General features: G+C 48.8%; 1 protein-coding gene across 1 annotated transcript; it reads right to left on the bottom strand.

Annotated features, from left to right (window-relative positions):
* Positions 1–50,651: 50,651 nt before the first annotated feature.
* On the bottom strand, positions 50,652–52,991 carry Hoxb13 (homeobox B13). The gene is made up of 2 exons (XM_036194695.1): positions 52,267–52,991; positions 50,652–51,311 (listed from the first exon to the last, which is right to left on the bottom strand). The coding sequence occupies exons 1-2, from the start codon at positions 52,868–52,870 to the stop codon at positions 51,058–51,060; spliced, it is 858 nt and encodes a 285-aa protein (XP_036050588.1). The 5' UTR covers positions 52,871–52,991; the 3' UTR covers positions 50,652–51,057.
* Between the last annotated feature and the right edge of the window lie 10,664 nt (positions 52,992–63,655).

Here is a 63,655-nt window from a genome sequence, read left to right as displayed (position 1 = left end):
GTGATGGGCATAGGGGTGGAAATACCATTACTTGTGTCTTACACAAGTGTGACGGAAAAGTAGACAAATGGAGCGTGACAGTCCTCAGGTAACTGTGGCGGTCATGCCAACACACTGCTGCACACAACCAAATTGTTGAAGTCCCCAGTGTCTGACCCCCAGCACAGGAGACATTTCTTCTGACTCCCAGGATCAGAGCCCAGACCTACTCTGGGATACAGTGAGGTTTGAAGATACTTGTTCCTTTAGACGTTGGAGGGGAAACCAAGATCCCAGAACACATATCCTTTGTCCAAAATAACCTTCCAACAGGGATCACCAATCTGTACACTGGGGCTCAAACCTGGGTGCTTCCACAGCCCCAAGCAGAGCCCTTAATTGGAAAGTAACAGAACCTCTGACAAACTTCCCTCATAGGATGTCAGAGGTCAGTGGCCCCACTGGACCTGAGGAATCTTCTTCCCAGCTCTCAGCCACCATGGATATCCAGGACAGTGGGAGGTGGCTGAGTCCTTTGGGAGGAGGTATAAAGGAGGCCAAACGGGGTGGGCGGCAGGCAGAGCGGAAAGGGTTCTGAGCAGGTAGGAGGCTATTACACAATTGCTTCCATAAAACCTTTGGCTGTTGTAAAACTCTCTGCTTTCCAAAGACTTTATTTTCTCCTTTCTCTCTAACATCCCCTTTTTTCTTTTTTTTACAGCGCTTTTCCTGGGAGGAGGTGGCTAGGGTGGGAGCCAAGGGGTGGGATATGGTCATGCTCCTAGTTCCTGGGCAGCTTTCTAAGAGGTCCAGGGAGAAGCAAGGTAAGGCAGAAGGAACATTGCAGACCCTCTTGGCGCACAGGGGAAGATGAGAAAAATGTTAAAGCACAGAGTTTAGGACCTTTCCTTATCAAGACAGTGACCTGAAGCCAGATTATCCCCTGCTCTGGGAGTGGGTCTCCCTGAGCCCTCTGCCTTTGCCTCTTGTTCAACTTCCCCCCCCCCCCACCATCTCAATAAGCCTGGCGCCAGAGTCCCATCCGGTTGGGGCCTCTTTCCTGGGCCCCCTCTGCACATTTCCTCTGCCTCAAGCAGGGAAAGTTTAGGAACAAAAGTCAGCCTATGCTTGGCAAGTGCCCTGCCACCAGACCAGCCCTCCTAGGAACTCCTTTCCTGGGCACAGAGCCAGCAGCAGCCTGGAAGGGCTGGGGTCAGAGAGGACAAAACGGGGCCCTGCCTGTCCAGGCCCCAGCGCCACCTCTACACCAGGCTGTGCTGAATAATCCAGTAGCTGAGATGCTCCTGCTGGTTAGGCCCAAGTGGCCCTCGGGACTCCTGGGAACCCACAGGCCAGTTCAGCCAGTGGGTAAGGGACCAAGTGGAGTTTGGGAAAGGAAGGCTCCCCCCCCCCCCACCTCCAGAAGTCCTGTCCCACTAGGGGGCCCTAGGAGGGACTCTGGGGCCCTGGAGGCTTGAGACTGCAAATGAACCCGATATGGTATTTCTTGATCCGATCGGGACCTATTGGCCTCTTAGAAGAGCTTCAGACTTTTGCTGAGGTAGAGGCCCCAACATCTAAAGATTACAAAGACTATTGGAAACCAAATGTGTGCAGCTGAGAAACCTTTCTGGGAAGGTCTGACTATAGACAGGAGCCTCCAACTTGAGACCCTAGCTTCCACTCACTCCTGACTTTTTCAAAAGAGCTCACTCAGCTCCTGTCTTCCCCAAAGTAGCTACCTCTTTCTCCAGTCTCTCTCTCTCTCTCTCTCTCTCTCTCTCTCTCTCTCTCTCTCTCTCTCTCACTCTCAGAAGCAAAGAGACACCTTAGAACTCCCCAGGTTTCTTCTTGGGGAACATTCCTGGCTGCTCCCAGATGGGAGGACCTCAAACCCATTTATTATTTTGCAAAGGTAACAGGCCAGTCCTGAAGGACCCTACCGGACTCCTCCAGCTAAGCGAGAAGCAGTAACTGCCGTGAATCAGGTGGTTGGATGTCGTTGTGTTCAGAAAGCCAGGCCCAACAACATGAAACTACCTAATTCACTCAGCAGTCCCAGTTCAAGCTCCAAGTCAAGGACTCACTGGGGGCGGGCTCCTGAGGCCCTCCTGTGGGCCAAAAACGGCCACAGAACTTACTCCCTCTACTTAACTTGTTTTCCTCTGCTTTTTCTTAACAGAGCCCCAGTTGCTAGTAACCAAGGATTCTCAAGGACTGGACCCAGGATTCCAGGAACTTTGCTTTTCCTTCAAGAACCCTGACCGGGGAAGGCCCTGCCTGGGCCCAGCTCTAAGCCTGGCTAGGGCCTCTGTGGGATACCTGCGTGGCCTCTCTCTCAGCAGAGACTGGCGGCTGGAAGGCTCCCCAGATGAAAAGGATTCTTAACTTCAAACCGCTAGCAAGGTTCGCATACACTCACCATCTGGCCAGTCCCTGGGCTCCAGGGTTACCCAGACTCCCAGGCAGCTCTGAGAGGTCAACTCTTCCAACTGTACACCAACCCCAGCCTTGAGACAGGGGAGTAGACAGGAGAGCGGAGGCGCCAAGTAGAGCTGAGAAGGAAAAGTGACAGAGGAAGTCAGTCAGAAAGTATCAGGAATTCTAGGGCACAAACAGTAGGGCTGAAAGAGGGCAGCAGGCTGGCTCAACAGTCACTCTGCTGAAACATGCTAGGACCCTGGCTCCGCGGAACAGCCTCAGGTAGGACAGCTTTCCAGCTTACAAAGAAGGGAGGTGTTGAGGACCTGGCTTGGGCAGGCGGAGGACAAGTTTGCTTCCTCCTTGTCCTCTGGTCCTCACGTACATCCTTGGGTCCTAGTCTCCTCCATCCCACATACGCACATCCTCACAGGTGCTCAGGCAGCACACCCCGCAGCGGATGCCACACCGGTCAGAGGCCTGAGAGACTTACCTGAGCCGGGGAGGCCGCCGGGTGGGAGGGAGCCGGGTCCGACCCCCTTGCCCCACCTCGAAGGCGAGTGTCCGCGTGGCTAAAAATCGGGCGTGGAAGTCGGAGGTAAGGAGAGAGTCTGCCTAGCTGCCGCCTTCCCCTTCGGGCGTAAATCTTGGGGACCGGAAATACAATAAAACTTCACCGTGCTGATGAACTTCAAACAGTTTATATCCTGTCTTGTCCTAAAAAGAAACACGGCCAGGGGCGGATAAAAGGGAAGGGAAACAATTTACAAAGGAGCCTGCAACAGGAGCTTGCAAGAGACTGTCGGCATGGAGAGAAGTCTCTCCCGGGTCTCGGTCCCCTTCTCTCTAGCCCAGTGGCCAGGACTGGAAGCCAACGCCTAAACTGGGTCCCTGGAGCCCAGAGCCCAACCAAGGGCTCGGGATGCGGCTCCTAGCAACCTCCTAGGCGGAGCTGGGCGCCCTGAACTCCTCGCCACAAACCCAGTCCTGCGACACTCCCTGTGTGCTTGATGCGGGTTTTAGGGTTTTTCCTGCTCTCCGGCTTCCAGACCTTTGCCCTGCCCCGCCTGTTTATTGCCAGGTACTTGCTAGAATAGAACAGGGGATAAGACTTGGAAAACTCTGCAGGCCTGAAGGGGGCTGAGCAGTGAGGGGCTCCCGAGGAGAAACCCGCGGGGGGGACCTCCTTGTCCCGTGTAGAGGGCAGCCGCAGAAGTAACAGCGCACAGGGGTGTCTAGTCTCCGCCGAGCTTCACCATTTGCTTCTATCTGCTCTTCTAGAAGCTTCAGAACCAAATCAAAATAACCACTAAGTGGACCTCAACTTGCCACTGCGCTCTTTCTGCTATTGCAGTCTGCTTTTTTCAAAATTTCGTGGAATCCGGATTTGCTACCAGGAGCACTGCAGCAAAACTTAACTAGATGTGTGTGGGGGGGTGTCCCTTTAGTGTGTGGGGGGGGCAGAGAACCAGAAGTCGCTGTAGTGGCTTCTTACCCTCTTTGTATACTTCAGAGTACATGGTTAGATAATTTGTGTGTGTGTGGGGGGGTGTCAGCAAAAGGATTCCATGAATCCCAATTATTCATCAACAAACACCAACGCTTCAGGTCTAAAATACACCGAAAGTCTGGAATGACCTCAGGCTCTGCTCAGGTACTGGGCTGAGGCTCCCTTGCAGGCCCAGGACCGGTATCCTGCTGCACAGACGACACACAGGTGCAGCCCTGACCTAGCCAACTCATTTCCTCCCTCCAGGAAACGCTGCCAAAGCTCCGCTGGAGATTTTTTTTTTTTTAATGAAAAATTTAAAATGGGCTCAGAAAATACCCAATTGTTTCCCATCATTTACAAAAAAATGTGAACAGCTGAATTGGCTGCTCCCATTCTGTCCGAGGTTGGCCAGGGGTGAGCAGCAATGTGGTGTGCTCTGTGGGGGCTTCCTGGCACTAAGAGGGAGGAACATCTAGGACAGGAAGTACCTTATATCTATCAAATATTTGTTTTCCCAAAGTATCTGTTTTCCCTCCAGCCCCACCCATTATGTGCCCTACCATATACTCCCTTGTTTCTGTCTTCATCATGCTCCATTTCTGTTGAAAATACTGTGAGGTCTCCATGCCCATCACATCTTCTGTTAGCGTTTCCCTCTGGAAGTCCCAGAGGAGGGAGGAAGAGGGCCAATGGTTCCCAGACTACTCTGAACCTTTAGTTTTCCATCTCCAATAAAGCTGCCTGTTCAGGGACAACCGTGGCCCAAGATTAGTTAGTGTGCCCGCTCCCAGTCTACTGCTGGCCTGGTCTCTGTAGCTCCGTGGCTGAGGTTCTTTGGAAAACCGGAAGAGGCTACACGGCCTTCGAACAACAAGTCTGTGTGCCTGCACTCTTAATCCCAGCACTCAGGAGGTAGAGGCATTTTCAGAGACTCTGCAACTTCCCTACACTCAGCTGCCACTGATCTCATCTTCAAAAAGAAACCTGCATGGCTCCAAAAGACACCTCCAACCCGTTTCCCAGGTGCCAAGTTATTTCCTTCCAAGGCTACCCTTACCTCCAAAGTCAGCTTTTAAATGCTCGGCCCAGATTCCCCTGGGCAGGGCTATTGGTGTCTTTCAAGTACCCTCCTGACTGTTGCTGGGACACTCAGAGGCCACTAAGTAAAGGCTATTTGGACAGTTCTTCCTATCACCCCTCAAATGTTTTCCAAATTCTTCTCCAAAACATATCCATCTCCAAATTATTTAGAAATCCTATAGCCAAGCTCTAAAAGGCAAGGGTAACTTTTCCATAGTGCTAGCACGAACAGGAGAAGGAGCCGAGGCTGGGCAATCTGGGCAGTGAGAAGAAGCGGTGCAGAATTAGACCCGGAATCTAAGATCCTTAAAAGGAACTGACGCGTTGAAACTTTCTCACTTAGTGAAAGCCACAAGGATAAATATTTCTTAGAATCCCCTGGTCCCTTTCTCTTTCTGAGGTTCATTATGGAGCAGAGAAGGGGCAGTTTCTGACAAGTCAAAGGTGGCAGAAGCCAAATCCCTGATCCAAGCTGGAATTTTGTTCTGTTTTGTTTTTGCAAGTCTGGCATGTGGCTGGGAGAAGCCACTCTGTGTCGGTGAGCGAGACCGAGGACGCGACCGACCTCTAGGCGGCGCCCTGGCGTTGAATCCGCGCCCAGCCAGATCCTCTCCGAAGCTCTGCGCCCAGTGCAGGATTAGAAGGGACAGGTTCCTGCGGACGCTTAGGGCCTGCTAGGCTCGGAGCTGGCCGCCAGCACGTCGCCTTTGGCGCCCTCTGCCAAGCAAGAGAAACAAGATTAAAGAGTGCTGGCTGGGAAAGGATTGGACAGCTAAGAAAAGCCCCACCAATTCCCCAGCCCCCACCCCTACTCAGATCTGCGACGCTGGGTAGCCTTCCACAGCGGAATCTCCTTTGATCTCCTCTGCCGCCCGCTACTGCAGAGCGCCAGCGTCTTTAACTCCCTCCCCCAACGAGCAATCGAAGCCCCCGGTGTCTGGAGAAATTAAGTGGTAAGCCCAAGATCTGAGCCAAAATTTAGAACAATCGAGCAGGGCTGGAGAACGTGCGCTCTACTCCAAAGTAAATATTCTATTCCAAATAACCACCATTCACGCCACAAACGCAGTGGCTATCCTTTAGCATAATTTCCGTTCGTTTCCGGAGCGACAACCTTTAGAGGTTGTCTTTGTTCCAAATTTGGGGTTTCCTGGGTTTCCGACTTGGCTCAATCTGTATGAACATTGGAAGTGAGGATGAGGAAGCTCAGCCAACCATCAGAGAGCCATGCTTGGCGGCACAAGCCTTTAATCCCAGCACTCAGGAGGCAGAGGCAGGCGGTTCTCTGTGAGTTCGAGGCCAGCCTTGTCTACAGAGTGAGTCCCAGTACAGCCAAGGCTGCACAGAAAAACCCTGTCTCAAGGGAAAAAAAAAAAAAAAAAGAGTCAGAGCCACGTCAAACCCAACCCCTCCCTCCCAGGAAATGGCCAATTTATAACCTTCCTGGCTGAGTAATAGTGGATCAAAAGCCCCAAAGAAAAAGACCCACTGGACAGGGAAGTGGAGTTTGAAAACCTTGTGGAACTAAAAGAAGGTGTCAGACGCATGAATGTTTCACACACGCTGAAGCCAGAGGTTTGTAGTCAGAACCAGCAACTCTATTAAGTTCTAGGAGGGGCAAGGAGAGCGAATGCGAACTCTGGCCCCGTGAGCCTGAGCTCAGGTCCTAAACAGACCTGAGAAGTGTGGAACAGGAAAAAATCAATTCTCCTTCCCGGGTGACAGACGCACCATTTTTCTGGAACCATCTGCCGAAGTTATTTCTAAGGCCGAAGCCAGAGAATCCCAGCAGAGCGGGCAGGGGCAGAGGGGAATGAGGAAGTCCCTGGACCGGGCAGCAAAGAGCAAGAGCCAACTCTGGGACAGACTGTGACCTAGTGCCTGCCGACGTCTCTGGTCCCAGGGGACGCACGTTTCTCAGCCGGGCACCAGCTCTCACGGACGTCTAATTACCCAGCGCACATCTGGAACAGCTGCGCCCCACCCGGCCTGGAGCACATTATTTCTCTCCCAGCCCTATTCTCATTCCCAAGGCTGAGTCATAAAAGACTCTGGAGGCAGAATAAAGTCGGGTCTGTGTGTGTGTGTCAGCATTCCTGTGTGTGAGTGCGTGAGTGCGTGAGTGCGCGCGCGTCCGCGTGCAGCGTCTGGCGTCTGTGCGTCTCACTGAGATTGCCCAATGGATTTGCAAAAGTTAGGGGGGAAATGGAGCGACATCAGGCGAATTCAACTGCGAACATACTGTGGGCCTCATTATCCGCCCATTTCAAGGGAAAGCATTTGGGTCTTGGAATTAGCCAGTTAATTGCCTCACTTCTTTGTTCATTTCAGGGCAGGGGAAACTATCTGCCTTCTAGTAAAACAGTCCGTATTTCAAAACTTGAAGGTCCTTTCATCCTCAGTTTTATTTCCATCCTGTTATTTGTTATAGCCTGGAACATTAGGATTCGCCAGGATCTCTCTGTCTCTCTCTGTGTGTCTCTCTCTATCGATTGATCTATCTCTATCTCTCTGTGAGTATCTATCTCATCTCTGTCTCTGTCTCTCTGTCTGTCTCTCTCTGTCTGTCTCTCTCTGTCACACACACACACACACACACACACACACACACACACACTTCCTGACTGAAAAATATCTTCCTTTATGCATCTGCAAAAAAGCTGGATGCCTTAGATCTTAAGGTTGTTATAATAATTAATGAACTGTGTGCCTAGGAGTTAGCATGGTGCTTGCTGCACGGTGCACAGGTACATTTAGTAAATACTAATAGCAAGGAAGAGAAAGAGAAAGGAAAAAGAAGGAGGAGGAGGAGGTGGAGGAAGTCTCCTTTGTTCTCAGAGAACCAGTCTAGGTTGGAGGGTGTGAGCCTCAGCCTGTATGTGTGTAATGTATTCTTTTGACTTAGAGCAGTGTCCATAAAAGTGAGGCCCTTTGAACCTCACAGCCCGTAAACTACCTCTTCAATAAGGAACAGCGAATTGGGGCAATTATCTGGCTCATTTCAGGTTCAAACTCCCTGTAGCCTGAAGTATCTGGATCTCATGCAATGGGGGGAGTCTAGAGAGCCGGTGGCACACGGGGCTTCTAGATGCGTCCTTTGCCTTTGCTGAGGTGAGCAGGGTCCTGCCACAGAAAGTGAATAGAAAAAAAATGGGTGGGAGGGTCAGAAAGCTGAAGTGAAACGGAGCGTGTGAGAAAAGAACTGGGTCTCACACCTGCCCAGGAAACCCTCCAAACAGGGGAAGACTTTTGCCTGGTGGGGGCTTTTATTCCACATCAGAGGAACATTTTCAGAACTCCTCCCACGTGCCCAGCACTAGGCTGGATTCTGGGCCTCTAGTGGAGCCACACTCCACCAGTTCAGCAGTGCTGACCTGGCAGTCAGTGAGAGGTCTTGGCTCCCAGAAACAAGTCCAGGGAGTGGGAAAGAGAACAAGCCTGCTGGGCAGGAACTTCTGGCCAATCCCTGCGCGTCCTTTTCAGGGCCAAAGTTCTGGCGCAGAGGCGGAGCCATAGGGTCTGGAGCACCCCCCCTCCCATTGTCTGTCAGAAAGAGGCCAACTCCACGGTGGGGGACAGTCCTTTGGAGGAGGGGTGGGGCAAGGAGGGGTGAAAAAGATGACTAGAGGCTCTGACCCTCAGTCGGAAGTTCCTGAAAACACCAATTAGCTTGCTTTAATTAGTAAAGTAAGGCGCAAATGGGCATATATTTCTTCTGCTCTGATTAAAAACATTTAGGTCAGGTTGTCACAGTCATGATTATTCAGTTTAAGCTGTCCCAAGCAGAAAACTGCTTATTTTTTTTTTTCCTTTTCATTTTCAGGCAGGGGTTTGAATACTATTAGCTATACCATTGGTTTCTTGCCACAGCTGGGAAGAGGTCCACTGAGAGTGAGTTAGAGTCTTACCTGCTCCAAGTTGCGTTGTTTGAAACATACAGACAGTGGAGAACAGACAGGAAGGACATGGTTAGTCCCAGAACTGTGTGTGGACGGAGAGGGTTCAATAAAACAGGTGATTTCCACACCCAGTCATTTGTTTGAACATAGTCCTGGGGGGCTGAGGGGGTCACAGAGAGAAGTTTGTTGACTCTCAAGGTTCTAAGGAGGCCCGACTTTTCTTCTGGGGGAATCTAGGTGGGTTGTTTCACCCAGGTGGGGTAGGGGGTGGAGACGATTTTCCTTAGCTAGGAAAGGAGAAGCTTTTCCTAAGGAGAAGAGCAACACTCTTTTTGATGAAAATGAAATAAACCACAACATAGGAAGCCGTGGAAAAGCCGGGAGGTCCCCAAGGAATGTCAGAGCTGGCCTGTTGCCTCTCCTACAAACAGGATAATCAAGTATTTAGGAGCAGGCTGGGCTATAGCTTTGTGGCAGAGTGCTTGCAAAGTGTGTGCACAAGACTCTAAGGTCAGGTCCTAGGACCAGAGTGGGGAAATACTATTGCAAAGCCTTCTCCTTTCAGCAAAGTTTGATATCCCCCAAACTCAGTTCATGGCCTCAGTCCCAGGCAGAGTTAGGACCCTGACTGAACTGGATGGGTAGATCAGTAAAGGGATGGGCACAAAGGACTATTCTCTTGCCAATGATACCTGTTTTCTAGTTCAGGATGTCAGCTAGGGAATGGGTTCTGGAATGTCTTTCCCTTTCATGAGTTCCATGAGGGTTGTTAGTATCAGGCAGGCTGTCTAACCCCAGCTTCCATGGGCAATTGGTCTGGCCTCTGGCCAGTCCATGATCAACCTTCCCAGTAAAGTATTCCCTACTGCCTCAGTCTCCCTGGTCCTAAAGAAGATAGTCTGGCTTCCACTGGGAGTCCAGACATAAGTCAGTGAGTGCAGTCTGAATGCTTTTTCTCCCTTCCTTCTTTCCTTCCTTCCTTCCTTCCTTCCTCCCTTCCTTCTTTCCTTCCTTCCTTCCTTTCTTTCTTTCCTTCTTTTTTCTTTTCAAGACAGGGTCTCACTATGTAGCTCTGTCTGCTTTTGAACTCACTAAGTAGACCAGGCTGGTCTTGAACTCATCAAGATCCACCTGCCTCCCACATGCTGGAATTTTAACAGTACGAGCCACTATGGCCAGCCCCGACTCTTTTCCAAGGTGCTCTGGCAAACCCAGACTTGCCAGCCTAAGGAAGAGAAGTGAAACTTACATAACTGTCCGTATTTGGTATCAGCATTTTCCAGAGACTGGCTCCTTTGCCCAATCCACATAGGTCTTCTTATAGGAGGAGCTGTAAACCCCTCCCAAGTTGTGGAATTTGGTGAGCGCTACATAAACACACGGTGGTGGGTGGGGGAGCCAATGTCTTTTTTTTTTTTTTTTTAATCAAACTTTAAAGTATCAGTTAGTGGCTCCTAAGATGGTGAGAGCCCTTCCCTGGCTGTCCACATACAAGCACCCAAAGCCGAATCAGAGGACAGTGAAACTGACTTGGAAAAGCCTACTGAAAGAGGATAGCCAAAAAGTGGGTACCATCACCTGGCCTTCCCTGCCCCAGCTCATGGGTGCTGAAAATTCCAGGACGAAAGCAGTCTATGACACCCTAGCTTTTGCACACTTGCCTCATGATGGTGTATGCACAGTCTGTGGTCTTCCACCAGGATGCTAACCTTCTGCCGTTTACTGCCTTGTCCTGAGTTGGTCCGTGGAGAGTTTCTGAAGCTATTTCTCCCCTGAAATTACCTCCTCTTGAGGGTGTAGTTCGCTCTGGGGGAATTTTTCAGCCCCCACACTTTAGGGTTAGGTCAAAGGAGCTACATTGGAAACCCTTAAGCCTAGACAGCCAGCATACTGCTTCTCCCGACCTCTGGGTTATTTTGGTCTCTGACAGGTAGATAGAAATAGATCCGAATAAAATGTTCCTCGAGGACCGTCAGAGAAAGAGAATGAAGAGGAAGAACCGCTGGGCAAGAGGAGAGAGTTTGGTGGAGTGACCAAAACCCGGATTCCGATAAGGACCCAGAGGTGCCCGGAGGAGGCTGGTCTGCGTTTCCAGTCTTTACCCCAAGTTAAATACCTCATCAGCGCCCCCTCGTTCCGAACCACGCCATTACAGCTCCTCCTTCATGTTCTTGGATTAACATGAACATCTCAGGCTCCAGGGGATAGAAATGTCCCTCTGCTGGAGACCTACTGGGGTTTTGCAAGAGTGCTTGTTAATGGTGGTCGGGAAGGTGGCATCTGAGAAAATAACCCCGGAGCTAGGAAATGGGGCGGGGCCCGGGGAGTTCGTGCTGGCGTTGGTGGCTCAGAGGGGAAGCAGGTGAATTGTTCCTAAGGGCAGAGAAGTATTCAGCAGCGCTGAGATCCAGAGACTCACCCTGAGGATGCCGTCTTGGTTTAAAAAAAAAAAAGAAAGAAAGAAAGGAGCCCGGGAGGCAGAGGCCCTGGTTCTCAAGATTGCTGGGTCACAACCGAGCGGGGTCCCACTTGACACTGAATCAGTTTCTAGTCTGCGTGGCATCTGGACAGAGCCTCCCCAAGCGCCTGCATCTCCTCTGGTCCCCAGGGCAGGGATGGAGGTCCGTCTGCAGGCCCTTGGCATTGCAGCGTTTGAGGACACCACCTGTGTAATTGTGACCTCCCTTAACCCCTTATATACGACTTCCAGATGCCAAAGCTAGTCCCCAGCTCCAGGCTCTTGGAGCTCTGGGCTAGACCCTCTCGGGCTTCCAGACTTCATCCGCTATAGTGGTGGCCAGCTCAGAGCACTTCTCCCCAGCCCTTCTCCCGATTGTGGCTCGCTGGGCCACCTCTCTGTCTAGTGACCTTTCTGTCCTGCCACCCCAACCATCACCACCACCACAGTCGCAGAAAGGCCAGAGGGTTACACCACAACTTAGCTCAATGTGAAGTTGTTCGAAGATGCTAAGCCCCAAGTGTGCTGTGCGCGGTCGGGAGTGTGTGTTCCCAAGCCCGCCCTGTCCCCACCACACCCCCGCACCAAATCTTATGCATCATCATGGCCATCGAGATCCGAGAACCGGAGTCTGAGGAGAGACACATCCATTCCCTTCATAACCCAACTCCAAGGATACCTGGTCCCACCCAGAGCCAAGGAAGAAAAGCTTAAGAAGAGACTTCTCATTCCGACAGAAAAAAATGCTGTCAGGACCTCTGATCTCTCTGGCTTACCTTGGAGTCCTGAAGCTCAGGTCCCTGGGCCAAGGAGGGACCAGACTGAAGAGGGGGTAAGAGCAGAAGTCAGAAAGCTCTGGGCTTTTATTGTCTTTAAAAAGTGAAGTATATAGCCACTGACTTTCTCTCCATGAAGGAGTTCCCAAGTATCCGGTCAGTTCTCAGCAACCTCCCTGGCTACAAGTCAAGGGGTAACTTTTGAGAGACTTTTTACAAACAGATTCCCCCCTGAAGCCCACACTGGCTTGAACCTAGTTTTCTGTCTTCATCACCTCCTCTAGGCGTTTTCGACTGAGACCCTCTCCTTCCTATCCTCCAGCTGCAACTCGGATTTACACAGGAGTCCGGAAGTCCTTCAAAAGAGGAAGGCCAGGAGATGCGAGAGACTTAGACCAGCTGTGGGGGGCACTTTGCTTAATTGTCCCCGCTAGGAAAAAGCTCTCCCCCCAATAAATGTGACTGAAGAGAGGCAGGGGAGAGGGAAGAATTCGAAGAGGGCTGAGAACAGCCACTTGACATCTTCCTGAGAAAGAAGACACTGGAATTCCAGACCCAAGTTTTTGGCCCTGGGTGCCCTTTGATTCCAGGTGGTGGTGAGGAGGGACACGGTACCAACCAGGAGTTTTGAAAAGTGATGGCTGACCTCGTTAGGCACGGAACTCCCAGTGAAAGGGGGGTGGGGTGGGGTAGTGAAGATCTCAGGTCATTAACCAGCCTCATTCCCAGACACAAGCTGCCCTCAGCGATTCAGAGAGGCGGTCTTAAACTGAAGTTCAAGGAATCAGAAAGCCCCTGACATTACAGGATTTCACGATTTTTACAAAGAAAGCTTTATGTTTCCTGAGAAAGTCTGGGTGGGGAAGCAGGCAATAGGGAGCATGAGGGAAGAGAAGCCAAAGGCTGCAGTCCCGTGGTTTAGTTCCCTAGACTATAGGCCTGAGATCCCCATGCTCTGAAGCTCAAGTCTCCCCTCTACATTGCCAAATTGAATGGAAAGTTGCAAGAAAGCCAAGGAGACCCATTGTTTCTCACTGTTCTCCGGAGGAGTCTGTGCATGTAAACACATCATGAGTGTGGCCATATAATCTCCAATACCTACGATTTATTGTTCAAAGTGGGTTTGGGGCCTGAGGACCATTGGAGCAGTTAGATGAGACAAGCATGTGGGCCCCCAGGCCCTGTCTCACTTCCAGATTCTTTCCACAATCCTCACCACCACCGCCACCATCCCAGCCCTCACTCAGGTGCCTTTCTCTGTCTGCCCAGGTCTCTGGCCAAACTGTAAACTCCCTCTAGGTTGGGTTACCTGAATACCTACATTTTTTTCTTCTCCCATTTTTGAAAACTGTAGAAGCTATGATCCTTATTCCTCATGAGGAAGAGGATGCAGCTGGGCTTTGGGAGAGGCACTGTAGAATCAAATAATTTCTAAGTCTGGGGGGCAGGGTCTACTTGGATGTTTGTGGCCTCTCTCCCTGGTTGCTGCCTACATGGGTCACATGGCCTTTCCTTTCCCTGTCTATCCCTTTTCACCAAGCCAGGAAAGGCCATGGACTTTCAGTGTCTCTATATTTAGGGAGAAACACACAAAATCTGGAAAGGAGGGAAGGATGGAGAGAAGAGAAGATTTGAGAGAGGGAGATTCCCATGGATTACAACAGACTCCCCAATTCAGCAGCATTTGAAAGCCAACGTCTTGCTCCAAGCAGGAAGAACAGAAGTTGGGGTGAGGCAAAGTCCGAAACTAGGTTCTCAGCCCCCAAAGCCACTTCTTATTTGAGGCCAGTGCCTTCTGAGGGGAAAGGAAGGTGGGTATAGCCGTAATTAGTGGAAGAAGGATGGTCTTACAGATTACAAAATAGTAGAGTGAGGCTCCTTCTAAGGGCCTAGGACTGGGAACCTTCCTATTTTTGCTCGCTCTCTCTCTCTCTCTCTCTCTCTCTCTCTCTCTCTCTCTCGTGTGTGTGTGTGTGTGTGTGTGTGTGTGTGTGTGTGTGTGAGAGAGAGAGAGAGAGAGAGAGAGAGAGAGAGAGAGAGAGAGAGAGAGAGAGAGTTCTAACTTAAAGCAAAGTGCCGGGCTCTCTTTACCAGTGGGCAGCGAAGAGCAACATAATGGGCAGTGGAGGAAGCTTCATTTGTTCCCTGCTGGTTTGTCTCTGGACTTGGGACCAAGTACAAGAAGAGGGGCATTGGTCCGAGGGTCCCAGGAAGATTTTTGAAAGAATATCAGAAGTCCCGGTCTTTCTTTCCTCAAAGGAGTAAGAAAAGTGTGTCCCAAAATAGGAAGGTGGCTCTTGGGGAAGACCAGACCCTCCATTATTGGTCTTGGAGTCTGTTTCTTCTGGAAAGCCCAGCCCTGGGCAGCCTGCTACCACATGTAGCATAGAGCTACACCGCAGACTGTCCTCTCTGGGGAAAGGAGGAGGTATGGAGGTGAACACACTGCTACTTTCGTTACTTAGCACAACGTAATCGGGGAACATGTGATTTCATGTCTCTTTAGCAGGTTCGGACAAATCCTACTTTTTACTGGCTGTTTATTTTGAGACGGGCGGAAGTTCGTTGTCTTATGGAATTCCTAACTCCCTCAAATTGAATAACTCCTCAGAGACTCCACTCTGAGTGCACACTCCACTTGGGTGCTCAGCCACTCTATGCTTGCGCTCTACACGCCTTCTCAAACTTCGAATGATTTTTGGTATTGACCCCACAAGCCATACCTATAGATTTCAATCCTCCCCCAACCTCGTGCCCACTCCAGTAAATGATAGGCCCTTCTATCACCCCCCCCCCAAAAAAAACCCCTTACACACACGCAGCGTTTCTGTGGTGTGAGCTTTAAGTAAGATGGCGGCGTCTAGATCCCTCAGTCCGACCACGCTCTCCAAGGCAGGAGGCCACCAAAGCCCGCAATTCAGAGGGGAAAGGACTTAGATCTTCTCATAGTCCCTCAAAGACGAAACCAGAACCCCTCTGCTCACAGCATTCTTCCTCAGTTCTTTGCAGGGGACATCTAGAGAGAGCGCACGCTGGCTCTGCACCTTGGGGCTCCCCCACCCCACCCCCGGACCCACACAGTTTCAGACGCAAGAGTTTCATTTTTATCGCGTGAAGAATGGCCATTTTTCTTTTCTAAGCAATCCCCACCAGGGAGACCGTTTAGGGTAGATCACCCCAGTCGCCTTAGGTCCGATTGGAGTCCAGGCTTGTGAGATGGAAGAACAGGGAATAGATGGAGATGGGGTGGGACCAGAGGAGGGGACCCTGGGCCCGCACACCCGCCTTGGCCAGAAAGAGTGGGGAGGCCCGGGCGGTTCTGCGCGTCCTTGAAGTCTCACCCGGGGACCTAGGTCGGTCTAGAGCTCAAGGTTAAAGCTGGTGGCCGCTGGGCCGCTCGAGCTGAGTAGGTGATGGAAGCTCCTGCCACCAGGTTGCAAGGCCGAAGAGGGCCTTTCCACGCCTGGCTCTCCTCCGCGCGCGGTCCTGCCTTGGATGAGCGCAAGGGCGGGGACCATGTCACCTACCTCTCGGAACCGCGCGGTCCTCTGAACGTCTCCATAGGATGCGGGGCCCTGAGGTGTTTGGGGGACCCAGGTGGCGGCGGCTTTGGGCCACCCGAAAGTCGGCTCCGGGCCACCGCCCCCGCCCCTTTGAGACCTCGAGAACAGTGCGTGTCTGGGGCTGTGGCGCCAGCGGGCGCTGGGGGCTCGGGAGCATCCTAGCATCCTGCCTCTCCGCGGCGGCGCCGGTGGATGCGGGGCGCGGCCGCGTGGATCATCCCCGAGCCTCCTTCCCGGGAGCGGTCTCAGCAGCCTACACCGCCCTGGGTGCCGTCGGATCAGCGGGTGGCCTGGAAGTGCCAAGGGCAGGCCAGAGCCAGCAAGAAAATGCAGAGGCTAGGAGAAAGAAAGAAGAGAATGCGTGTGTGTGTGTGTGTGTGTGTGTGTGTGTGTGTGTGTGTGTGTGTGTGAGAGAGAGAGAGAGAGAGAGAGAGAGAGAGAGAGAGAGAGAGAGAGAGAGAGAAGGAAGAAGTAGATTCAAGTTAGTACCCGGAGAAATTGTCAAGTGCAGAAATAGACAAAAGGAGCCTACAAGAAAGCAGCCGAGTCGGGGGACAGAAGGAAGCCAGCGACAAGTTGTCCTTGGGAGTTGGGAATGTGAGAGGGAGGGAGGGGCGAGGCCCAAAGAGACCGAGAACGGAAGAGAGTGCAGAGTGCAGACCTTGGGCGCGAGGCGACAGATTCCGGTTCAGGACAGACTCCCAGAGTAGGATCCTCCTCCCCCCCCCACCTCCCACCCTCCCACCCTGGCCTGTTGCTGCTCAACTAGAGACTTCCCACCCTCCAGGCAGACACAGCAACCCCTGTCTGAAGGGCAGCACTAAGGTGAACATCTGCCTACTTTCTGAAATTATTTTGTTCCAGGGCCATAAGTGGGGTTCTTTCCTATTGAATAAACAACACAAGTGGATCCAGAGGAAACGACCTTCGCCAAGGTCAAAGGGAGAGCCTAGAAGCTTAATTTACCAGACCAGCGGACTTCTTTGCGGTTTAACCCTGCAGTTCTGAACCTTTTCAAAATTTCTCTTTGAGACAGTGCTTCCAACTTCTCTGTAATTAGCCTGAGTTTCAGCCTCCCGATTCCGGCAGCCAGGTTTACAAAGAGCCGCCTCACCTCTCAGGTTTCATTTTTCCCTCCTGCTTTCCCAGTTCTCTCCTCCACTGGCCCCTCCTCCATCGTCTCCTCCTCAAGTAGCCCAGGCTGGACTGAAACTGTGTAGCTGAAGATGACATCTGAAGTTTGACCTTCCACAGATCTCAGACTTGCCTCCTCGGCCAGCATGGGACTCAGCACAGCTCAATCCAGCCTCTTCTGGCCAGGCTAGGCTAGCCTTTGTCTAGGAGCCCAGTACTCGGTATTTCAGGCCTGGCTCTTCCATTTACTATAGAACATCAGTCTCCACACTTTCTCCCCCATGCCTACTTCTTAATATGAGAGTCTCACACTGCAGCCCCGGTTGGCCTGACCGGAAGCGTAATCCAGACTGGCTGTGAACTCAAGGCAATTCTTCCTCAGCCTCCGGACTCCTGGGATGAGAGATCTGACCGTGACACCCACCTCTCTTTTCTTTGGGTCTCAGTTTCTGCCTTTATAAAATGGGAGCAAGTTGAACCGTGTATTTTGCATTGATAGCCACCTTAACCTGTTGAAAGATTGCATATCAAAGTGGGAATTCATGACAAATTAGGGCTGGGGTTGTAGTTCAATGGTAGAGTACTTGCCTAGCATGCATGTGGCCCTTGCTTGGTTTGATTTTTTTTAAAAGCATTTTTTTTTATTTTAATAAATTTAAATTTATTTATTTATTTTTTAAAATTACCAATTGCATGGCCTATGGCAGGCTTCTTGTTAGCTAACTCTTATAACTTAATCCATTTCATGCCAGGCGGTGGTGATGCACACCTTTAATCCCAGCACTCTGGAGGCAGAGGCAGGCCGATCTCTGTGAGTAGAAGGCCAGTCTAGTCTACAGAGTGAGTTCCAGGACAGGCACCAAAACTACACAGAGAAACCCTGTCTTGAAAAAACAAAACAAAACAAAAACACAAAGTCAAAAAACAAAAAACCTCAACCCATTTCTATTTACCTATAAATTGCCATGTGACCACAGCTTACCAATACTTTCACATCTTGCTTCTCCTGTGGTGCTGGCTTCTCCCTAAGCTCCTTATTTCTTCATTTTAGTGACTGGTAGCCCTAGCTATCCTGGAACTTACTTTGTAGATCAGGCTGGCCTCAAACTCAAAGATCATCCTACCTCTGCCTCCCGAGTGCACATGGCATGCAATAAAGAACACTGTACATTGGCAGTACCGTGATGATCCAGATCACAGAGCCTACCAGAAGGTGCACCTGTGGCTCATTCCAGTCAGCAACTGTCCATTCAAGGTGTACCTGACTTCTTATTTTATTTTATTTTGTTGTTGTTGTTTGTTTGTTTGTTTGTTTGTTTTTGAGACAGGGTTTCTCTGTGTAGCTTTGCACCTTTCCTGGATCTTGCTCTGTAGACCAGACTGGCCTCGAACTCACAGAGATCCACCTGACTCTGCCTCCCGAGTGCTGAGATTAAAGGCATGCGCCACTGCTCAGCTGCCTACCTGTCTTCTGTCATCTTAGGTCAGTGTTGTCTGTCCTTGGACCTCATAGAAATGAAGTCATGAATTTGTATTCATGGTGGCTTCATCTGTTCAATATGGGAGGCGATGCTTACCCATATGGTTCTAGTCTATAATAATTAACCCCAATGCACTGTTCTGCCATATTCCACTGTAAGACTACATCACAGTGTGTTTACCCATCAGGTCATGGTGAACTTTTGGGTTATTTCTAGTTTTAGACTATTGTGAAAAATCTGCTCATGCCGGGCGGTGGTGGCACAAGCCTGTAATCCCAGCACTCGGGAGGCAGAGGCAGGTGGATCTTTGTGAGTTTGAAGCCAACCTGGTCTCCAAAGCGAGTTCCAGGAAAGGAGCAAAGCTACACAGAGAAAGCCTGTCTTGAAAAAAACAAAAAAACAAAAAAACAAAAATCTGCTCAGAAATACTCTTGTCTCTGTGTTTTCGTTTGTTTGACTGGTTGGGTTGTTTGTTGTTCTTTTTGCTGTTGCTGTTTTTGTTTGTTTGTTTGTGTGTGTGCATGGGTATTTTGCTTGCATGTATATCTGTGCACTATGTGCATGCCTGGTGTCCACAGAGGTTAGAAGAGGGCTTCATATTCCCTGGACTGGAGTTATAGACTGTCATGAACCACAACGTGAGTGCTGGGAATCAAACCCAGGTTCCCTAGAAGAGCAGCCAGTGTTCTTACCAGCTCTACCATCTCTCAGGCCTCTGTCTATGTATTTTGATGGACACCTGCACTTGGACACTCAGAAGTGAAGTGCTGGGTTACAGGCCAGGGGTGTGTTTATCCTTGCAAGAAACTCTCAGTTCTGAAGTGGTTGACCAGTCTACACTCCTCCAGGAAGGTCTGAGAGAAATCATTGCTCTACATTCTTGCTGGTGCCTGGAATTGTTGACCAAGATTGTTTTAGTCACTCTGATGCACTGGAGGGTTTTATGTATTAAAAATTGGTATGCCCAGTGGTAGTGGCACATACCTTTCATCCTAGCTCTTTTATTTATCTAGCATACTTTTAATCCTAGGGAGGCAGGCAGAGGCAGGCAGTGGCAGGCTGATCTCTGAGTTCAAGACCAGACTGGACTACGAAGCAAGTTCCAGGACAGCCAGGGATACACAAAGAAATCCTGTCTCAGAAAACAAACAAATAAAATGTAAAACACAACAAAAATTGCTCCCTGGGAGCTGGGGAGATGACTCAGTTGGTAAAATATTCACTGACTAAATGTTAAGGATGGAAATTCAAGACCCTTAGCACCTATATAAAAAGCTGGGGCAGCCAGGTGGTGGTGGCACACACCTGTAATCCCAGCACTCGGGAGGCAGAGGCAGGTGGATCTTTGTGAGTTCAAAGCCAGCCAGAGTGAGATCCAGGAAAGGCATAAAGCTACACAGAGAAACCCTGTCTCGAAAAACAAACAAACAAACAAAATAACAAACAAACAAACAAACAAAAAAAAAAACTTGGGCAGTTTGTGCCTATAATTCTAGCCCTAGGATGGCAGAGACAGGCAAAAGCCTCTGGGGCTCTCTGGCTAGCAGCAAAATCATTGAGCTCCAGGTTCAGTAAGAGACCTTTTCTCAAAACCAGGTGGAAAGCAATTAAGGAAAACACTTCACATCAACTTCTGGTCTCCACCAACAAAAGCATAAACATGTACATGCATACATGTACATAGACCAGACACACAAATACTACATTTTAAATATTTTTTAAAGTTTTAAGATTTTTTGAGATTTATTTATTTTATGTGTTTAAGTATTTTGCCTGCATGTATATCACATGTGGTGTTCCTGATGTTCTCAAAGGTCAGAAGAGGCCATTGGACCCCCTGGGAATGGAGTTACAGATGCTTGTGAGCCACCAGGTCCTCTGTAAGAACAAGAGTCCTTAACCACTGAGACATCTCTTCAGCCCCAAGAAATATGTTTTATTTGTTTGCACATGTGTGTATGCAGCATGTAAGTGAGTGCAGGTGCCCAGAAGAGGGTTTGCTCTAGAGCTGAAGTTGTCAGTTGTGAACCACCTAATGTGGGCCTTGGGAATTGAACTTGGATCCTCTTGAAAAGCAGCAAACTTTCTTTTTCTTTTTTTTTTCTTTCTATTTTTTGGGAAGCAGGTGGTTCAAGACAGGGTTTCTCTATGTAACAGTCCTGGAACTCACTCTATAGACCAACCAGGCTGGCCCTAAACTCACAGAGATCCATCTACTTCTGCCTCCTGAGTGCTGGGATTAAGGGCATACGTCACCACTGCCTGGTTCCTAAAAATTGTAATTGTATATAGTTCAGTACGTTAAGCACATTTGAGTTGTAATCTCTAGAAGTCTTTCATTCAGCAGAACAGAGTACTAGGATGTGAATCACCATGCCAAGTTTGTGTGGTGCTGGGATTTAATTTTTCTAATATACTTAGTGCTGCAGTGTCCCTGCAAATATCCATACATTGTGATGTGTTATAGTATTGAATTTTATTCAGATCACACATGCTAGGCAAACACTCTACTATCTGAGTTACTTACCCAGTCCCCCAAAAACTTTTTGAAAAGATCAATAGATAAACTTTAGGCAAAATGGGCGAGAGAGAGAGAGAGAGAGAGAGAGAGAGAGAGAGAGAGAGAGAGAGAACAAATTATCTTTAGTAAGGATTGTTCCCACAGACAAATTTATTTGAATATATGTTCACGTCAGGCAGGCATGTGCACATATGTGCCTGCCTGTGTGGAGGCCAGAGGTCAAGTTGGAACATCTTTCTCAGTTGCTTTGCTTGGTGGTTTTTTGTTTGTTTGTTTGGTTGGTTTTTTTGTTTATTTTGGGATAGAGTCTCCCATTGCACCTGCAGTTTATCAGCTAGACCAGCTGGCCAGTAAGCCCCCCAGGATCCTCAGGGGTTCTGAACTCAGGTCCTCATGTTTGAATGGTAAGCACCTTACCTGGTGAGCCCTCTTCCCAACCCTGGAGACAGATTTGTGGGAAGACAATAGGTCCCAAGCCCCACCTAAGAAGAGATATATACGAAGATAGTTTCTTTTCATACATTACCGAATTCTTTTAATTTTTTTCTTTATGTACATGTGTGTGTCTGTATATCTATGTGCATGTTTGTGTGGTGTCCCCAGAGGCCAGGAGAGGGCACTGTTTCCCCTGGGGCTAGAATTACAGCCACCACGTGGTTCTGGGAACAAAGCCAGGTCCTCTGGAAGAGCAGCAAGCACTCTTAACTGATGCGCCTTCTCTCCAGCCTGTATTGCTACACTCTATTTGCTGCTATTTTCTAAGGATTTTTAAATCTACGTTCATGCAGGATATTTGTCTTTAGCTGTTTTTGTTGTTGTTTTGTACTGTTTTCATCTGGTTTTGGTATTAGCGTAATATTGCTTTCATAAGATTAATTAAGAAATAATACTTCTTTTTGTTTCCTGGAAAAATTATCCAGAGAATATAATTCATCTTTAAATACTTAGCAGATTCTCCAGTAAAACCATTTGGATCTAAAAATATTAGAGGGGCATAAAAGATGGTTTCCATTACAAACTCAATTTTCTTAATAGAGGGCTATTCAAATGCCTGCATTCATGTGGGATGAGTTCTGGTAGTTTGCGTCTTTTAAGGGGTAGATTTATTTCACTTGAGACACCAAATTTATGTGTGTGGAGTTGTTCACAGGGTGTTAGTTTCCTGTGGCTACTGTAACAAATTAACATAACTTAATGCTTAAAACAATAAGATTTTCCTGACAGTCCTGAGTCCACAAATCATAGTATAAATAAGCCAAAGTAAAGGTGCTGGCAGGCAATGGGCCTTGCAGACTCGGGGGAAAATCCATGCCCTGCCTCTTCCAGCTTCTAGAAGACATCGGCATGTCCGGGACTCCTCCAGTTCTGCCTCCCAAGTGCTGGGGTTTAAAGCATGTATCACCATGCCTAGTTAAAGATATATTTTTTTAAAGATCTATTTATCTATTATGTATACATTATTCTGTCTGCATGTATCCCTGCCGACCAGAAGAGGGCACCAGGTCTCATTACAGATGGTTGTGAGCCACCATGTGGTTGCTGGGAATTGAACTCAAGACCTTTGGAAGAGCGGATGGTGCTCTTAACTGCTGAGCCATCTCTCCAGCCTCTGAAATAAAATTTTTATAGCATTGATGTTTTGCCTGTATGTCTGTCTGTCTGTGTAAGGTTTTCGGTTCCCCTTGAATTGGAGCTACAGACAGTTGGGAGCTGCTATGTGGGTGCTGGGAATTGAACCCGGGTTCTCTGGAAGAGCAGCCAATGCTCTGAACCGCTGAGCCATCTCTCCAGCCCCATGACTCAGTTTGTTGTTGTTGTTTTTCGAGACAGGGTCTCTCTGTGTAGCTTTGGTGCCTGTCCTGGATCTCGCTCTGTAGACCAGGCTGGCCTCGAACTCACAGAGATCCGCTTGGCTCTGCCTCCTGAGTGCTGGGATTAAAGGCATGTGCCTCCAGTGCCCGGATCCTTGACTCAATTTTTAATCTTTAAAATTGTGTGTGTGTGTGTGTGTGTGTGTGTGTGTGTGTATGTGTGTGTGTGTGTGTGCATGTGTGTGTGTGCATACATGTGAGTGAAGATGCCAGATACCTTGGGATTGAAGTTACAGGCTATTGGGAGCCACCTGGGTTCTGAGAACCACACTCAGGTCCTCCGGAAGAACAGTTCACACTCTTAAGCACTGAGGCAGTCCTCTAGCCCTCCCCGTCTCTTTTTAAGTTAGTCAATCTTACAACAGATTTGTTGATTTTTTTTTTCAAGCTATCAGCTCCTTGTTTTGTTACACTAATTTTCTTTTTCTTTTCAGCTTTGTGTGTGTGTGTGTGTGTGTGTGTGTGTGTGTGTGCTGTTTTTGTTGACCTTCTTTTCAATGCTGGGGCACAAACCCAAGCGTCACACACACCAGTCAAGCGCTCTACCACTGAGCCACCTCCCTCTCCTTCTTTTCCAAAGTTTCCTGCTTATTTCTTTTTCTGCTTTTAATCTTGTGGAGTTCCCCTTTTAGCTTCATTGTTTCTCCTGATTGCTGTGGACTTACTTATTCTCCCTAGATTCTTGAAGAGGGGGCTCAGACGATGGATTTGAGACCTTCATTTGAGACCTTCAGCCTTTCTGATGATTGCAGTCAGCCCTGCAAGCTCCCTTCACAAGCCTGCAGTAGCCATGTCTCACACGCTACAGAACTTGTTGGTCAGCTGTGTGGTTTAACGTCTCTTCAGACTTCTCTTTTTGACTCATAAACTATTTAGAAATTCACCGTTTAGTTCCCAAGGATTTGGGGGCTGGAGAGATGGCTCAGAGGTTAAGAGCACTGGCTGCTCTTCCAGAGGTCCTGAGTTCAATTCCCAGCAACCACATGGTGGTTCACAACCATCTATAATGAGATCTGGCGCCCTCTTCTGATCTGCAGGCAGAACATTGTATACATAAATTTAAAAAAAAAAATCTTAAAAATAAATTTCCAAGGATTTGGCTATTTCTTGAGTTCTTTTTTTGGGGGGGGGGGGGGCTTGTTTTGTGGTTTTAAGAGGAACTAGGGATGAAGACAGGGTCTCATGTAGCCCAGACTGACCTTGATCTCTTGATCCCCTGGTCTTCATCTCCTAAATTTAAGGTTAACAATCCATGGACTGCCACAGCTGGCTGATACAGTTTTGTTTGTTGTTGTTTTGGGTTTGGGGGTTTTGTTTTGTTTTGTATGTTTTTCAAGACAAGGTTTTTCTGTGTAGCCCTGGCTGCCCTGGATCTTGCTCTGTAGACCAGGCTGGCCTCGAACTCAGAGATCTGCCTGCCTCTGCTGCCTCTGCCTCCTGGGATTAAAGGCATGCGCTGCCACCACTGCCCAGCTTGTTTTTGTTTTTTTTTTACGATTCATTTATTATTATTATTATTATTATTATTATTATTATTATTATTATTATTTTATGTGTGTGAGTGAGCACAATGCCAGTGTGCCTGTGGAGGCCAGAAGAGGACACCAGAGTCATGGATGGTTATGATCCAGTGCTGGGACTTGAACCTGGGTCTACTACAGGAACAGCAAGTGCTCTTGACCACTGAGCCATCTCACTAGCCCTGTGGCTAACAGAGTTTTCAACAAGCATTGTAGTTCTCTGCATGTGGCCACAGGCTCTTTCCATGGGGCACCTCTGGAGACCTGCCATTCCCCTCTGGTTCTTAGCTGAAATGAAAATGTCAAACATTAGACACCGCTCCTCTGTCCTGTGAATTCTCATAATCACCCCATTTCATGTCTGCTGTTCTGTTTATCTGTTTCATGGTGCTGGGCTCCATCTAGGGCTTCACACACATCAAACACACATCCCACCACTTACAGAGTGCTCCCAGCACTCTACCTGAACCCCCCCACCCCCAACACACCACACACACACACGCACGCACGCACGCACGCACGCACGCACGCACGCACTCACTCACTCACTCACACGCACACACCTTCGTACTGTTCCCAGAATGGAATCCCTTCTCCTCACTGTGCCCTGTCTTCTCTCAAGTCTCCTAGGACTACTCCAAGCTCCTTCTCTTTTGGCAAGATCCCACCACCCACCTTTCTTTCACTGTGGACTCTTGCTTTATGTAAGCACAAGACTAAACAAGCCGTCTGTCTGAGCATATATGATTTCTCAGAGCCTCAGTTTCCTCAGGAGAAAAAAGAAGTAGAAGAGAGGGCCGAAGTCTCGGGCATTCTGCCCTGCTATGGAGCTGCTCAGTTGGCCCTTGGAAGATGCTGCCCTTCGGCATCTGACCTGTCAGGCTCCTCCTGCTAGGCCCAAGGCTTCCAAAGCCTCATGATACTGGGGAATCATGCCCATATGGCAGAAATGGAAATTTCCGGTGAGGGTGTTAGAGGTTGTGTTTGGCTTCAAGTCAGAGATGAGCCAGGAAGGGCTCTCCAGGCCAACAAGCGGTGAATCCAGCGTGGCCTGAATCCTGCTTCATTTCCTGAACTGGCTCTTTAGCTGGTTGTTGAATGACTAATAAATCGGAGCTTATAAAAATCAGCCAGCTTGGGCTTTGTGGCTGCTGTGGTATCCAAGCACCAAGTCAGTCTGGGCTTTCATTTGCTGATGGGCAAAGCCAAGGGGCGTTCCAGCACGTATGCCAAGAACAGAGGGTGGGGGATGATGGGAATAATGCTCTCTAGAGACGTCCCTTAGTCCTCTCATGTAAATTAGAGGCCATGCTTCCCCCAGCCTGTTGGGTTATCCGATTTTCTAGCCTCTGCTTGTTGAAGAACGTGGGTTAACTGACTGGTAGTGTCGTCTCCACAGAGGAGGCCTGAGGAAGTACAAGAGTTAAACAGACGCTTCAAATTGGCTGGCAATGTGATGTACCCAAAGGCTTCCAGTGTTTGAAGAGAAACACGAAATCATAGTTCCCAAACCAGATATTTTCCGGTGTCCAGATGTTCAATGGCATGCAAACCAAATGTCTGGAGCATGAGTTCATTTCAAAAACTCTTTTTTGTTCCATATATATCCAGATGTTGGGTCCAATTGGCCAGAACTCTTGGGCACAGAGAGAAACTTCACCCAGGGCAGCCATTCCCCACCTGCTTCCTCCACACATCACCCCCCACCCCCCAAATCCTCCCTATGACATTCCGCACCACGGACAACACAGCTCACAGCCTTAAACAACCTTGGCATGTTTACAAAGCAGAGCTGAATTATCCATAAGCAGAACTATTGATCACCTGGAACCATGACTCTTCTCTGGCCTCAGAGGACAGCAAGGTCAGGACAGAATGTAAAGAGGTTTCTAGGGCCTCAGGAAACTTGGGCAGGTCAAGGGACAGACCAGAACTTGTACCTGGTGGGCATCCAGAAGTCTTCAGCAGAAATGATTTCAAACTGTGACATCACCAAAGGCAGGGGCAGGCCTTTACATGAGAGAAACAGGTAAAGGGGGTAGGAAGGGGGTGCAGGAGAAGGCCCCAGTTCTCCCAGAGAGAGTTTCAAGACAGCTAAGGCTACACAAAGAAACCCTGTCTCAAAAAGAAGAAAAAAAATGCTACTAAAAATTCCTTTCAATGAAGGAAACCAAGATGGCCTCAGTGAGAAATTCCAGCAGACATCATGACAGTGTCAGCCTCGCAGAAACTCCAAAAAGACCTGCAGGGGGGCCACGCCTCTCATTTTAATTTGTCAGGAAAACACCATCCTGCTAGTCAGATTGAGAAAACTGAAGTGAAACAAAATGACAGATCAGGACACACTTACGAACACAGGCACAAAAGTCCTGAGCAACAATTTCAGCAAATCAAATACAGCAGTGAATTAAAAGGTTATCATATGGAGATCAAGTGGGGTTCACCTCAGGAACTCAAGCCTGATGGCCTGAACTCAACGCTGAGACCCACATGGTGGAGGAAGAGAAGCAATTCCTCCTGCAGCCTGTCCTCTGGACTACACACACACACACACACACACACACACACACACACACACACACACACACACACACACCTCATGTAGCACATGCACACTACCCCTCCAAACAAACAACCAAGTAAAAAGTAAATAAATGTGATTTGGAAAACAATGTAGAAATATGTATGGCTAGAGGAGTAGAGAGTTAGCTCAGCAGCTAAGAGCACTTGTTGCTCTTGCAGAGGACCCAGGTTCAATTCCCAGGTGGCTCACATCTGTAAATCCAACCCCTAGGGGATCTGACAACCTCTCCTGACTCCACAAGGCATCAACCATTCATGTGGTGCCTAGACATACAAGCAGGCAAAATATTCATCCAGATAAAATAATAAAATAAATCTTGCTTGTTTGGTTTTTTGAGACAGGGTTTCTCTGTGTAACAGCTCTGGCTGTCCTGGAACTCACTCTGTAGACCAGGCTGGCCTCGAACTCACAGAGATCCACCTGCCTCCGCCTCCTTAGTGCTGGGATTACAGGAGTGTGCCACGCCAGGCTCTAACTTCTGAAATGACAGTCGTAGATAGAGCATGCCTGTTAAAGTTTGCCTCTTCCTCTTCTGGAGTGTGAGGACATAACGCTCCAGTATCCCTGCTAGCACCACACACGGTGGTAAGTTCTAGTACCACATTTCATTCATTCATTTATTTGTTTGTTTGTTGGTTGGTTGGTTGGTTGGTTTTTTTTTGAGACAGGGTTTCTCTGTAGCTTTGGAGTCTGTCCTGGAATGCACTCTGTAGATCAGGCTGTCCTCAATCTTACGGAGAGTTCTGGGATGTGCCACCATCATATAGCAGTATTGCATTTTATTAAACTCAAAATGTTTTCTAATTTCTTTTGCAGTTGTTCATTAGATCTTTGGGTTATCTGGGGATGTGTTGTTTAATTTACAGATTTCTTTTCCTGATGTTACTGATTTTTAGTCTAATTTTGTTTTGATCAGAGAATGCATTTTATAAATCTCAATCTTTTCAAATTTGTTGAGAATTGTTTTATGGCTCAGCTCATTCTCTCTTTTCATCTTTCTTTTTCCTTCCTTCCTTCCTTCCTTCTTCCTTCCTTCCTTCCTTCCTTCCTTCCTGCCTTCCTTCCTTCCTTCATTTACTTATTTGGGATAGGGTTTCATGGAGCCCAGGTTGATTTCCAACTTTCCAAGCAGCCCAAGTTACCCTTGATCCTGGTCCTCCTCCCCTACCCCCACTCCCAGCTCCCGAGTGCTGGTTTATGGTCTATTTTTTTATTTACTTGTCAATTTTTCATTTTTGAGACAAGATCTCACCGTATTCTCCTGGCTGGCCTGGAACTCACTGTGTAACCCCAGCGGATCTCAAAGTTGCAGCTTCTGCCTGCCTGGGCCTTGCTGGCATTGGGATTGTGGTATGAACACCCCCCCAGCAGGTGCTGTCTCAGGTGGATGTGCACCTGACCGCCACAGGTTGCTGGGGGTGTCTGTAAATGTTAATAATGCTGACTTACTTGACAATTTTGTTCCGATTTTCTATGGATTTGCTGATTTTCTTTTATCAACTATCGAGTGTGATGTAAGGGATTTCTGCCTAAAATTGTGGATTTGTTTATTGCTACTTTAGTTCCGTCACTCTTTGTGCTTCCCGGATTTTGGTGCTCCGACGTTAGGTGTGTCCACTTTTGGGATGGGTACTCGGGTACATGTCTCTAGTGACACAATCCTATGCTTTACGCTCCTCCTATGTTCCTTGACGCTCCTCTGTCCTTGGCTGTGTCCCTTGGTCTGAACTCTACCTTGTTTTGTACTTGAAAGTGTGTGTTAAGGGCTGGGGATATGACTCAGTGGTACCCAGTTAGCATAGGATGTACAAGGTCCTGGGTTTGGTCTCCAGCATGTAATGAAACTCTCAAAGCTTTTTTTTTTTTTGGAATGTCAGTTAGATTTCCATCCTTTTCCTGTTGATCTACTTACTTTTGTTTGTTTGTTTGCTTGTTTTAGAAGGCCAATCCAGTTTCTTGACAGCATCAAGGGCATACAGTCATCAACTTACCAAATACAGTGAGACAAAATTCAGAATGCACCCTCTCCCACCCTTGAATAATAAGATATTGAATTCCTCTCTTGTAGACATTAAACTAATGGAAAGGGAGAAGTCCAAAGTGGGGAACAGGATGAGGGAGCATCCTGTCTGGAATTGGACAGGTATACCCTGCTCTCAAAGCCAGGGTGTTTCCACCTGTAGTGGTAACGCCCGCGCTACCACCACCCGTTCACCACATCCAAGCAAGGGGCTGTGGATCAAAAAGCAGAGACAAGATACAGCGGGTCACTCGCCTCAGCAGAATGCTGAATGCCATTTATTGAAAGAGGGAGGAAACCTTAAATACAGGCTTACAACACAATGGGAGAACCCTGGAGGGTTCAAAGAAGCAGTGAACGGTCAGGAGGAAGGAAAATGGCAGGGAATCAGCATAGGGAGGACATCTGGTCAAGGTCAGCAAGCAAGGCAACAGCTACCCAAAGGAATGGGGGGAGGGGCAGGGCCCTACATCCACCAGCAGCTTGTGTGTGTGTGTGTGTGCGCGCGCGCATATATTCATTCATGTGTGCATATATCTGCAAGTGCGCATGCTCCTGTATAAGCAAGCATGTGGAGATCAGCAGACCACCTCCATCGTCCCTCAGATACCACCTCTTACTGGAACTCATATGTAGGCTAGGTTAGTCCAGCTGGCCAGTAAGCCCCAAAATCTGCTTATTTCCACTTCCCTAGTTTACATGTGCACAGCACCATACCTGACATTGAAAATGTTTTTTTTTAAGTAAAGATTTATTTATTATGTACAGTGTTCTGCCTGCATGTATGTCTGCAGGTCAGAAGAGAGCACCAGATTTCATTATAGATGGTTGTGAGCCACCATGTGGTTGCAGGGAATTGAACTCAGGACCTCTGAAAGAGCAGAGAGTGCTCTTAACCTCTGAGCCATCTCTCTAGCCCGAAAAATGTTTTTTACACAGGGAACCTGCGAGTTAAGCTCAGGTCCTCATGCTTATAAGACAAACACTACCAGCTGAGCTATCTCTTCAGTCTCCTTCTTCCCACTTCTCAAAACCCTCCCATTTGGGCTGGCAAGATGGCTCAGCAGGTAAAGGAAGCTTGCTGCCAAGCCTAGAGACCTGAGTTTGATACCTGAGCCCCACATAGTAGGAGAAGAGGATGAGTTCTTTCAACTGTCCTTTTTTTTTGGGAGGGGGGTGTTTCAAGACAGGGTTTCTCCATGTAGTTTTGTTGCCTGTCCTGTATCTCGCTCTCTAGACCAGGCTGGCCTCGAACTCACAGAGATCCACCTGGCTCTGCCTCCTGAGTGCTGGGATTAAAGGCATGGGCCACCACCGCCTGGCTCAACTGCCCTTTGACCTCCATCTGTAGTGGGTGTTCAATCCACCTATGGCCTTGGGGTACCAGCCCCTAGGGCTTGGTCTCTTGGCTTAAGATCTGGGGAACAGGTCACGCGGGGCCCCTTCTCTCTCACCTCTCCCACTCTTGGATGGTGTAGACCAAGTCAGGCAGTGTGGTGCAGCGTGGAACCGGTTCTCAGCCTTCCAGGGACTCTGCGACTGAATTTGCCTTATCCTGTATCAGTGAGTACTTTCCCCATATAATCCATTAATAAATAGTCCCTTTCTCAGTAATTTGTGGATTTCCTGCACTATCCATCCACAGTGTTCTGTGGCATATACGTTGCCCACAACACCGCCATCTATAAATATATAAACAAATACAAAAAAAGGAAAATGGGCCTGCAAAACAGCTCAGTAGGTTAAGTCACTGGATGCCAAGCCTGAAGCCTTTGAGTTCCACCCCTGAGCCCCACATTATAAAAGGGAGGAACCAACTCCTGCCCGTCAATCCCCTGCCCTCCACACATGAATGTGATTTATGTGCTGCCCAGTAAATAAATGTTTTTGTTTGTTTGTTTTTAAAAATAGTCTACAGAGCAAGTTCCAGGACAGCCAGGATACACAGAGAAACCCTGTCTCCAGAAATCAAACTGTAGTGGGGACTCTGGAGCCAAGGCTGCAGCAGGCCATCCTGCCCCACAGCTAGGGAACCTGAAGACACGGACACTGGCCCCGGCAACTGCACCCACTACCCAAGAGCAGGACAGATACGTTCCCACTGTCCTGCGTCATCCTCTGAGGCTGCCAAGGGGGCCCTGCTCTTGGGAATTCAACTCCTGGAGATTGGTTGGGTTTGGGTCCTGAGAAGATCCCGGGTGGCCTGGAAGACAGCTCCTCTCCCCTCTGCAGAGGTGGTACTGGGGAGGACCGTCTGCACCTGCGTGGCCAGTTAAGACCGAAGCTTTGTGGACTCTCCCCTCTAGACATGTAAAGCCTCTTTCACAGGCATCTCCCGGGTCACTTGTCTCATCTGGACTCTTCACATCACTTTGGGAAGTTGCTGATGGCGGAATTTCCCTCTAAGTCTTTTCCAGACATGTTATTTTCGGGTCCTCATTCCTCTTCCCCCTGCCACCCTCCACCTTTTCTTGGACAGGGCTCAGGCTGGCCTTGAACTTACTGTGTAAGTGAGCTGAGTGCTGAGATTCTTTTTTTTTTTTTAAGCTATATTTATTACGTATATAGTATCCTGCCTGCATATATGCCTGTAGGCCAGAAGAGGGCGCCAGATCTCATTACAGTTGGTTATGAGCCACCATGTGGTTGCTGGGAATTGAACTCAGGATCTCTGAAAGAATACCCAGTGCTCTTAACCGCTGAGCCATCTCTCCAGCCCGAGTGCAGGGACTCTAAGCATATGCCACTACAAACGCTGGCTGGAGCGGTGCTGGTCAGAAGCCGGGGCTTTCGCACTTGGCCAACCCTGCACCTGAGCTCTACACTTGGGTTTTGTCTTTTCCATCTTCCACTTCTCTGTTCTTTCCTCTGCTCTCTCAGCTCTTCCTGCCCTCTAATTCCTCTTCCAGCTGCTGTCTGACTTCCCACATATCAAGTGGGGTTTTATTGCTTTCCGCATGACTGCCCTGTCACCGGCCATAGAGCTGATGACAATTTGTGCATGTTGTCATATCACAAGCGCAGGGATATTAGGAACAGTTCCAGACAACAAAGCCACTTCAGCTATTTCTTTCACTAAAAAAGAAGAAGAAGAAGAAGGAGGAGGAGGAGGAGGAGGAGGAGGAGGGGGTGGAGAGATGGCTCAGTGGTTAGGAGCACTGGATACTCTTCCAGAAGTCTTGAGTTCAATTCCCAGCAACCACATGGTGGCTCACAACCATCTATAATGAGCTCTGGTGCCCTCTTCTGGCCTGCAGGTACAGCACTCATATACATAACATAAATAAATCTAAAAAACAAAACAAACAAACAAAAACACTATATCCCCAGCCCCAAGATAATCTTCTTGTTTTTCTTTTTTTTTTCTTTAAATTTATTTATTTTTATTTTGTATACATGGGTGTTTTGCCTGCATGTATGTCTGTGTGAAGGTGTTGAATCCTGGAGTTACAGACAGTTGTGATCTCCATGTGAGTGCTAGAAATTGAACCCAGGTCCTCTGGAAGAGTTTTTAACTGCTGAGCCATCTCTCCAGCCCTTGTTTGTTTTTTCAAGACAGGGTTTCTCTGTGTCTTGGCTGTCGTGGAACTCACTCTGTAGACCAGGCTGACCTCGATCTCAGAGATCCACTTGCATCTGCCTCCTGAGTGCTAGGATCAAAGGCATTTGCCACCACTGCCCGGCTGCAATGATATTCTTTTGTTTGTTTGTTTTTGTTTTTCGAGACAGGTTTCTCTGTGTAACAGTCCTGGATGTCCTGGAACTCACTTTGTAGACCAGACTGGCCTTGAACTCAAAGAGATCCAACTGCCTCTGCCTCACGAGTGCTGGGATTCAAAGTGTGCACCACCACCGCCCATCTGCAATGATATTGTTTCCCTTCATGCAAAACTAGACCACGGACCATGGCTCACCTGGTAAAAGCACTTGCTGCACAAGGCAACAACCAGAGTTCCTGAAATCCAGTGTGAGGAGAGAACTGATTCCTGAGGGTGTGCTCTGATGTCCATGTGTTGCACGTGCATGGGCACACACAACACACTATACCTATATATTTATAATATATACTAATATTAAATGAAGTTAAAAATAAAAAAAAAAATAGACTACTCTTGGGCTCAACAGTTAAGGGCACTGGCTGCTCTTCTGGAGGACTCGGGTTCAATTCCCAGCACCCAAATGGCAACTCACGAGCCTCTAACTCTAGCTCCAGGGAATCCAACACCTTATTTTGGCTTCTGTGAATACTGCATGCACATGGTGCACTGTTGCTGGATATCTGCTCACACTGTGGAAAGATGCCTTCTGATTGGTTTAATGAAGAGCAGAATGGCCAATAGCTAGTCAGGAGAGACTTGGCGGGACTTCTAGGGAGAGAGAGGAACTGGAGAAGAATCTGAGGCACGGAGGAGATGTCAGAGATACATTGAGAAAGTCAGACATGGAGAAGTAAAGAGCTATACGGCAGAATGTAGATTAGTAGAAATAGGTTAATGTAAGTTATAAGAGCTAGTTGGGAGCTAGCCTAAGCCAAAGGTCAAGCTTTCATAATTAGTAATAAGTCTCCATGTCATTATTTGGGGGCTGGCGGCCCCAAAGAAAGACCAACTACAGTCCACCAGCATGCATATAGGCAAAATATTTATACACATTAAAAAAATCTTAAAAATTCCAGGTGGTAGTGGCATATGTCTTTAATCCCAGCACTCGGGAGGCAGAGGCAGACGGATCTCTGTGAGTTCTAGCCCAGCCTGGTCTACTAACTGGTTCCAGGATAGCCAAGGCTGCACAAAGAAACCCTGTTTCAAAAAACCAAAAAATAAAACAAAATGAACCACTCTACATATTTTTTCCACTTCATAATGAAAACATATTGATATCGGTAAGTGTTTATTGAGTTGCTACTATGTGACAGACACCATGCTGGGCACTATGGAACCTACACTAGCAAATGAGACACAATTCCCATTCCCAAAGGTCTGACAGTCCCATGACAGAGCCTGTTAGGCTCAGCCTCAAATAACCATAAGGTCAAGGACCAACCGCATCACCAAAGAATATTTACTCCAGCAGAAGGGCTCATGGCAGATGTGGTGTCTGAGCTGAACTTGGAAGACCAGATGTGATGCCAATCACATGGAGTTCTGGGAATGGGGGTTTCATGTAGACAAAACCCAGAGGTAAGAAAATCCTGGCACACACAAGGAAGTGAAAGGTGGAATCCCAGGGGGTTGGGAGAGGGAATACCTGGAGAGGCGCCACACACAGAGAACTATTATCAACAATCTTCTCGGAAGGCCCTGACCTCAGACTCCAGAACAAAAATGAAGCAAAACTAACAGTGGGAGACCAGAGAGGGCAGTGGTATTCTAAATATGAGCAAGGTGCCGTGATGTGCGCACGAAGCCCATCCTTCTGTCCACTAACTAAACAACACATTTCAAAACAAAACATTAAAAACCTTGAATAGGGCTTAGTGGGTGGAGGGCTTGCCTAGCCTAGCATGTACCAAACCATGGATCAGATTCCCAACACCACATAAATGGGGTGCAAAGGCACACACCTGTCACCCCAGCACTCAGGAGGTGCAGGCGGGAGGATCACAAGTTCAAGCTCTTCCTCAGGCACACAATGACTCAGAGGCCAGCTGGGTTATGTGAAACCTTGTCACTAAGAGTAGCCAGCTAGGCACGGCAGTGCAGTGAGTTCCAGGTCAGCCAGGACTACACAGTAAGACTCTTCCTTAAAGGGGGGGGGGGGGGCGCAAGCACTGTCCAGGGTAGAAAACTCTCTTGGAAGTACTTAGACACAGAAAGTATCATTATTGGAGTTCCCTCTTTAGAGATTCAAAGAGAAGCCGGGCAGTGGTGGCACACACCTTTAATCCCAGCACTCGGGAGGCAGAGGCAGGTGCATCTCTGTGAGTCAAGGCCAGCCTGGTCTACCAAGTGAGTTCTAGGAAAGGCACAGAGCTACACAGAGAAACCCTGTCTTGAAAAAAAAGAGAGAGAGAGAGAGAGGAGGGGGAGGGGCTAGACAGATGGTTCAGCAGTTAAGAGCAGGTACTATTCTTGCAGAGGACCCAGGTCAGGTTCCCAGCTCACAACCAGCAACAGTTCCAGAGGGACTCAATGCTCTCTTCTCACCTCCACAGGCACCAGGTGTAGGTGTGGTGCATATACTCACACACACAGGTACTCACAGATGATATACACACACAGGTACACAGATACACACACACACACACACAGGTACTCAAGTATACACACACACAGGTACACAGATCACACACACACACACAGGTATTCACAGATATACACACACACAGGTACTCACAGATATACATAATAAAAATAATTTATGTTTTTCCAGACAAGGTTTCTCTGTGTTGTCTTGGTTGTCCCAGAACTCACTCTGTAGACCAGGCTGGCCCTGAACTCCGAGATCCTCCTGCCTCAGAGTGCTGAGATTAAAGGAGTGTACCACCACCACAAGGCCCAACTAAATCTTTTTTAAATGGAGGGGAAGCCAGGTGGAGGCAGCAGAGGCTGGGGAGGCGCAAGCCTTTAATCCCAGCACTGGGAAACAAAGGCAGGAGGATATCTGTGAGTTCAAGAGGTCTACAAAGTGAGTTCCAGAATGGCCTGGGCTACACAGAGAAACCTTGTCTCAAAAAAGAAGAAAGGAAGGAAGGAAGGAAGGAAGGAAGGAAGAGGAGGGGAGGGGAGGGGGGAGGAGGGAAGGGGGGAGGGGAGGGAGGGAGGGAGAGAGAGGGGGGAGGGGGAGGCAGGAGAGGAGAGGAGGAGCCAATACTTCTTCCCCACTCTTCCTCCCTGGTAGTTTCTTGAGGTGAAGAATGGGGTGGGGAGCAAGCTTTGAGACAAGCTTCCTCAGCCCTGTCTCAGCAGAGCCGGCACCCTCAGACCAGCCTTGGGAAACCCTTGCCAAGCTGGCAGCAGACATCTCAGCCCAGAATCACACTTTCACCCACCAGCTGTGCCAAGAGTGAATGTGGGTCTTGGAAACAGAGTAAAAATAGCACATGGGACACAGTGAGATGCTTCCAAACAAGTCTGAGGGACAAATAAAATGTCTTTATGGGGGAAAGGCTCGCTTCCACCATCCAGGTCATCTAGGAAATGCAACAGCTTCTCTAGTGGCTCATACCTGAGCTGTGGGAGATACACACACACACACACACACACACACACACACACACACACACACCACCACCACCACCACCACCACCACCCTGCTGCTGCCCCACCCACGGAGGCCTTGTTGCTCAGATAGGGGAAGCCTTTGTTTCCCTGGGAGACTTACTGTTGTGGAAAGCAAACTGCTATTTCTTGGTCTGAGGTACAGGAAGTGGCCCCACCCAGAAAGCCAAAGGAACCACCACCTTCAGCCAACCTGGGAAGGAGCAAGGCACCGGGCTTTGTTTGCTTATTTGTGTGTGTGCGCGCGCGCATGCGCATGTGTGCGCACGCACAGCACATGCTTCTGCCATGCAGTGCATGTGGCAGACAGAGGACAACTTTCAGTAGGTTCTCTCTTTCCACTCCCTGTGTTCTGGGAATTGAACTCGGGTCCTCAGGCTTGGTGGCAAGCTCCTTTATGCACTGAGCCATCTTGCTGGCCCACAACGTTAGTTAGTTTTGTCAACTGAACATACTACACCCGTGAGGGTTCCCAACAATGAGTTTTTAGCTCTCCCAAGCCTCAAACCATGTGATACCAACAAACAGCTGAATGTTCAATTACTCAGGATTTTCCTGTGGAAGCTTACGTAGATGGAAGCTTGAGTTTGTGTTGTTTATTGAAATATTTTATAGTTAGGGAGAGGACACAGAAGGAAGGAAGCTTGACCATTTAGATGGACTGAGAAAGGTCAACACCTCCCAAATTTCCAGGACAAAAATCGTTTAGGGTTGAGCTGGCTAACACCTCTGATGCCAGTACTCATGCAACTGAGGCAGGAGGATTGCTTTGGGTTAAAGATCAGCAGAGCCTACATAGTTAGGACCAGGCCAGCCTAAGCTAGAGTCTCAAAAAACAAAATCTGTAGAAAGGGCTAAATATTGAGGTTAGCTCTCTAGTAGAATGTTTTCCTGGCTGGTGCAGGTTCTTGTTACAATCCTCAGAACCCCGCCCTCCCCCAAACAATAAGGAAACCCAGGGGGCTAGACAGATGGCTTACAGGTTAAGAGGACCTGTAGCTCTTGCAGAGGATCCATCCAGGTTTGATTCCCAGCACCCACATGATGGCTCCTAACCTAATGAAACTCCAGTTCCTGAGGATTTGATGCCTGGTTCTGACCTCGTGGGCACCAAGCATGCACATGTTACACACAAGTATGTGGGCAAAACACACCACATAAAATTAATAAATCAAAAATGTATAAAAGAAAAACCAAACTTTATTGGCTACTCTCATATAACCAAACAAACCGATTGAGTCCATGAAATCAGCCATTGTGAACTAGCACATTCTGAGGAAGCTACATCAAATGCGTGTTGCTCATTAGGACAGAAATCAAGCCAGGTGGTGGTGGCAGCACACGTCTTCAATCCCAGCATTCGGGAGGCAGAGGCAGGTGGATCTCTGTGAGTCTGAGGTCAATAGACCAGCCTGATCTACATATTGAGTTCTAGGACAGCCATGGCTACACAGAGAAACCATGTCTTGAAAAACAAAAACAAAACAAGACAGAAACCGAAATACAAAACTTGGGGACATTTTGTTAATGATACAAACAACCCTTTGGCTTCACCTTTCAGGGAACTCTCCAACACTATCATGTGTAATCAATAGTCACCTACCCAATCCCTGCTTGCTCCCTTCAACTTGGTGTATCAATGTCTGCATGATTTATCTTGCCCATACTGGCCAGCCAGTGAGCCCCAGGGATTCACCTGGCTCCTTTATGCAGGTTTTGGGGGTCAAGGCTCACACTCTACTATGACCCAGCGCCCTCTTCCCTGGTACTGTCTTGCTGCAGGGTGTCCTGTAGCCAAGGCCCCTTTCAACTTCTGATCCTCCTGCTCTACCTTGTAAAGGCTGTACTGCTGAACTTCAACCCCAGGTTCAACACCAAGAACGGTAGCCTCTGTGTCTTGTTTTTGCTTTATCTGGTCAGTAGTGCCCAGGATCAAACCAAGAAGAGCCTTACACCTGCTAGAAGGTTCCTATACCATTCACTCATTGACAACGCCAGCCCCTCCCCTAAGCATTTCAGGTGAGCTATTTACTGACAGGTGAAAACATATGGCTTATTCTTTTCTTTCTATCCTTCTTTTTTTTTTTTATTTTTGGAGGCGGGGATGAATTCCGCAATCTTCTGGATTCTAGGCAATCGCTCTGCCGCTGAGCTACATCCTTAGTCGCCATAAGATTAATTCTTAACCAGGTCATTCAGCTGATTTCCCTAAAATTTCCCTTTTATTTGGCCTGAATGACACAGGAAGTTTGCTAGTAATTTGGGTAAGTTTTCCAAGAAGGTTCCTTGGAAGACCAGAAGAGGGCACAGAGCTTCTGGCGTGTGAAAGCTTTCTGATTCCTACAAGATCTCCACACAGAATCTCCCCAGTTTGTCTCCCTCACCCACTGCATGCTTCCCAGGGCCGTCAGGGAGTTTGAAACTAGAGCCAGTGAGTTCAGATCCTCTCACCTCCAACCACAAAGAACTGCCTCCAAGTGTTCATTCAGCCTCTGTGAAATGGGCAGATTCCTTTTCTCTTGGTGTACCCCACTAATATAAAAGATGTGAATGTACACAGGAACACTGGAGATACTTAGAAAGATAAGAACCTACCAGGAGATGTATCGAAGTTGGTAGAAAGCTTGGCTAGCATGCACGAAGTCCTGGGTTTGATGCTCAGTAGCCCGTAAACTGTGTATGGTGGCACATCCCAGATTGAAGAGGTAGAAACAGGAAGATCATCCTAGGCTACAAAGTGTATCAGACGGCTTTTCTCACTCAGGACATGAATTCAACCCACCAACTTGAAGGACAGGGCTTAGTCTATCTACACTGCAGCTGTCTGTCAATGAGAAAAGAGTCTCCAGAGCCAACCCAAGGCAGAGATGAGAGCTCTGAACTGTGCTAACCAGCTAGACGGTGGGTGAGGCCTGGAGAATAAAGGCAGACCCTCCACCGGCTTGGATCCAGGATGTAGCTGAAGATCAGGCCTGGGTTTTGTCTTGTTTTGTTTTTTTTCCTCTTGACTATTAAAACGCCTCCCAACCTCTTCGTGTCCTAGAATCCTAGATGATGTCATGAAGCTGGAAATTAGCATTCTGTTCCAAATATACTGGAGCACATTTGCTTTAGGGGTTGAAATGATGGTTTTTAATAAGCTGGCTCCAGGCACCTGTCACCAGTAATGGAAATTTTTGCCTGGGAAGATAGATCGATTCTTGTTAACAAGACCATGAGGTAATAAATTTTCTAAGACTCAACTGAGCATCCAAAGCAGGACTCAGGAGAACAAATTCCATCTTCAGGCACTAACCCTTCAATCCCTGGTCCCTGGCAACCCTGACCACTGATCTCAGTCAGGCAGCCCATCTCACTGCACTCGACTTTTGGGGGGAGTTTGGGGTAATTTACAAGGCATCCATAGCTGTGACTGTGCCTGGGACTGGGTCAGTGGAAGACTAAGAATCTTAGCTGAGTATCTTGATGCCAGAAAATCCAGGGGATGATGAGGTCATTAAATAAGACTTTAAACCCATCACAGTAACCCAAGTCAGTGCAATCAGATCCTCTGGTCTGTGCACACTTCCGTCTCCTAAATCTGACAGCTGTGGAAGATCAAGTGGTGTATAGATAGATGGTCTGACTCTTGGAACATCACCTAGCTATTGAGGTTAAATTTAGCTACTGTATAATATAGACTTTCTCTAGCAAATGAGCAGATTTAGGTGCCAAAAGTCATGTTCAAGAGTAGTCACAGGGCCAGTGAGGTGAGGGCAGGCACATACACACATCAAAAATGTAAGCACAGGCAAAACAAATCAATGTCAGCAGAAATCGGAATTACTGTTACCTCTGGAATATTATACTGGAAAGGGGCAAGGCTGCATGATTAGGGGTCAGGAAATGTTCTGGATTTTGTACTGAACTGTGATTATGTGGGTAAATATTCATAAGTAAATATCTGTGAAGCCACACACTTCAAATTATTGTGCATTAGCATCATGCCTCAGAAAAAGGAGGGGGCTTTTAAAAATTAAAGACACCCAATGTGTGTGTGTGTTTGCACACGTGCATATGCATGTGTGGGCTAGGGATATATAGTGGTATTGGGGGTTGAACCTAGAGCCTCATGTATGCATGCTAGGCAAGCACTATACTAAGTGAGTTACTATACCACTGGCTCTGTTGATGTATCTTTTTTTTCAACATTGAAAGTAATTTCTGATATCCTTTCTCATAAAATTTAAAAACCCAACTTTGTTTTGACCCTTAATGAAAATGGAGTAAGATGATGACTCTAAATTATTAGCCCTGGAAGGAATATGAGAAGTGACTTTAACAGCCACTTACCTGTGCCAAATAGGAAGTGGCCTTCTTCTCCTCAGCATTACAAGAATTAAGCCTGCATTCTGTCCATCACAAGGCATCTCTAACCACACGACCAGTGCCAACAAAGCAGACTCAGGCTTCAAGCTCTGCTCCACTCCCCTGGCTCTGGGTATCATCATCCCTGGAATACATAAAACACACTCGAAATGAGCCTGCAGCATCCCTCCCCATTTGCTGAGATGTGAACCAAGGGTCTTGGGCATGCTAAGGCACAGTCTTCCACTGAGCTAAACCTCCAGGCTGAACCTAGGGGTCAGGGTTAGTAGCTCTGTGGTATGTTTATTGGTACATGTGGATAAAACCACCTTTATTTTACACGGCAATGTGACACCAGTCTGCTGTCTGTAAATACTACAATTTCTCTTCCATTCCGCCCTGCTCCACTCACGAGGGAGCTCAAAGCCACAAGAGTGCAACTCTAATAGGAAAAGTCTAGCTGGGAATGGGAGGCTCACATTTGCAGGCCCAGAACTCAGGAGGCTGAAGCAAGGGAACCAGAATTTGAGGTTCAACTGCATGAAACCCTGTATTTCATCAAAGGGGGAGGGGGCCTCTCCAATTGTGAGTGTTAGCGCTGGTGTGGGAGGGGGGAAACCCCTGCTCACTCTCTCTTTCCCGTCCTCTGCCTCCCCCTCCCTCTCTCTTTTCTCCGGTCTACACTAAGGGACAAATATTTACTTACAGTAAATATTTTGATCTCTATGAAGCAAGGATAACACCCTAGCAGGGGGTGAACCATCTAGCTTGAACTGACCTCCACCCCATTATTCACTTCCTCCACCTACTTCCGGCATTGCCCTCTTCCGAGGTAAACAGACCCAAGCTTTGGGGGGCGGAGGGCGGGGGCGGCTAGAAGAGGTTTTAAAACGCGAGAAGCAAAAAGCAAAAATTCTTGATGCTCTGCTTAATGAATTTTTGCCTCCAGGATACATAACCGCCACTATTATCAAACAAAACATGGGGTGTCTTCTTGGAGTGCTTCAGAAAATCCCGAGAAATTATTTGTTTTGTTTTTGAGCTGGGGATCGAACCCAGGGACTTGTGCTTGCTAGGCAAGTGCTCTATTACTGAGCTAAATCCCCAACCCAGAAATTGTAACCTAGTAACTTCAAAGCATTCTGTTCCAGTGGGATTCAACCCTCATCAACCCACCAGACATACTGAGGGGACAATTACTTCTTATGGATTACTTTTAAAACCCACGTGGGGACTGGCTAACATAGAAAGTCACAGGCCAGCTAGGGCTACACTGTGGACAGGTCTCAAAGAGAAAAAAAAAAAAGTAAATGTGGAAACAATCCAAGTGCCTAACAATTAAATACTGGATTTTTTTTTTTTTTTTTTTTTTTTGAGGATAAAAGCCAGGGTTTTGAGCATGCTAGGTGAGCACTCTGTCTGAGTTACATACCCAGTAAAGAAATGGTTTTTGATGGCACATCTAAAGGATTAAATATTGCAAAATTGTTAAAGCCAGGATTTTGGAAACACTGGGAAATGTTAATTTAAGATTAAGTTTAAAGAGCAAAATACCAAAAGTCACACAAAATTCGATTTTGAAATACACGTGTACACAGAAAAAGGAGCAGCAAAACCAGGGCTAAGCTTTGGAAACTTCCGTGGTAGTTTATGGGACGGCGGCTTATGGGACAGGTTTTAGTTTCTTTGTAGTATTTAATACGTTTCAAAGTCTTGACTGTTGGGATGAGCTGCTCTGTCCATCAGCAGGAGGAAGAAGCTGTTTTTGAGTACAGGAGCCACCTAAACGAACAGCACTGGTGAAATGGATTCCTTAAAGCCTGACAATTCCTTTCAACAATTTTATGCAATTTGTAAGTACTACTTAGAAACTGCAACAACCTGGGAAGCTCATTATGGCCTGGGAAATGCAAGTTTTCAAACAAGCTTGGATGAAGATCCCTGCGCGTCAGAGCATAGGAAAGGGAGACCAAAAACTAGCTATTAACAGTGGCTGCAGATTGTAGACCGTGGGCACGGAGAGAAGGAAGTTTCTGTCGCCGTTTTCTATTTGTGTGGTGGTGGCGGGTGTGATCTGGAGTACAACTTTAGTTTTGTTTTGGTTTGGTTTTTCACTTTTACTTTTTTTAAAAATGACCAAGAACGTTGTGGAAATTTACTCTACTGTGTAGTCTGCATCTTCCGGGGAAGCAGTTAGGATGTGGTTCCCTTTGCCTCTAAATCGGTTTCAGCAGAAATGATGGTGCCCAACACTGTAAACGCCTAACCTTGATGATGAACGCCTGGTACCGAACAAACACAAAACCAGCCAAGTGCCCAATTTAAGACATGTTTTTGCATGTTCTTTTCCCAATTAGACTAATTTGTCCCGTATCGAATTATGTCTCCTCCATAGCGCTGGCCTGGGCTGGGGGATGAGACCGGAACAATAAATTAAAATGGAAAAGCTTTCTCCAAAGCCCCCCCCAACACGTCACAATTCGGAGCCCCCATCCCCCGGACTGGAACCAGTGGCCTGATTTCGTCGAAAGATAAATTACGAAAAGTGAACTTGACCCGAGTCCCCTCACCCCCACGCCCCAAACTCCCAAGGTCAAGACAAAGGGAGAGGGGCTGGCTGAATTCTTTCCCGGCCTGGAGAGCCAAGGTTGCGGGGGAGAGCATTAAAATAACCAGCCCTTTGTCCCAAGCACATCTTATGGCAGGTAACTGGGAGAGAAAGCATCAACACAACGTTATCCGGATAATTCCCTCGGGCCACTAACCATTTGCCAGTGAGGACTTGCGCCCTAAATGGAAGGGCCGGAAGTTTTGCATCTGTTGACGGGTTCTGGCGTCTCCTTGGTGGTCCTCGGGGTGGAGGTGGGGGGGTCCTGGAAGAGACTCCTGGGCACGGACCCCATCCCAGCTACATCAGGCCTGCAGGCCAGCCGGGCTCTCCCCGCCCGCAGCTCGCCCGGGGCCGCCTTCTACCCCGCTTTCCACAGTAAACACCCCTCGTCCTACCGCAGACGCCCGCTCGCCTTGGGGTTCCAGGATCAGGAATTCCTAAAACGAAATGTAACACAGCAGAACAAAGCTTCCACAGCTACTACCAAAGGCCGCTTGCCAGTCCCCGGACTCCGCTCTCAGCAGGTCTGTGGGCAAGACGCGCTTTTCCCGGGTCCCCGGGCTGCAGCGGCCGAGGTTCCCCCGCGGGAGGAGGGAGACTCCTGGTTGCCCGAGCTTCCGCATCCCGGTCCCGGGTCGAAGATCGAGCACCCGCGGGGTTCGGCTGTCGCTCTGCGGGCTGCGGGGACCCACGCGGCGGGGACTGGGAGGGCAAGGACCGCGCAGCAGGGTGACACACCTCTGATTGCGCGCTGGCTGGAGCTGCTAATCCTTTGTTATTTATGCACGAGTTTAATCTTGATCGCGGGAAAGATGCTGGGGGGAGGAGGGTGCTGACTGCCTAACCCAAGGTAAACTACCGGGAACAGACAGCGTTCCAGAACGAAAACGTTAGTTACGCGGAGCCTACCGCACCGGTCTCGTTTGCCCTAGGGCCTCAACGGTTAGGTGTTTACACTCAGACCCCGTACGTTTTCGCGGACGACAAGGGTTCCTTTAATAAAGCCACTGATGGTTTAGTGGGAGAGGCCAGGCGTTCTAGGTCCTTCCAGAGTCCCATCCTCTCCTTTCCCCTCCACCCTTTCGGCTTTCTCGTCCCGCTGCCGAAGGGCTAAAGGAATGTTTACAGCTTGGCTCAAGTTCAATGACAAAACCCTGCTTGGAGGGGGAGGGGGAGCGAACTTAAACCATTGCACCAGACAAAGGCTGGGCGCAGGTCTCTGGCAGGGAGCGCTGGGTGGTGGGGATGCGGAGGCACATTGGCTGGACTCGCCTAGGGTCAGTGAACTGAGAGCCCTGGGATGGGTCCAAACTCCGCTAAGCCGTGTCTCCAGCCTTAGGATTGCTACGCAAATGCCTGCCTGAGTGGGGTGGGGATGGTCAAAGTCTGTCTGGGCCAGAGGGTATCTATTCAGTGTCAGGCTTTGCCCTGGCATCTAGGCCCCTGTGAGAATCCCACCCCTGACCTCTGTCCAGAGAGGGAGGTTTACACTGGTTCCCTGCTAGGACCTGCAGTTTTCCTGCCTCTTCTGAAGTTTTCCTCACTTATTTCCTACAGCTTTCGATATTCCGAGCACCCTTCCAGGTCCTTCTGGAACAGGGCCTTTCCTGGAAAACCTCTCCAGATGCCGGTGTGTGTGTGTGTGTGTGTGTGTGTGTGTGTGTGTGTGTGTGTCTCCGTTCTGTTTTCTATTTGTCCTGACTGTAATAATTTGCAAAGATGTCCCTCTACCTCCCAGTGTAGAGAACATAGACTGTAGTCCTCAGGCCTGGGGGATGCCAGCCCAAGAGCTGGCCGCGAAGCTAGGCAAGGCTGGGTGAAAGGCTTTTTATCTTTCCCAGGAGTCTTTTCCCGACTTCCACCTCTAGTGGGAGCAATGCATGCACTAGGGACTTGAAATGAAAACTTGGTTGAACTAAATTGCCGAATGTGTTTAATCTCGTGCTCACACTTAGACAAATCCGCCCAGTTTCCTAGTGAGGCAGGGTCTCGGGTGTTTGGAATGCACCTACCCTCTGTGACCTGGAATGAGGGTGCCAGGAGGAAGCAAGTGTTTGTCACAGTCTAGGGAGAAGTTGGTTGGGGGTAGGAAAGAACCTGGGCTTCCTCTTCGGTCAGTTGGTAAACACCGGGAGCTTAGAAGTTAAAAGATGCCCCCACCCAGATCCTGCCATTGAGACACAAAATAACACACAAGGTTGTCTCAGTTTCTTTATTTTACAAAGTGTCACTCAGTAGGGAGGTTCAAGGTGAAGGTGCAATAGCTCGGGGGAACAATAGAGAAGTAGCCAGGTGGGGTTTTTCTTGTTTTGTTTTGTTTTGTTTTGAGGGGGGGTATTAGCAAGTCTTCAGGTGCCTGCAAATGAACTTGCCCACCCAAACTTTAAGCTAGCAGCAGGAGGTCTGAGGAGGTCACATGCCCCATGATGCTCCAATACAGCTAGGACTCGGCACTTGAAAACTGCCCAGGGTGATGGCACCCCTGGCAGTTAGTTGCTCCTCAGAGGCTACCACAGGAATGTCTGAGAGCATTTCAGAGGGGAGGGGAGCCAGAGGCCCAGGAGATAGATGCAACACTCCCCTCTCGCTTTTTGCTAACCCTGAGTCAGTTAGTAAAATCATTAGCCTTGTTAACTTTTGTCTAGTTTTCAATACAGGCATAAAATGTTTTAAATACAAGTGACAACATCAACAATATTAATTTTTTTCCTTGCCAAGATTCCATAGTCAAAGACAACCATAAAGCCACATGCCTGGGATACTGTCACCAGCTAGCCTCTCCGGAGCCCAGACCAAGAACGTCCCCGCATACTTCGAAGCATTTTCTTAGTGACTTTCAGCCCAAATGACCATCCCTCTCTCCAAAAGCAAGAAGTCACTGACAGGTTGCCTCTGAGAGAAATTTTGGGGCCTTCCTCCTTATTGCAGAAATCTCAGATGTCCCCAAATTCTTGAGCAACATTCTTGCAGAACTTCTAGAGACAGGTCCCAGGTCGATACATAGGAAATGCACTCAGCCCATGAGTTAGTTTACCTTATTAAAGAGAAACTCTTGGAAGTAGAAAAAAAGGGGGGGGACTGAATAACGCACTTGACCACTCTGCAAAGGTGGTGATGGACATCCAGTTGCTCCTAGGCCCTGAATTCGGCAGACATCTCCCTGAAGATTTCAGCTTCCCAGCGATTTGCACTCCTTAAGGTTTGGAGAGGAACCCGAGCTACCTCTGTTGCCCCGGGTGATCTGCTCCTTGCTGAGTCTGGGGCGAGGTTAAATCAGTGGCGCTCCATCTCTTAGCTTCAAGCCCAGAGAGAAGTTTGGAGAATCTACTCCGTATGCTTCCTCAGGTCTGTGGCCATTTTGGGCAGCGGCTTCCAGCAGGTCTCTGGTGACTCTGCCGACAACGTGCCACCACCAGCCCCAACTTGGCCTCCTTCTCCCTCGAGACCAGAGAAGTGCGTTTCCTCCTCTTTCTCCTCTCGCCTTCCCTGCTCTCCCCATAAAGCATTTAGTAGAGTGGGGGTGGAGGGAGCGGAGACCACCAGCCTGGATCCTCAAGTTCAATGGCAATGACCCTCCCCACAGACAGCGCAGGCAGTTGCTCCCTTCCTCTTCCCATAATTCTGGGGGCTTACTGCATTCTTTTGCGGCTCCTCCTGTTTCGGAGGCAATTTAGGGGAGCCTAGGGGTAATGATAACATTCTTTCTTTCACATCTCCCACCACTCGGTGCCCTCCCCCCCCCCCCCCAGCCCCCATAACTGTTAGCCGAGAAAGGAAGACAGGCTGGCATCTGTTCCCCATTGGATGTTTTAAATCTCTCTGCAAGCCCTGGCCAGAGCCCGGAGTTGGGGGGCAGGGTGCCCCGCTCTGGGGCAGGAGAGGTGGGCGGCTCCTGGCCTTTCTCTTCTCCTGCCTAGAGACAGTTCAGGTGGGTGAACATATGGTATAAATGTCTTTCAAAAAACGGGTGAAATCTCCTCCCTCCGTCCCCTGCACCGCAGCCGCCTGGGCGCTTTATGACAAATTTACGGTAACGAGTTCATTTATTTAATTCGAGATTGTAGCTCTGGGGTTCCTATTAGACGGGACTGGGGTGGGGGTGGGGCACGGTTTTCCCCGAATGAAACCTAATTAAAGTGCAGCACTTAGAACCTTGAATAAAACTTTAATGAAGGAGAGGAGGGGAGCGGGGAACCCGCTCTGCGCTGGGGGAGGGGAGCCAGCAACCCTTCCGCGATGGCTGGGGGCGCAGCATGCGAGGGCTGCCTTTGAGCAAACCCCAGTCAGTAGAATGTGGAGGAGAGGTAAAATAAATTTTCATTCCGCAGCAATCCTTCTCCGCCCCCCTCCCCAACCCCCGGAAGTGCTTGCCAGCAGGAGTAAAAGGCCGGAACTTGGGAGCCTGGGGGTCATCTCCGCTTTGCTGTAGTAGGGACCTAGATTCAAAAGAGCTTCCGGAAATCCTGCCTATACACTTTCCACTATCCCCTCTTTGGATCTCTAGAGGCCTAATCTAATCCACCTGCTTAGCAGTTAAAAGTGGTAAATAGTGCCGGCGATGGTGTGGACGAAGAAGCTACATTCGGCTCCAGTTTCCTGGCTGGCTGAAATTCTGAGCTGGAGGGAGTAACATGGGTCTGAGAGAAGGGAAGGGTATACAGACCTGCTCGGAGTAAAATTACACCTTATTGATGAAAAGGCTCCCCAATTATTCTCAGGATTTATAAATGTGTGCCCCGGGCAATTTGTTTGCCCTTTGACCGTGTAGTCTGAAGTGTGGTCACACATTTTTCCTCCGTGTTTTAAGGAAGAAAGAAAATCCCTTGTGGCTTCAAGTATGTCTTACTGAAAAGGGAACAGCGGCAGGTGAGTCAGGGTAGACACAGGCATTTTGTTGTACGTTACACATAAATAGCTGAGCGGTATCGACGTGGTCGGGTCGGTGGTGGTTGGGAATAATTCACCTTGTGAATTATTTGAGAAAAGGTTCCCTAAAATGACTTAATAAAAAAATGAAGTTAAATATGTGTTGCATAGGTTCCAGACAAATAAGGAAAAAAGAAGTAGGAAACCCGCCGTCAGCGGTTATGTTTGGAGGATAAATTTATTATTCCCATGTAACCAAGAGACGGATGGAAGGTAGAATGCGCTCACGGCCTTGCTTCTTCTTCGCCCTTCCTGTCCTCCTCTGGGGCTTATCCAAGGCTAGCCCTACACATCTTCTGGAATTCCGGGCGCCTTCGAGTCCTGAAGCCTTCACAGGCCTAGAACCTTTAAAACCCGGGGGCCGGAGGTCCCAGGCTGTTGCAAGCCGGAAGCTGAGGGGGTGAGAAGGGGGTTGGAGAATGAAAGCCTTGGGCGGCGGGCCGGTTTCCTGAAATGGCAAATGTCTACCGGAAGGGGGAGCGCTTGTCTTCTTAATAGTTCAATCATGTTGCTGGCGAAATAAATCTCTTAAAACCCCCAAATCTTTTGTCTGCTCTGAAATTAGTACAAACGAAAAGTAAAGGGGCTCTGAAATTTTAAGCCCCTTAGAGTAAAAAGGTGAAGTTAGAGCCCGGGAGTCCAGAACCTTCACCCGTACTGGACCCATCAGTTCATTGAGATGGCAGCCAGTCTTGGAGCTTTTTCCCTGGCCTAAGTGGGGGTCACGTACCTCAGTGCTCCCCCACACTTTGCACATTCCCATCTACGCAGAAGCCTCACATCCCTTTCTGAGGTTGGCCAGGGAAGGGTTTGCCCACTTTGGTCAGATTTGGATAACATTACAAAAGGAGTTAAGAACTTATAATTCCAAAAGCTATCCCAGCCAGGCAGCACTCGGGAGGCAGGCTGATCTCTGAGTTCGAGGCCAGCTTGGTCTACAGAGCAAGATCCAGGACAGCCAGAGCTAAGAGAAACGCTGTCTTGAGAAAAAAGAAAAAAGAAAAGAAAAAAGCTAACCCAAAGTGGCTTCTAGGGAGGAATGTGGAAGTCAGAGAGTGATCTGAGCAGAGTTCATAACCTAACCTGGGGGCTTAGACTGGACCATGGTGGGAATGGAAAGAAATTTCCGGTCACAATGGACGTCTGCTTACAACTCTGAAGGGCACACATATTTTGTCATCCAAGAAGCAGGGCTGGTGTCTCCCCCTCCTTTCCCCAATCTTGACTTTTTAAACTAAAAAGAAGAAGAAGAAGAAAACACGGTTTAATGTAGCTCAGACTGGCCTGGAACTCACTCTGCCCAGACGGCTTCATCTCAAACTTTCTGCAATCCTCCTGCCTCAGCATCCCACGGCTGGACTTAGAGTCTTGTACCACCATGCCTAACTCCTGGCTTCCTCTTGGTAAACATATTTAGAAGAATCTGAGCAGCTGCACCCTCATTCTTTCCTGGGAGAGGAGCCAAGTCTGGAATCCCACCAGACCACAGGAGGATGCACTGGACTCCCTTGGCTGTAGCAGCTCACCCATGGTTTCTTGGAGAGCCATAAACCCTTTTTGGATTGGCCACTACCCACTACTAGATAGCTACTAAACTCAATGTAGCCACATCCATCCAGTAGCCTCTCTGGCCTTCAGGAAAGGCTGGATGGCAGAGTGCCTCAGCTCAGCCCCCAAGGTTTAGTGACCAAGGTAACCCCGCTGGCTCTGCTGAGCAGGTCGCTGTTTAGTTCTACACACACACACACACACACACACACACACACACACACACACACGCCGCCGCCTTAGTGGGGCCAAGTACATCAAGAAAGAGACCCGCTCTCTGTGTCTATCTTCTGCAAATAACCACTCTCCTCTGGGTTTTCCATGGTTTTGTATTATGTCCTGGTCATTGGTGCCTTTGGGCACCTTGTGTTCAGAGACCCCAGAGCCATGCAGCGAAAAGGTAAAGAGGCCATTTTGGCACTGGGTGTCCAGAATCCCTCCACCCTGATTCTGGGTCTCTTCACTTCTTCCAGGTGCTCTCCTTCTACATAAAACTAAAAAAAATTTCAAAGTCTCCCCCTTCTTCTAGGCCTAGGGCAGAGAAGTTCCCCCAGCATTAAAAAGGTAAGGAAAGGTAGGAGGGACCATCCATCCATTCTTTTCTGGTTTCCTTGCTTGTCCCGTATTCTAGTGTTTTTTAAAGGCCCCGAAATAGGGTAGGACACTGCCCTTTCCTGTAACCACTGGGCCTGAAAGGAGCCCTCACAACCACGTATGCCTATTGCATGTGGTTCCTAAGTGCCCAACAAACCCTGGCTGGGTCAGGCCCATCAGGAGAGCCCAGATCTCTCTCTTCAAGAGAAGTGGAGTTTGAGAGAGTAGCCAGGTAATTAACTACCCTGCCAAGTCCTCTCTTTTAGTTCAGTTCTGGTGGCTCTGACCCAATCAGGCCACTGGTCTCATTTTCACATAACTGCAAAATCTCAGCATTTGAGACAGGGGCTTCCCACTGGATACAGCCTAGGAGGCTGGCAGGGAATGTGAGACCAAAGGAAGAGGTGGGTAGGGAGGAGGGAGAAGCATCCATTATTAACATGGTCTGTCCTGCACAGCTGTCATCTCCGAAAAAAAAAAAAAACCGCCAAGTGCACATGGCATGTACACCTTAGAAGGGTGAATCTGCCTTTGCCCCCATTCCATTCTCGCCACACACACATCCCCAGCCACTGGAATGGTGGCTGGTATACACAGAAAGGGGGTTGAGAGGAAACTTCTACAAAAAAAAGATCCTCTTCCATATTTATTCACAATCAGCTCAACTCACGAAAGCGGGTTCTAAGTGCTCTACAGAGCTCTAGATAGAAAATACGAAACCAATTATCATGGCAACTAGTGCTGGTTATGAGATTATCACTGCCATCAGGATAAATGATTATGACTGGCACAGGTTCTCTGGAACCCGGGTTGGAGTGAGTGGACTGTCCTTTCAGGCCTCACACTCCTGACACATGCAAGGTAGCCCCTGAGGACCAGTCCATAACTCAGTAGCCTGCTAAAGGTGTCATCTCTTGGGGTCCCTCAGTCGAGTCCTCTGCCAGTCCCGGCCCTGGCAGGCTCCCAGTTTCTCCAGGACAATCCCTCTTCCCCTGCCTACCCCCTCTGGTGTTCATGGGGTAGCGCTGGTCTTGACCTTGGCCAGAACCTTCTTCTCCTTGACCCGGCGGTTCTGAAACCAGATGGTAATCTGGCGTTCAGAGAGGCTGGTGGCTGCCGAGATCTTGCGCCTCTTGTCCTTGGTGATGAACTTGTTGGCGGCGTACTCCCGCTCCAGCTCCCGCAACTGCCCCTTGCTATAGGGAATGCGTTTTTTACGGCCGCGGCGGAAGGCACAGCCGTCAGGAGGGTGCTGGGTATTGGGCTCTGTGTGGTGCGAAAAGGAAGGAGGGAAAAGCATGCTCAGTCCCCTCTTTAATGCAAAATCAAGCAGACCCAGGCCCTGCTAGCCTCGGGGCTACGTCATCCTGCAGGCGCTTCCTGATCATCCTAATGCGTGGGCTCCGCGCCCCAAAAGCACTCAGGGAATCTGTTGGATTCTGCCTGATTCTCTGGTCACCTCTGTTGGCCATCCCCACCATCACTGACCTCACATTGGGACTCTGCAAACACACCCACCCTGTTAGAGTTTTGTCCACAATCACACAGTCACAATCACACAGTCCATTCTCATGCATTTTGAGACTCAGCCACTCCTACTGATTTCATTGGCAAATTATGTACAGGAGAAAACAGGTTTATGTCCCCCATTCAACACACACACACACACACACACACACACACACACTCCCGAAACACACCCTTGGATACACCATTCGGTCAAAGAAAACCTAAATTTTCCTTTCGACATTGAAAGCTCATCTAAGAAAGCCAATGTCTGTATTCTAAGAAACACCCAATAGCTCCATTCCACCTCTCATCGCCACCCTCAAAACTACTAGATTATGTCATTTGGCCTTGGTGTAGAATTAGACTGAGGTTGTGCTGGGACACTCAGGCCCCAGTCAACAGCAGAGGTCCGAGGTTCTCCCGACATATTGAAAGGCTGCTTCTAGAGCCCCAGGGGTAAGAGAAGAGGGGTAGCTACCCTCAAGATGCAGCTAGCGCCCTGCCCTACTGAAGCCCCTCATTCTGACCCTCTGAGACCTCCATCCAGGCCCTCTAGCTGCCTGGACCCTCCTTCAAAGTTCTGATGAGCAACCAAGGAGCCCCAGGCTCCTCCTCACCAGCCCCAAGTCTCCCTCCTTCTCCTCTCCCTCCTTCCAAGCAAATGCCAGCGTAGCCCAGGCTCAGAGCCGAGGGGAGCCAGAGCAGGAGTTACCTGCAAACGCTGCTTTCCAGAAGGGACCCGATGGGTTCTGTTCACCTTGGCAACACATCTGGCTGTTCCAGCTACCGGCCAGGGCCCAAGGCTGGTAACTGTCCACAGGAAGCAGAGAGTCGTGGCGAGGCTCCCCGGGGGCTCCGAGGGTCTGCACCACCGACACATCCAGGTAACTGGCCATAGGCTGGTAAGGTCCTGGGTAGCCCGGGTAGAAGGCAAACTCGGTGGGACGGCTAGGGTACTCCTCCCCAGGCGCAGGAGTTTCCGAAGGGTAGGTGGCCAGGGTGGCCGTCTGGGCACAGGGTTTCAGTGAGCTCCTGGACACTCGGCAAGAGTAGTACCCGCCTCCAAAGTAGCCATAAGGCACAGGAGCTGGAGATGCCCCCTGGGGCACCCCAGGACAAGGGTGGCACTGCTTTGGTGGCTCTGCAGAGCCTGGCAGATCCAGGGGGGCATAACTGACAGTCGGCATCAGCGTTGGCGCAGCCGCGGGATGGTTAGCCAGTGGGGAGTGGGGGACTAGATTCCGACCCCCTCCGGCTCCCAGCAAGCCTTCGATATCTTTGGCTCCGTCCAAGGTGGCATAATTGCCGGGCTCCATGGGGCCGATGATGCGCTCATGGGGAGCCGAAGGTGGGGATTCTAGGGGGCACCCAGCTCGCTCTCCCCACCCAGGCCGGGGGAATCTGAAGCGTTTTAAATCGCTCCCAGCTCGCACGGCGCCTGCATTCGCCTGGCTGGGCCGCCTTGACGCAAGAGACGCAGGGGCCCGAGCATAAGCGCTGATTGGCCGCGACCTAGGGGAGAGAAGCTCATAAAATCCTCCCGCAGAAATTGCAGGGGGAGAGGGGACCCGGAGTCCGGCTCCGCCTCTTCTCTTCTCTCCTTTTCATTCTGTCTCTGTCTGTGTGTCTCTGTATCTGTGCTTCTGTCTTTCTGTGTCTCTGTCTGTCTCTGTATGTGTGTCTCTGTGTCTGTGCTTCTTTCTGTGTGTGTCTGTGTCTCTGTCTTCTCTCTCTCTCTCTCTCTCTCTCTCTGTCTGTCTCTCTGTCTCTCTCTGTCTCTCTGTCTCTCTCTGTGTCTCTGTCTCTGTCTCTCTGTCTCTCTCTCTGTCTCTCTCTCTCTCTCTCTCTCTCTCTCTCTCTCTCTCTGCCTGGCTCTCTGTCTTCTGCGCTTTGGCAGGTTTAACGAGAGAATAAAAAGCTCTCCCAATAAAGTGTCCATCTCCTGGTGAAGCGGGAGGTGGGGGGGGGGGGGGGTCGGGGGAAGGGCCTCCTCAGAGGATAACAAGGCAATGCTTCTGAAGAAGAGGGGGAAGGTATTGACAACTATAGGCATCAGAGAGTTCTTTGCTTTGGATACTAGCAGCCCCAGTTCATCACCGAATGCGCTGTGCCCAGGGAAGTGCCTGCAAGGTCCCTTCCTTAGGGACCCTGCCGAGCCACTGCTCAGAAAGCTCTGGAGGCCCCGAAAGGGGTGAGGAGGAGCCAACGAGCTGGGGACCCGAAGGAGCGCAGAAAACGTGCAATCCACAGCCCAGGGCACGCAATGTCCGTGTCTGAAGGGGAAATGGAGCCTCTAGATGTCTGGGAAGGGGGTCTGGATTTCCGTTTAAGGGTGGAGAAAGAGACCAAGAGACAGGCACACAGGGCTTTACTTCAAGAAATAGGCTAAGGGTGGGAGAGAGGAAGGGGGCAGGAGGGAGGGGCAGAGGGAAGGAGGGAGGGAGGGAGGAGGGAGAGAGAGAAATTGGCACAGCACAAACGGGGAAAGGGGGGTGGTGCGGGGAGAGGAGGACAAGATTTTATCCCCTTTTCTGGAATCTGCAGTCTGGGGAAGCCAAGTGGCCGTGAATCAGCTGCGGGAATCCTGTGATGCCTTTCTGCTCTTTGGTACCCTCTCCATAGGCAGGGAAGACCAGGAAACCAACCCTGTCCAGCACATTTGCACACAATAGAGGAACTGGAAAGCTTGAGACCCTGGTTGCCTCCTGCAGCCTTTGAATTTCCTTGGAAATTAAAGAGGGTGAGAGAGCAGGGGTGCCCCAACTGCTAGAACTGCCCGAGGCCCCTCTGGTTGGGGCCTATTGTGCTGTGGATTCAAATGGCTTGTTGCACAAATCTGCCTTTACAGACTTTCTTTTTCCTACATCAATCCCACATGAAATCCTACACTTTCTGGCTTTCTAAAATTCTCCGGGTTTTTTTTTTTTTTTTCCCTGCAGAAAATTCAAACTTTTCTCTTATGCCAAGGGCTTGGTTGTAATAAGGAACGGATCACCTTGAACTGGTGGGCTCAGCCTAGGCTATCACCAGCCTGAACTTGAACTTGAGTCCCCTTATGGGACTGGGCCTATGAAAGCCAGAATTGCTCCAGATTGTAGGCCTGTGGCACACTGTAGGTCATTCTCAGCAAACATTGCTAGTAATTGCCACCAAGCACAGAAACCTTAGCTGATATTTATCATATTTGAAATGACGGAAGAAAAGGAAGGTGTCTCTTCACTGCTGAATTTCACCAAGCTTGCTGCCTACCTAATCATGAAGGGCAAAAATACCAGGGTTTTCTCCTAAAAATTGAGAGTTTTTCAGTTTTTTACAAGGCAGAGTTCCAGTTTTTAGTTTTTGCTGGCCAGAGACATCTATAGCCACCAGGATGAAGAAGATATGGTACTGGTTCATGCATTTGATCCCAGTCCTAATGGGGCAGAGGCAGGCGGATCTCCAAGTTGGAGCCAGCCTGATCTACAGAGTGTATTCCAGGACAGTCAGGGTTACACAGAGAAACCTTGTCTTGACATGGGGGGAAGGAGATATGTGTTGCTGATAGAGCATGGGTGGATCCCTAAATTAAAAGAAAAAAACAAAGACAAACAAAAAAATCATCATAGCCACACTGGAAAATTTAGATCCACCAGGGGGTATGTCCTGGTACTTTCATCAGCACATGGAAACTGTATTGATAATTCAGAAGATTTGCATGACTTCTGGAAGCAAGGACATGCACATTCTCACAGCACTTCATAGCAGAGGCTGGCCTCAAACTCCCTTTGCAGCTGGAGGTATCACTGAACTTCTGATCTTCCTGCTCCTGGCTCCCCAGTGCTGCTAGGATTGTAAGAAGAAAATATTCTACTTTTTTTTTTTGTACTTGGAATTGAACCTCACAGATGCTAGATAAGCATTTTACCAATGTGCAATGTCCCCATTGGGTTACATGTTTTAAAAAAGTGAAAAGAGTAATAGGGGTGCCACTCACTAGGTCTGTCATAGTGTTATCCATAGGACCTCAAAACTGGAAACTGGTCAAATTCCATCAATGGTGGGTAGACAAAGAAACGGAGCTGGCATTAAGCAAGAGGATTAAAAACCAGCAAACAAGCTGGGCAGTGGTGGCACCTTTAATCCCAGCACTCGGGAGGCAGAGCCAGGCAGATAGGCAAATTTCTGTGAGTTCAAGGCCAGCTTGGTCTACAGAGTGAGTTGAGTTCCAGGACAGGCACCAAAACTACACAGAAAAGCCAGACAAAAACAAACAACAAATAAAAACAGCAAACAACTGCTAAATTTGATGTACGAGTTACACTTATCTGTGGGTGGAAGAAGCCAGGCATAAAAGAGGACATTTGTAAGAGTCCATGTCTACAAGGTTCAAGAACTTTGGCTAGTGACTGAGGTCAAAATAGAAATGAGTCAGGGAAGGGGCTGGGAGGGGTAACAAAGAGACCTGCTAGGGCTCTAGAAATGTTATCCCCATATGGACCCTGGTGGGCTCTAGAAATGTTATCCCCATATGGACCCTGGTTATGTGGGTGCATTCACTTTGTAAATAAAACATCAAGCTGTATGCTTTGGATTTCCATGATCCTCCCACCTCACCCCACCAGTTATACCTCAATTTAAGAAGAAAAATATTAAACCAAAAAATGAATTTATAGCAGTGACACCTGGCATGTGGGAGGCCCTGGGTTCTATCTACAACATATTGAGGAAAAAAAAAAAAAAGCAGAACAGCATTGTCTACAAATGAGCTTTTTTGGAGATAAAGTGTTTGTATGAACACGCACAGAAATAAGCAGCTGGATCCATACACCTCCTTGTAGAGCCAACCAGCTTCAACTTGGCCCACAGAGACACTCATGAGCTTTGCCAGCAACTCCCTCCAGTCCAGACATTTTTCAACACAAATAGTACTATGAGTTTGGTTTTGTTCCCTCTGTAATTTATTTAGCATTTATTCTATCCCAGGGAACAAGTCTACATATCGAATTTATTAGCATGTGAAGTAGGCTCCTATTGCCTATGCATGTCCATAGATTTGAGTGCCTCTGTCTGTGACCAGATCTCAACTGGACTTCAGTAAAGCGGGATGAGGTCTCCTTCTCTCTAAAATGGTGCTAATAATTCTCACCTTACCCGAACCCTATGACAATTTAATGAGATTTTGCAGATGAAAGTGTTTTGCGAGGTGAATAAATATTTCTATTTATGTCCTGTATGTGTCTAACGAAACCAACCTCCTGAAAACGAACAGTTGCTTTAGAATACGTGGGTCACTTCTTACTACTGCACGAACCCGGGTCTTCCCCCGCCCCCAAACAGAAACTGAGACTCCCTGGGAGTTCAGCTCTCAAATCCATTCCCAACCCTGCTGCTCTGGTCTCCCCACCTGGGTCCCCAGGCCTTTCTCCAGCTACACGGAGGCCTTTGTGTCCCGCTGGGAACCTCCGGTTAGACCCACCGGGAGGAGTCTGGAGTCTCGGGAGCCCCCTTTACAGACCCAGCCAACAGCCCTGAAAGCCTCAGCATGCTCCTTTACATACCCGCCAGACACTTCCAGGAAGGTCAAGGCCAAGTTGAAAGTTAAGAGTCTGTTTACCTCCGGGATCCCATTCAGCGCAGCCCCGCAGACCGCCTGTGACCTTTACAGCCCGGCCTTTGAGCGCGGCCGACCCGCCCCCAGGGGTTCCGGCCGTGGGGACCTGGCACCTCGGTGTCAGCTCCCGCCCCTCCTCGGGCTGGGGAGGGAGGGGGCGAGACGAGCCCACCCGCCCCACTTAAGGGGAGGTGTTCCATTTTGTTTTATTTTATTGCCAAGTAAGAGCTCGCTGTCTTCTTTATCCCAACTGGAACAGTGAGTGTAATCCGTGGCAATGATGGCGGCCCTCAGGCCGGTGGTGACTGAATAGTGATTTATTTGCAGCGGGGCCGGGGACACTTCCTTCTCGGGAAAGAACGCGGCTCGCCAGACCCACAGGACTGCACCGGCCCGGCGGAACTTCTGGTGGTCGCTCCCTGCTCCTGGCTTCAGGAGAACGGCCCGGTCCTGGGGCTCTTTCCTTCTGTGAGCTTTCTTTCCCTTTCACGTTGTGAGTTTCTCTTTCTGTCTTTCTCTTTCGATTTTATATTCTTTCTCCGTTTCTTTCTTTTTCTCTTTGTGGCTTGCATGCTAGCACCCGTCTTTTAAACTATCCTTTTTTCCCCTTCTTATTTGATGTTTGTACCCTTTGCACTGTTATTTCTTTCATCCACCCCCCCTTTCTTCTGTCCCATTTTACTCTTTCCCCCCAACAGACACATTTTTTTTTCCTTTTCTGCCGTCATGCACAATCTGTCGTTATTCTTTTCTGAAGTCTGGAAAGGCCTGCCGCGTTGTGCATTGCCGCGTCTGCAGCCTGTGACTAGAAAGGGGTTGTCAGAAGACCCGGTAACAGGCCTGAGGGACCTGTGTGGGGCTAGAACATCTCTCCCGTGTCTACCTTAAAATAAAGTCGATGTAGGTCTACTCTGCACACCTTAGAGGAAAAGCTTTTAGATGAACTGAAATTGGGGACCAAGAGCTGCTACAACTGCCCGGCTTAGTCAGAAGGCTGCTGTTACAGCCAGCCACCTTACCTCCCCAACCTGAGAAGCCCGGCGACATTCTAAGGCTTAAGAACCTATTGAGGCAAACCTTGGATGGAAGGAAGACCCCAAGGAGCTGCGGCTAAGAGGAGAGGCTCCTTGTTGCATGCTCTCTCTGAGGGCCTCTAGAACTGGAGCCAAGCCAGTGAAACTGAGTAGGGCCAAAGGGAGAGAATGGCTTGGAAAGCTAAGGACCACTGAGCAGGAACCAAATGCCTCTGGTCCTCCCGTCTTGGAGCAGTCACACCAGCTATTGCACGATGAGTAGGAAGACTGGCTGCCTCTCCCCAACAAACACATGTCTGAAGCTCCCATCTCTAACCCCCAGCTTTGCAAGGGTCAGAACTCTGAATCCCATCTCTGGGACTCAACTTGGATCTGACTCAAAAGCGGGCCAAACAGGACACAATTAGAGCAGGGTTCTAGTGGCCAGCATGTTAGCGTGTTGGGCAAGCCTCACCCCTATCTCCCAGACTCCCGTCTCCGTTTTCCTATGTGAAAAGGCAATGGCTGTTTCTGCTTCCCTTTGAGTTCCCAGCAGGGCTAACTTGGGGCAGAGGAGTGGGGGCCAAGGGACACCAGGGAAGACAGCCAGAAGAAAGGGTTGTCGCTGTGGAGGAAACGCATGGAAAGAACAAGAAAGAAGTCACTAGGCTGCACTGCTTCTGGTCTTGTTTTTCAAATTTGGATTTTTGGTTGGCGACAGTTATTAGGAGCCTACTTCTTCCACTAAACTTTGATGGAGCAACCCAGGATGGTGCATCCAGGATGTAAATGTCATCTTAGTCCATGAAATGGTACCAAATTGACATGGAAATTCACCTCCCCAGCGTTCACGCTGCTTCCTTGGGAAGCTCTCCAGAGCCTCAAGCCAGAGACACCTGAAACTGGAGAAGAGAGGCAGGATCTTTAAGTGGGGAGTCCCAGTCAGTATCTTTGGGGTTTGTAGCAACTTCCAGGAGATTGGGGGGCTGGGTTTCCCTTTCAACTCCTGTGGTCTCTGACAGGCTCTGGAATGAGGTCTCTTTTAAAAAGAAAGTGCCTACAGAGTCAACAGAAGCAATCCGGATCACTTACAACTCCCCCAGTATCTCCACCTCGTTTTTCCTCCAGAGAATGTGGACATTGGTGGTGATGGTAATGGACGCACTCTCCAGGCTTCTAGGATAGACCCTGATAGAGACAAAGACTGGGTTTTCACTCTTAAAACAAAAGCAAGTCCCCAGTTCACCCATACAGCCTAAAGTGGAGCTGCAGCTCTGAGGCTTGGGGCCGCATGGCCTGGGGTACTACGCTGAAAGATTTTTATTTCTTGCTCCAATTCCTACATATCCCTTGCTGAGAATGGCCCATCCCCCTCCCTTCTGTCCCCATTCCAAATCGCAAAGTCTTGTCCCCTTTCCTCCCACTAAATCATTTGTTCCAAGAAACAAAGCTGGAAGAGGAGGGGAAAAAGGGAGCATGTGACAGACACACACACACACACACACACACACACACACACACACACACCCCACAGGGCATAGCCCAACCCTACTGAGTTCTATCTTTTTTGGCTCTCAGGGATTCCTGCCCTTAAAAATAAAAAAGGACTAAGTCTTTGATACTCTAAAGACTTAAAAATAACTCCTTGCTTCCAAGAATGAAATATAGCCACCCCACCCCATCAGCACCTCTGAACCTCAGTCCTAGCTTGATATGAATATTGGACAGTTCCTGGTTACTGCCCTGTGAACCCTGACCTGGGGGAAAGTCCATCCTAGTCAGGTTTCCAGGGTTCTGGCCCAGCCATTTGCTTCAGATGCTGACACCCAAGACTAGAGGAACCTGGGCTGACTGTATGAACTCTAGAAATTGGGATTGGAACAGCGTTGTTCTTAGCCTGCTTTGGCTCTGGATCATCTGAGCTTAACCTGGTACATCTCTGCCTTCTAAATCCTTCAGAATTTTCCCCTAGAGTTCTGTGAAAACAGGTGAAAGATATGTCACTTTAAATTTGAAAATTACACACACAAACACACACACACACACACACACACACACACACACACACACACACACACACCTTTGGTCTTGTGTTGTTCATGATTGGAAATTATTTCAGCCACTGCTGGCCACTGATATCAGAAAGCATTCCTCGGGACCCTGAATGTCTTTTCCCTTAAATGACTTAGGTGGAGCTTGGCTGGAGAGTCTGATTGGGGGCAGGTGCTACTTGAAGGAAATGGCTTCAGGAACAAAGGAACTAGAAGTTTAGAAAGACAGAAAGTTTTGTCTGGGAAATAATTAAGGCTTCCTCTGACTAAAGAATATGTAGAACTCCCCTCTCCTCCTTCTCTTCACCAAGAGGAAACTCCAAAGTCCTCAGCTACAGGAACTAGATAGTTGGGAGAATGCTCATGTGGCTGGGTAGCAAATACCTGAATGGGAGAGCTAGAGCTGCCTTGCCCAAGAAGAAAAAAAGTAGAGCAGGGAAAACCAGTGGCAACTTCTGTGGTTCCGGGCAGCTCTGAGCTGCCAGAGTTGGGGCAGAAGAAACAATGAAGAACTCAAGAGGCATCTAGAGCTCCCAGTCTTGCCCTAGCTGTGGGTTCAAAGCACTTCAGTGACATGGGACAGGACTATAGAAGCTTACACTTAAACAACGTTCAGAATAGTTTTTGTCTGTCCCAGCTCCATGTCCATCAGGTCTCCCAGAGGTAAAGGTTGGTCACAGTGCCAGTGCCACCCCCTCTCAAACTGACTCTGCTCTGGAAGGCCAGGCCCTATTAGAATGGTCACCCCTCACATTTTCTTATTCCTGAAATGAGCCTAGAATACACCAGCTCAGCCTCTGCAGCTCAAATAGATCTGGGAAGGCGGTTCCCATCTCCATCCCCTTAAATAGTCCTTTGTATATATAGTGGTGGAGGAGGGTGCAGACAGGGGATGGAGGAGGGTGCAGACAGGGGATGGAGGAGGGTGCAGACAGGGGTGGAGGAGGGTGCAGACAGGGATGGAGGAGGGTGCAGACAGGGGTGGAGGAGGGTGCAGACAGGGATGGGGAGGAGGGTGCAGACAGGGGTGGAGGAGGGTGCAGACAGGGATGGGGAGGAGGGTGCAGACAGGGGTGGAGGAGGGTGCAGACTGGTGGAGGAGGGTGCAGACAGGGGTGGAGGAGGGTGCTCTTTGTGTCATATTAGACCCCTGCAGATTCTGCCTCCTTTGTCATCTCCATCTTGGTCCCCCCACCCCTCCACACCATTCCTACAGGTTTTCTAGACTGAGAAATTACTTTCTTGGGGATGCAGACTGAGACCTGAAAGGAAAACCTCATCCTGAGGCCCTTGTGTAGGGAATACTGCATGTTAGGTAGGAGAGACAGTGGCACAGGTAAAAAAAAAAAAATTATAGACTTATAAGGACCAAGCAGAAACCACCACCTGTTCATAAAACTAGAGGTGTGCCTAAGTAAGTTTCCCCTTTCCATAAGAGTAGCTTCCCATCTCCACCTGTGCTGGCAATGGAACCCAGGGCCCTGGAGGTGCAAGGTGTTCTCTACTAGTGCCCGACAAGGTCCTGAGAAGAAACCCTGCTGCTTCCCCACCACCACCACCATTGGGTTGATTTCTTAGTAATCATACGGAAGGCCCTCCTCCTAAGGGTTTGCTCAGCCTTCTCTTGGATGGCAAAGTGACCCCCAGCTGCAGGTGAGATCTCCAGGAGTGGAGGACCCTCCTTTCAGCTTCTTCCTCTCAGACACTCCCTTTTTTGGTAATGGATCCCCACACTGAGGATCCCTGAGTCCCTGGATCCCTGAATCCCATGGGGATTCTGACTCAAGTCACTCCGGGACCATTACCCGCTTGCTGAGGCCAGCTGTGTTGGAAGGGCTCAAGTCTTGCCTGTTCCAGGAGCCACTTAGCACTTTACACACACAGACCCCTGACCCAAGCAGTTATCTCCCCAAGCCCCACCCAGCATTTTGTTCTGGGAAAGAACAAAAAAGCCAGTCTTGTTCTGTAAGGGAAGGGAACTGAACTCTCCACAAGCATTCCTCCACCTGTTGGGGTTATAGGCCCCAAGCCACTGAGTCACCCCAGTAAGCGTGTTCCACTTGGGTTGGGGATTTAGCTCAGTGGTAGAGCACTTGCCTAGCCCTGGGTTCGATCCTCAGCTAAAAAAAAAGAAAAAAGAGTGTTCCACTTAGTTCTCACAGTGATATGTGATACAGATGGGGTGTGTTACCATCCATTGTGTAGATTAAAAAACAAAGAATTGGGGCTGGAGAGATGGCTCAGAGGTTAAGACTGCTCTTCCAGAGGTCCTGAGTTCAATTCCCAGCAACCACATGGTGGCTCACAACCATCTATAATGAGATCTGGCACCCTCTTCTGTTTACATAATAAATAAATAAATCTTAAAAACAAACAAACAAAAAAAAAAAACAAAGAATAACAAGAAAATAGATGCTCAGAGGTTAGGCGCTCCTGGCAGAGCTGGGCTTCTGCACTCTCCAGAGACATCCCAAGTTTCTGACAATAGCCTCACACACTAGCTCAGGGGCTCGGTCTCTCTCTCTCTCCCCCCACATCCCTCTCTCTCTCTGTCTCACACACATTAACCCACAGAGACTGGAAGAGCACACAGAAGACCTTGACAAGTTCCAACCAGACAAAATCACAACAGAGAGAAGAGGAAGTGAGCACCAAGTCCAACTCATAACCAAGAAGCTGTTTACAATTGATACCAGCTAGGAGAGAGGAAATCAGATTTCTTCCATGGAGTGACGCCGGGTATGTCGGTCACACCCGAGACAGGAGTCCTTGTCCAACACAAAATGGACTCCGTGGTTTTTTGTTTTGTTTTCGAGGTTTGTTTGTTTTTCATTTTGTTTAGTGTGTGTGTGTGTGTGTGTGTGTGTGTGTGTGTGTGTGTGTGTGTGTGTCTTTGGTTGGTTTTCATTTGTTTTTTTAAGAAATGAAAATATGAAATTAGATAGGGAGAGAAAATCTGAGAGGAGCTGGTAGACTGCAAGAAATCTGACACTAAAGTATATAGTGTGGCTATTTTAAAAAATAAATATATTTTTAAAAAATGATGGTTTACAACCCTGCTTTAAATCCCAGTCTCACAAAAGAAAAGAAAAAGCAAGAAGGTTTAGGGATTAACTTGTCCGATTGTCCAATTAATGGAGGCTAATGAATGAGGAGGTCTGAACATTTTCTTTCTTATTTTTTTCTTTTCCTCCTTTCCTCTTTTCTCCCCCTTTTTTAGGGAGAAAGGAGTGGGACGGGTCCACTTTTGTTATCCAGTAGCTGGGGTGACAGCATGGGCCACCATGCCTGGCTTCTCTCCTGTTCAAACTGGAAGTTTTCGGGAATGTTTAGAACAAAAACAACTCTCAATACCTGAAACTGATGTTAAAAGCAGGTCCAAGGTTTCTGGGGAAATTACTAGAGGGAAAGGTGGAGGAGGAAATTTATAATAAAATAAAAATTTAA

Source organism: Onychomys torridus, chromosome 8 (genome assembly GCF_903995425.1).
Source record: "Onychomys torridus chromosome 8, mOncTor1.1, whole genome shotgun sequence".
Classification (NCBI taxonomy): domain Eukaryota; kingdom Metazoa; phylum Chordata; class Mammalia; order Rodentia; family Cricetidae; genus Onychomys; species Onychomys torridus.
The sequence above is the reverse complement of the archived record's forward strand: the minus strand, read 5'-3'. Positions and strand labels throughout refer to the sequence as shown.

Excerpts from the sequence above, each read along its gene's own strand:
- Hoxb13 (XM_036194695.1), bottom strand. The coding sequence starts at position 52,870 with ATGGAGCCCGGCAATTATGCCACCTTGGACGGAGCCAAAGATATCGAA. Across the intron at positions 51,312-52,266 it reads CTGGAAAGCAGCGTTTGCAG|AGCCCAATACCCAGCACCCT; the intron begins GTAACTCCTGCT and ends CGCACCACACAG.